This window comes from Pongo abelii, chromosome 3, assembly GCF_028885655.2.
Source record: "Pongo abelii isolate AG06213 chromosome 3, NHGRI_mPonAbe1-v2.0_pri, whole genome shotgun sequence".
NCBI classification, from domain to species: Eukaryota; Metazoa; Chordata; class Mammalia; order Primates; family Hominidae; genus Pongo; species Pongo abelii.
In genome coordinates, this window is record NC_071988.2 from 174,043,302 (window position 1) to 174,115,390 (window position 72,089).

A 72,089-nucleotide genomic window follows, 5' to 3' on the forward strand; every position below is an offset into this window, starting at 1 on the left:
GAGCCCCTTAGCTTGAGTTCTCAGAGCAGCATTTGCAAAGGAAGTCACAGTGGACACAAATTGCCTTCAATTGATCTGCCAGTATAATATTTCCAGAGAGTTATGTTTCTTGGTAAGAAACTGTTCCACTGTGGCTAAGGAACATTCCTGTCTGTGCTCATCTGGTCTGTTGGATACTTTTGTATGCAAAGCAATAAACCAGGCTCACTTTTATGGGGCCCCCAACTTGAAGCTAGCGTCAGGGAGTGAATCCCCAAGCCACCCTTCGCGATAGCTTCCTTCTCCGAAGGCCAGTTCAAATTGAGAGCAGAGTGTGTGGAGTGTGTGTGGTAGGTGGGAGAGTGGTATGGTGCACCAATCCTACTGCATCTCACAAATATCAGAGCTTCTCTTATTTATCTGTGGTCTAGGACTATGCTGTCCAATATGGCAACAACTATCCACATGTAGCCATTTAGATTTAGATTACTTAAAATCAGGTAAAATTTAAAATTCAGTTCTTCAGGTGCACTAATCACATTTGCAGTGCTTAGTAGTCACATGTGGTGAGTGGCTACTGTATTGGACAGCATGGATATAGAACATTCCCACTATTGCACAATGTTCTGTTGGATGTTGCTGGGTAGCCATTCAAGTAGCCATTCAGCTGTAGGGACTTGGTGGTGATTACAGGGGCCTGAGAGTTCAGTTCAGGCTGAAGTCCTTTCCCATCAACTCCCAAGTGTCCTCGTTTTTCAGATCTTCTTTCGCCAGCTTGCACTGAGGCCAAACATAACTTCTTTACAGTCTTTAGATGACAGAGAAACCCTCTTCCATCCTATCAGAACCAGCCCCAGAAAAAATTTGGAAGTGGTTTTGGAAATTTAAAAATATAAGCTATAGGACAAAGCAAGTATTTGGGACACTGGGGAAAAAAATTTTTTTATCAGGCTGAATAGATACCCTGGACCAAGAACAAACTTCCCCACTGTGATGGGTGGAATTGTGTATCCCTCACCCCAAATACACATGTTGAAGACCTATCCTCCAGTACCTCAAAATGGGACTGTATTTGGAGATAGGATCTGTAAAGAGGTAATTAAAGTAAATTGGGGCCATTATGGTGGCCCCCCTAATCTAACATGACTAGTACCTTTATAAGAAGAGAAGATTAGGATGCAGATATACACAGAGAAAAGACCATGTGAAGACACAGGGACATGATAGCTGATATGGTTTGGCTGTGTCCTCGCCCAGATCTCACCTTGAATTGTAATAATCCCCACATGGCAAGGGCAGGCCAGATGGAGATAACTGAATCATGGGGGCAGTTTCCTCCATACCGTCCTCATTGGGTGAATACATCTCATGAGATCTGATGGCTTTATAAATAGGAGCTCACCTGCACAAGCTCTTTTGCCTGCTGCCATGTAAGATGTGACTTTGCTTCTCATTTGCCTTCCGCCATGATTGTGAGGCCTCCCCAGCCATGTGGAACTGTAAGTCCATTAAACCTCTTTCCTTTATAAATTACCCAGTCTTGGGTATGTCTTTATTAGCAGCATGAGAATTGACTAATACAACAGCCTTCTATAAGCCAAGGAGAGGCCTTAGAAGAAACCAACCTTGCTGATACTCAGACCTTGGACAGCTATTTGCCAGAACCGTGAGGAAAAAAAAAAAAATCTGTGGTTCAAACCACCCAGCTTGTGGCACTTTATTATGGCAGCCCCAACAAACTGAGAGACCCAGCATGCAGATTCTCCACACAGCAAACCAGAGACCTCTGCAGCACAGCCTGTCAAGATTTTTCAAATCAAGCTGGGGATTTTTTGAGTTTACATTGCCATCATCACAATTTTTACCTCAAGCATAACAAAGCAGCTGTTTGCACAGAGGATTATTGTTCTGTGCCTTCGCCTGCAGGGAAATTCAGCCTTCGATGCCGCTTACAGAGCCAATGGGACAACTGGAACATCAGGACGTGACAGACAAATTACCCATGAGAAAGGGCAGAACGTTTTAAAAGAGTGTTTAAAAAATCATGTTGCCTCCACTGATGTTAGGCTGTGACATCCCTTACCAATTTTTATATGTCAACTCTAAATTAGATCGGTTTGTTTATTTATACACATTGAGTAGAGTCATACAGTATGTATGATATATGGATTTAGCAGCTGTTCACATAGTTGCTTCTCTTCAAGGTGTTTAACAAAAATTAATTAATGCTACATGCAACCTCCCATATGTTCACTGTAACATGCAACAACCCGCAGAGAATGTGATGCAAACTTTAAAACAAAGTGAAGTTCTAATTCGATTATTTTCTGTTTGATGGGATTCCTGGGGGAATTAACTACCAAATGGAGATTCAAATATCTAGTTAAGAGAAGGGATTAATATTATCCAGTTAGTTATCTTGATATCTTAGCTTTTATCTGTAATAGATATTCTAGCCTTTATCTTTTTTCCTATTTTTCCTGGAGGCATTGCAATATTGCATTTAAAAAAAAAAACACCTTTCTGCCATATTGAGCAAAAGCAACATGATTAAAGTAACAAATGGAAACAAAACATGAGGATGGCGTTTTAGGATTACAAAATGCTTTTCTGACAAATTTTCATTTCATGTTTACCACATTTTTTAAAGATTAGGTTATTATTGCTGTTTTAAAGATGGGGAAACTAAGTATCAGAAAGGTAAAGTGGGCTGGGCACAGTAGCTCACTCCGATAATCCTAGCACTTTGGGAGGCTGAGGCGGGTGGATCACTTGAGGTCAAGAGTTTGGGACCAGCCTGGCCGACATGGTAAAACGCTGTCTCTACTAAAAATACAAAAATTAGCCAGGCGTGGTGGTGTGTGTCTCTAATTCCAACTACTTGGGAGGCTGAGGCGGGAGGATCACTTGAACCTGGGAGGCGGAGGTTGCGGTGAACCGAGATAGTGCCACTGCATTCCAGCCAAAAACAGAAACAAAAAAGAGAAGAGAAGAAAAAAAGAAAAGAGTAAAGTGATTTTCCAAAACTTTCACAGCCAGTCAAGACAGAGCCAAGCAAAAATTTAAACCTGGGCTTCCAGCAGTCTTTCCCAATGTCTCCAGATGCCCTACTCCTTCCACCAGGATGTATCACAAGCTATAGCCAACTCCTCACAAAAGAATGTTAAAAAGGTGCTTCTCTCTAAAGTTGCCCTCCTGGCCTTCCCTTCACTGGTGCTGTTGATAGCGGTGCTTCTCCTGCCTGAGACAAGCCTGCAAAGGTGGATGGATGTTCCCACCAGGACACACACAGTGAGACTGCAATGGCAACCTGAAGAGTCCAGGGCTTGCCCACTATGCAAGTGGTCCCCAAGTGTGTTCCTGCCTCATCTGGTTACCAACCTTCTTATGAATGAGGTGGGGCCAGGGATCAGGGATTTAGAGTGAGGAGGGGGCCTCCAGAACCCAGAGGTAGGAACAAAAAGGCAAAGGTGGTAACAGCTGAGATGAACTTCCTTCTCTGCATCCCCTGCCATCCTTTCCACCTGCCTAGGCCATCTGGAGTTCGCAATTATGTGTCTTGCCCAAAGCTCACCTACCCTACACAGGAGTATTCCAGAGCAGAATCCATAATGTGGTGAGGACCTGCCACACCTTCAACCCCCTTTTGAGGAACACTTTCCTAAAGCACAGCATTCTCTGTCTCCAGCTGTGTATTAATACTTTTATTTAGTGGACCATTCATGCCACCTGGGCCACAACTGATGATACCCAGGACTAGTGCCCCAACCAATGCAGGCTGCTCACCAGGGTGACCAACCACCTCTGAGATGGCTTGGCACCAACTCATCCCAATAGAGGTGCTCTATATTGCAGAGTGACAAGCTGACCCCATCAGATGTCTCTCCTGGCACATGTGAACATGTGTATGGGCTCAGGCAAATGACTTGGGTTCTCCACTCACCAGTCCTGACTGTGCTGAGACCCAGAGTGTCTGTGGCTAATGAAGAAAGCTGTCCTAATGCTGCCCCTTTCCCATGTGTCCTAGAAGTAAGGCCCATCACCAAAGGAGGTCTGGGTCAGTCTTTCCTTAGTGATCTTAAATAACCCAACAGATCAAGTATGATTCTGGTCACTTAGAGGGAAGTCCCAGGAGCCCAAAGAGAAAAGTGAGACACACAAGAATAACATCACCAGCTCACATGAGGCACCCGGGTCCCAGAAACCCACGGTTAAACTATTCTTTCCACATTTTATTTTATTTTATTTTATTTATTTTGAGACAGAGTCTAGCTCTGTCACCCAGGCTGGAGGGCAGTGGTGTGCTCTCAGCTCACTGCAACCTCTGCCACCTGGGCTCAGGCAATTCTCCCTGCCTCAACATCCTGAGTAGCTGGGATTACGGGTGCCTGCCACCACACCCAGCTAAATTTTTTTGTATTTTTAGTAGAGACGGGGGTTTAGCCATGTTGGCCAGGCTGGTCTCGAACTCCTGACCTCAGGTGATCCACCTGCCTCAGTCTCCCAAAGTGCTGGGCTTACAGGTGTAATATAATTGTAATATAAATTACACTTGTAATTACATGCCCAGCCCTTTCCACATTTTATATTCTGCTTCCTGCATCACTGGGCTAAGAAAAAAGGTACTGAATATTCTCCCCAAAAGACTCTTGTAGGTCTGGGTCAGTCTTTCCTTAGCAATCTTAAATAACCCAATGGATCGAGTATGATTCCAGTCACTTAGAGGAAAGTCCCAGGAGCCCGAAGAGAAAAGTGAGACACACAAGAATAACATCACCAGCTCACATGAGGGACCCGGGTCCCAGAAACCCACTGTTAAACTATTCTTTCCACTTTTTTTTTTTTTTTTTTTGAGACAGAGTTTTTGCTCTTGTTGCCCAGGCTGGAGTGCAATGGTACGATCTCGGCTCACTGCAACTTCTGCCTCCTAGGTTCAAGCGATTCTCGTGCCTCAGCCTCCCGAGTAGCTGGAATTACAGGCATGTGCCACCACAGCCGGCTAATTTTGTATTTTTAGTAGAGATGGGGTTTCACTATGTTGATCAGGCTGGTCTCGAACTCCTGACCTCAGGTGAACTGCCCACCTTGGCCTCCCAAAGTACTGGGATTACAGGCGTGAGCCACCACACCCAGCCTCCACATTTTATATACTGCTTCCTGCATCATTGGGCTAAGAAAAAAGATACTGAATATTCTCCCCAAAAGACTCTTGTAGAAAGTAGCTGAAAACTGTCAGAACAGATAAAGCAGAGATTATTGCTTTCTTTAAGGTCTGTTGCCTGATTTCCCTTAGGGCCCCTACTGTGGACGGTGGGGATCTGCCTAGAAGTCAGGCATGTGTTAATTTGCATGATTGTGTTAACTAACCATCAGCCACTCCATCGCAGCTGCAGTATAACCTAAATTAATTCACCAGGAGCAGGTGGTTTAATTTGTACATTATTCACATTTGCTAATAAACAAGCAATTTGGATTTTAGTTAGAATTTTTTCTCAGGGACAGAGCCAAGGGTGTTTGCTCAGCATTTGGCCAATGAAAATGCAACCCAGACACAACCCACCCCACCCTTCAGGCTTTTCACACTAAGAGAATCTGGTTAGAATTCATCTCAAGCTCCTCCACACTCTTGCTCCCCAGGATCAATCCTGACCATAAAGGGTAAACGCACACTGCAGGGTTCAGGTTCACCTTTGCTACCAGCAGGGCCTGGCGGTGCCTTCCATGTAAGTCACTGGGCTTCTGCTGTGCTGAGACCCAGAGCCCTGGAGTCCCAGTTTTTAAATGGATTTCTGCCTGTGTCTAATATTTCTTAGATTCTTACTAGCCGCCTGCCCAGTTTATCATTTTTCACCACAAAATAGGGTCTTCTGCTCTGGCTCTGCACACCCCTCTTTCTGAGACTGACATCCCATCTGAACTTAGTCCAAGAGCTGAGATCTGGCTTCCAGATGACCAGTTTCCCTAAAAATGACTGTGTACCTGCCCAGTCACAGGGTCCCCACCACTACATTTTGCTCACCTATTGAGTACAACAATAATAATAGCCAGTGTTTATTTCTATGTGTCAGGAATTTTGCAAAATTACTGTTCATCTTCACACAATTGGAGAATTGAGAAAACAGGCTCAGAAAAGTGCCTTGTCCTAAGTCACATAGCAAGTAGTGTGGAGCTGGAATTTGAGCACAGGTCTATCAGGATTCAAGTCCCACATTCAAAATCATGTTCATGTTACTCTTGCCTCTTACATCTGTTTGATCATGAGCCAATGCCTGCCTTTCTTTTCTTTTCCGTTTCTTTTTTCTTTCTTTTCTTTTTTCTCTCTTTCTTTCCTTTCTCTTTCTTTTTTTAGCTGTAGAGACAGGGTCTTGCTCTCTGTCACCTAGGCTGGAGCACAGTGATGCAATTATGACTCACTGCAGGCTCAAACTTCTGGGCCTAAGCCATCCTCCCACCTTAGCCTCCTGAGTAGCTTGGAGTACAGGTTTGCACCACCACATCCAGCTAATTTGTTTTTCGGTAAAGATGGGGTCTTGCTATGTTGCCCAGGCTGGCCTCTAACCCCCGACCTCAAGCAATCATCTCGCCTTGCCTCTCAAAGCACTGGGATGACAGGCATGAGCCACTGTGCCCTGCCCAAGGCATCTCTTCACCTCACTTCAGGGCAGGGAAAATTGGCACAATTGGCTGGGCTAGTTTGAATGTTAAGGAACCGGGCTGGGCAGTAAGAGACTCTCAAATGTAGCAGCAACTATGTAGAACCCAAGGCTGAATGTTAAATCCAATCAGAGAGAAAGGCCTGAGTGCCAAAGCCAGAGAAGCATGCTGATCGATCAAAATATTTGAGAGTCATTCCTCGCTCTTGTGTGAAAAGGGTATAAAAATCCAGTGAGATCTGTGGCTGTAATCCTGGAGGTGGCACCCAAGGCGGGGTACCTAAAAAGCCCGTGACTGCCATTGAGGGGTTGTCTGAGCCAGTGATGGAAATGATAGCATCCTGCTTCCAGGTGGTTGTCACATCCATTCAAATGAATTATCATCAAAGGTGTAGGTTGAAGCACTTCAGGGGACAATTCTTCAAATGTCATTTAGTTCTCAGAAAAAAAGTTGTACAGTCTGTTTTATGCCCCGCTGGTGATAAATGCAGTGAGGCTGTGCATACTGTGAACCCCACCCCCTCAGATCCATTATCAACTACCAACAGGGACCTAAGATTGTGCATGACCAAATCGGCTGGAGCCACTTCTCCACACACCCCTTTGCACCATCTTACCCTGAGCTGTAGCATCTTCACTTTAGGTATGTTCATAAGAAAACAGGGAGCAGCTTCCCCCAGTCAAGCCACATGAACCACCCTTCTTTCCCAGTGCATCTTCTCTAAAAGGACTCGGGGCCTTCACTTTGCAATTCCCCCAGCTCTGCTCCTCTCCAGCTCCTGGGGCCCCAGCAATGGACTCTTGTCCCTGGGTAGGAGCCAGTAATAAGGAGGAGGAGGAAGGGAATGTGTTGACTGAATGTTTGTGTGCCCCACCCTGGGACACCCCTGAAGTCAGATATTGAAGCCCTAGCCCCCAGTGTGATGGTGTTTGGAAATGGGTTTGGGAGGTCCTTAGGTCATGAGGACAGGACCCTGGTCTGAGGGGATCAGTGCCGTTATGAGAAGAGACACCACAGAGCTAGCATACTCTCCCTCCACCATGTGAAGGACACAGTGAGAAGAAAGCTGTCTACAAGCCCAGAAGAGGGTCCTCACCAGGAATTGAATCTGCTGGCACCTTGAACTTGGACTTCCCAGCCCACAGAACTGTGAGGAAATGAATTTCTGTTGTTGAAGCCACTCAGTCTATGGTATTTTGGTATGGCAGCCCCAGCAGACTAAGACAGAAGCAGTAGAAGTAGAGGAAATCCAGTAGCCAGCACTCACCCACACGTCTAGCCTGCTCTGGAGAAGGCATAGTTCGGCTCATCCCCCATCTTCCTGAAATACACCTTCAGGCAAGACCTGCCACTGTTACAGGCAAAGGAAGCAGCTGCCTTTATTGGGTGACTTACAGAGCTCTGAGAGGCCCACCTGCTCCCTGTGCCTCTGCTGTTTTGCCCCTCCCCTGGCTCGGAATTCTCTCCATTGAACTTGCTGAAAGCTGTGGAGAAAGAAAGGCCCCAGGATGGGTGACCCTCTTCCTTACTGGTTATAGGACTTCTTATTGTGCTTCTCTTAGGCTACACTACAAGGACTTTTCTTTGGCATAATTCAAGTCAGGAAGGAGCTGGTTGGCTGGCACCTTGACAAGGTCACCAAGGTCTTCAGATCTGAGGGTTCAGGAGCTCGATTCTGTGAATTCATTGAAGTTCTGGATGATTGGTTCGGGCTAATCAAACTTATGAGACTCGCTGGCAGCTGCTGAGCAAATGTTTTTCTAAAATGAGAAGTATTTTTGAAAAACTGAATTACTAACTCAAGGCAAGGTCATAGAGCAGGGCGTGGGAAGATTTTTAATGGTTGGTGTCATCAAGCTATAACAATCCTCTGCTCTAATAAAGTGGCACCTACCAAATGAGCCAGCAGACCCCTGGAGCTGGGCAAGGTACCCAGCTCCACTGGACAGGGCCAGAAAGAAATGATAACTCTTCAATTCATTTGTTATTTTTATTTTTAATATCCCAAGCAGAGCAACTACAGTCTTCACTCAGTATCGACCGGGGATTGGTTCCAGGATCCCCTGCAGATACCAAAATCCATGGATTCTCAAGTCCTGATATAAAGTAGGGTAGTATTTGCATATAACCTACGCACATCTTCCCACATATGTTAAATCATCTCTAGGCTACTTATATATAATACCTAATACAATGTAAATGCTATGTAAATAGTTGTTATACTGTACTGTTTAGGGAATCATGACAAGAAAAAAAAGTCTGTATATGTTCGGTCCAGACAGAACCATCCATTTTTCTTTTCTGGATATTTTCAATTCTCAGTTGGTTGAATCCACAAACGTAGAGCCCATGGACTGCATTTATTTCTGTTATTAATATGATAGTGTTTCCATGATTACTATTTATCTTAAATTGCATTCAGATGGCGTCTTTGCGATGGGTCTGGAGAGGCCCTCTAAGCTTATCTGCTGTACACTTCAAGTCATCTCTCCAGAAGATGGATAATCTCATCCATGGGATGTTAGGTCTTTGTGGCTTCAGTTTCTGATTGTGCCATTTTCTGTCCCCTTTCCACCAGTTTGGGTTGCCATACTGAAGCAATGAAAAGATTAAGAAATGAATAAGAGAGAGATTAACAGGGAAGGAAAACCTGAATGGAGGGATTCTGGTTGGGCTTGAGAATAGGTCGACTCAACTCTTTCTCATTTCAGCTTGGGGTTGACCCAGAGTCTCTCAATGGTCAGCGTTGAGTCCTGCAAAGGTACAGTTAGGATGGCCACTTTCCACCTTGGCAGAAAGGAGAAACTGAAGCAGACACATGGTGAGGCAGAGGTTAGAACCCCACAAATTTCTTACAGACTAGCAGCAACGTCTGCAGGTGCAATGCAGGAACGGCCCCTGGTAAGAGAATGAGAGTGGAACTTCATTTGCAGGTATTTCTGTTCTGGTTCCAGGGTCCCATGAGGCCCACCTATGTTTCTGCTCACAGAGACTATAAAATCACCTCTGTCCTGCCATTTAATTTCTCTCTTTCCTCAAACTAGTTTTGGTGAGTTTCCTTCTCTGTCAGCAAAGTACTTCGGCTAGGACATCTTGGAATCATCTAGGCCTCCCCTGTTAGTGGATCAAGAAGGCAGCAAATTGATTAGCTGACACCTTAAATAAGCATAAGATACAGGTAGACTTACAAGAAAGTAAGGTAGCCTAAGGCCCAGGGAGAAATTGGAAGCCAGAGAGAAGGGATCTGGAGTGAGGGGGTCCGTGGGAGGAAGAGACCACATGAGGTTCAGAGACAGCACTCAAGTTAAACTTTCTGTAATTCATAACACACCTGGATACCAGTTGGGGCTACAACAGGAAATGACCATCATTAAGGGAACTGAAAGCACCTTCAGTTTACCCTCATAGCCTGACAATTCCAGAAAAGGTAGGCATTTTAGATCCTGAATTCTCTAGACTGGGCTTTCAGTGTTAATCACATTCCCTGGATAATTGCACAGCTCCCCGCTTCACTATACCTGTGTGGTTTGCTTAAAGAGATGTTAAAACCTCCATAATTTTCCCACTCCCATATTGAATGAGAGCCAGAGCAATTTCTTTTTCACTCTAGTTATCCTTTCCTGTAAATGCCTGGATATTCTCTGAAAGTTTAAGCAGATTGAGGGATTTTTGCCCTACCATAGGGCCGAGAAAAACTCAATATTTGTTATTCTCAGATATTGATGCCTGCTCATGGTGATTTTAATGGTGCTTTTTAAAACTGCTGTGGTATTTTAATAATAGGACGTTCTTTCTGGTACTGTTGAAACATTACATTATTCAATGTATCCAACTGCAATCCATTTTTCTCTGCCCTTGTGGTGCATTATTATCACGGACTCTTTGCAGAAGTATAATTTGGGGAGCAATTTTCTAGAAAACCATTGAAGCTGTTGCATTCCAAGTGTGAGGTGATGTGCCACTCTGTTCATGAAACCACATTACAAGGCCGAGAGCCTTTTTTCATAGTAAACACTGTTTTAGCCCAGTGATCCCAGTGGGACTCACGCCTCCCGCCTTCTCTCCCTCAGTCGGCCTCACTTCACCTCAGGGATCTGACTTACAAATCCAGCTTCTGGTGCCCAAGATGTGTTGCCACATACAGGGCCCTGGCTGACATGAGATCACATTCTTCCTGAAGCTATTTTGTCCTTAGAGTTGGATTTCTCCCTGGCTAGGTCAAGTTTGTCGCTTCCTTCAATTGGATATGGCTTTCTCTAACACAGAAATCATACACTGGTGGTCAATAGGTCATCTCTGACCCACAACTGTGGGGTTTTAAATGATTTAAAAAAATTTAAATCCTAACTATAACAGACTATTTTTAGAACAGTTTTAGGTTCACAGCAAGACCTAGTAAAGGTGCAGAGAGTCCCCGTATACCCCTTGCTCCCACACATGCAAAGCCTCCCCACTTATCAGCACCTCCCCCACCCCGCCCAGCCTCTACTACCCCTACTGGAGTGGTACGTTTGTTACAACGGATGAACCTGAATTGACACATCATTATCACCCAAAGTCCATAGTTTACACTCGGTTCACTCTTCGTACTATACATTCCATGGGTTTGGACACATGTCTAGTGACATATATCTAACTATCAGAGTATCATTCAGAGCAGTTTTAATGCCCCCCAAATCCTCTGTTCTCAATTTTTTTTTTGAAAATTTAAAATCATTTTTTAAATGGTTGTCCAAATTTAAAACTCAGGAGTTTTCACATGAAAATCAGGACTTCTAGATTGTCTTGGCAATTCCAAAGCTTGGCCACACTATGGCACTAAGTCGAGGTTGTCCCTGCTAGGGAAGTCAGGTCCTCCCCAGTTCACCACAGACCCCATTACTCCCTACTGACTGAACTCTGGAGCCTTTTTGTTTTTTAAGACAGAGTCTTGCCCTATTGCCCAGCCTGGAGCATGGTGGCACGATCTCAATTCACTACAACCTCCACTTTCCGGGCTCAAATGATTCTCTGCCTTAGCCTCCTGAGCAGCTAGGATTACAGGCACCTGCCAACACGCCCAGCTAATTTTTTGTATTTTTAGTTTCACCGTGTTGGCCAGGCTGGTCTCAAACTCCTGACCTCATGATCCGCCCAGCTTGGCCTCCCAAAGTCTTGGGACTACAGGCATGAGCCACTGTGCCTGGCCAACTCTGGGGTCTTTACTGAGTCATCATCATTGTCCAACCTTGTAGATATTGAGACTACGACTCCTGCTTTCATAGCTGTGGTGGGCAGAGACCATGAAATCACCTCTGTCCCTCCATTTAACTTATCTCTTTCCTCAAACTAGTCTTAGTGAATTTCCTTCTCTGTCAGCAAAGGACCTTGGCCAGGACATCTTGAAATAATCTAGGCCTCCCCTGTTACTGGATCAGGAAAGCAGCTCTGGCTGCCTTTGGGAAGCCCTGGCTCCCCAAATCCCCTCGACTTGGTATACACACCATGTAGAATCTCCTTCCCTTGAGTGTGGCTGTGACTCATGAATGCAATGGAATATCCCTCTCTGATATATGGCAAAGGATTCTGAAGATGTAATTAAGGTCTGTAATCAGTTGACTTTGAGGTTATTAAAAGGAAGATGATGCCAGGTGAGCCTGACCTAAGCAGGTAAGCCCTTAAAGAGACCAGAAGCAGCTGCAGATGCTCTCCTGCTGGTCTTGAAGAAGTGAGCTGCTATGCTATGAAAGGGCCACAGGCTAGGACCTGAGGCCAAACCCCAGGAGAGTGATCCCAGCTGAGATCCAGCAAGTAAATGGAGACCACAGTCTTCCTCTTTTTTTTCCCCCTTGCTCTGTCACCCAGGCTGGAGTGCAGTGGCACAATCTCGACTCACTGCAAGCTCCGCCTCCTGGGTTCACGCCGTTCTCCTGCCTCAGCCTCCCTAGTAGCTGGTACTACAGGCACCCGCCACCACGCTCAGCTAATTTCTTTTTGTATTTTTAGTAGAGATGGGGTTTCACCGTGCTAGCCAGGATGGTCTCGATCTCCTGACCTCGTGATCCACCCACCTCAGCCTCCCAAAGTGCTGGGATTACAGGCGTGAGCCACTGCACTCAGCCCACAGTCTTCTAATCACAGGAAGCTGAATCCTGCCAACTACCTGAATGAATTTATAGGAGGAGCCAAGCTTCTGATGATGCCTCAGTCCATTCCCGCTGCTGTAACAAATGCCTTTGTCAAAGAACAAAATTTCAGCAAATTGAGTTTTAAAGATCTAATTGGCTTTTATTAGTGATTCATGAATTGGGCAACATCCTGTCTACTAAATAAAAGGAGCTCCGCTGAGCTGAGCAGAGTGGGTGGGCTTTACACGCAGCAAAATGCCGAGGAAAGCAAAAAGAAAGAACAAAGAGCACATTGGTCATTTCAAAGTTACCTTTCTTGTGTGGGTTGAAGTAGACAGAACTTCCTTATCATGCTGGCTCAGCTTGACTCAGTTCCTTTTGATTGGTTGCTGTGAATCCCTTTTTTTTTTTTTTTAACTTGCCTGCTTGGGGATTTCCCCTATTTTTTAAAGTTTAAGTTTGACTATGTGGCACTTAACATGAGTGCCTCCATTCTGCTTTTGTCTAGTCCACTGGGTCCCAGTGCAGGAGTTCAGTCTGAAACAACAGCCTCCCATAAATTTTAACATCTTAGACTGGGTAATCTGTAAACAACAGAAATTTATTGCTCACAGCTGTGGAAGCTGTGAAGTCCAAGACCAAGTCACCAGCAGATTCAGTGTCTGGTGAGGGCTCACTCTCCACTCAAAGAAGGGGCCTTCTATGCATCCTTACAGGGTGGAAGTGGCCAAAAAGTTCCTTTGGGCCTTGTATAAAGGCACTAATCCCATTCATGAGGGCAGAGCCCTCCTGATCTAACTACCTCCCAAAGGCCCCACCTGTTAATATGACCACATTAAGTTTCAATGTATGAAACTAGGGGGCCACAGACATTCAGGACATAGCAAATGAGATCACAGCTCCAGCCAACATCTGGACTTCAGTCTGGTGAGACCCTGAGCAGAGGACCCAGCTAGTCTGTCCTGGACTCCTAACCCACAACAACTGGGAGACAATAAATTTGTGTTGTTGCAGGACACTATCTTTGTGGCAATTTATTATGCAGCAATTGAATACTGCATACAGTACAATAGCTATCTATTTGATCATTTGCTTTCATACCTGTACTCATATCCCCACACAACCAGAATCATGTGAATGGCTTTCACGTAAGACCAGAAAACACACTGTAGAGAATATTCTATGTTGTATCTGAATGTTTGTGTCCCTCCCAAATTCCTGTGTTGGAATCCTAATCCCCAAGGTGATGGTATTAGGAGGAAGGGTTTGGGAAGGTGATTAGGTCATGAGGGCAGCCCCCAGGAATGGGATTAGTGTCCTTATAAAGAGGCCCAAGGGAGCTTGTTGGCCACTTTTACCATGCGAGGACACAGCAAGAGGGAACCATCTCTGAACCAGAAATCAGGCTTTTGCCAAACACCAAATCTGATGGTGCCTTGATCTTGAACTTCCCAGTCTCTAGAACTGAGAAATAAACTTCTGTTGTTTATAAGCCACCTCCTTTATGGTATTTTGTTATAGCAGCCTGAATGGACTAAGACATTCTACTTCCAAAAAAATAAAAAGAAAAAAGGTGGAGAAGGGAAGTTGCAAACTCAAATGTCTCAAAAATACCTGGAAAACAAGCAGCTTGATCTAAGAGAGAATCCGGAATACCAGTGCTGCAAAATGTTGTTAGATATCACCTAATCCAGCCCCTACTGTTATTTTCAGATGAGAAAACTTAGGCCAGAAAAATTAAAAGACTCATACAAGGTCCCATACCTTGATGCATCATACTTTCCTACACTTGGCAGAAACTTTATGGATTATTGACTTAGAGAAAGAACTCCTGCATCTGGCAGTGGGTATATATGGGGAGGTTTAAGGAGTTGGTTAAAGAAAGTCACCCTTTGCTGGAGGAATCCATATGTAACCCCTTGACACAGCATTAGGTCCAGGTGGTTATTAATTTAACAAATACCTACCTCTCCAGCACCATTAGGAGCAGTTGGGGAAGCACAGAAGTAGGAGGTGTGGCCACTACCTTTAAGGAGCTTCTAATCTTCACAAGGAAGCAGCTTACTGCCCCGAGTTGAAACTACAGAGGGATTGTTGCCTATGCACAGAAAGCAACACGCATTTGATGTGTGTTTTCCTCTGATCACTTTGGCAAACACTGGGACCCCTCAGCTCTCCCCACCCACAAACTCCAACTCACTGAATGCCTAAGATTCGAACCCATGTTCCTGATCTTTCATTCTGCATGGAACCTTGTTTTCAAATACAGGATAAAAGGCAGTAACAGGTTGAGCAGCTCAGATCTAGAAATGGGGAAAGTGTGGATTGTGGTAAAGAGGAGGTGGCGATAGCCCACGGTGGGCACTGCAGATGTCACTGGCCAGTGGAGAGAGTAGAGACGGGAGAATTTTGTCTGAAATGTGGATGGTGAGAGAGATTCCAGCCATTGCCTCTCAGACAACAACTCCTGCTTCATTTTACCTTCAAAACATCCAGTCTTCTGTTTAAGACAAACTGTTCCATTTAGCTCCCTGGTTTCAGACAAAGCCACACCCTCAACAGCAGGGACAGCTGCCTCCTCTATTATTAAACATCTCGTAGGATAGAGACTCTGAGTCTTCCTTGGCGATCTCTTCCCTCTGCCCCACCCCAGCACACCAGCTGTCCCTCCTGATTTCCCCCTTTCCTTCATGATCTCACCATTTCCCAAGCCACCATGGTCCAACCTTGTAATTCACTTTAACTCTGTCCCTAGGTGCAAACAGTAACACGACTGTGTCTATTCTGTCCCTGAATAACTCTGCGGGTCGGCCCTTCTCTTCCGTGGCTGTCGTGGATGGTGGGCTGCTAGGATCACCCCAGAGGGTGGAGACCTCTCTACCCTCTCCAGCCTCATTCTTCCATGACTCCCTCCCCTAGGAAACCCAGGCCCTCTGGAGTGTCAGCTGGCCACGTGACTTCTCAGCTTGAGTCTGTATTTCTCAGTCTTCTCTGTGGCTTTGTGATTCACTCTGGGCCTGTGGTACATGAATGGAAGGATGCGTCAAATTCCAAGTTAGCCTCAACCTAAAGACAAGCCACTTGCCCTGGACTTCCTCCTCCTTCACCCCTTTATTAAGTAGCAGCAATGGAGTTAAGGACAGCAGAGCCGACAGTCACAAGACAGAACTGCTACCTACCCACCATCTTTGAACTAGTATGTGAGAAAGAAAGAAATGCCCGTGTGTGCGGTTTTTTTAATTGAGGCATAATGAACACTCAAAAACTGCACAGAGCTTGATGTCTCCTTCACTGCGCTTTGACAGGTATACACCTTACAGTTTTACAACCATCACACCAAACAAGATATAGAACACTGCATCTATGTTACCTAAGCCATTGTCTGTTGGGATTTCTTTGTTATAACTGCTTCATCTGTAGCTTAACTAGTACAACTCCCAAATGATCTTTCTGCCTCTAACTCCCGACAGTTCTTCAAATAGATCTTCCTTAACTGCCAAGTTAGGCATTTTGCATTTTTCTTAAAGGCCTGCAAGTCTTCCTGATGGCTCTTCTCATTAAAATGGACCCACCCAAGCTTTAATAGCATTGCCTCTTTCTTCTCTTAGCTGAGAATTATCCTTTCTTATGCTGGCATGATGGTGTCTAACATGATCCCATCCACAGTCAGATTTTGGTAGAGTTCCAGGAGGTCTTTAGTGAAATTACTCTGTGTGGTCCTGAAACTCCCTTGACACTGCATGGTTTAATTCTTTCTTGGGAGATGATGGAAGGTGATGGAAATAACCATCTGAAACTTTTAACGATTGTTTGGAAGTCACATCAAAATTTGTAGGCACCTATCGCTGAAGGCTAAATTTTATGTTATTACAATAAATGGCATATATAGTGCTTTTGAAGTTGATACGAGAAATTGCAGTTCTAAATCGTTTGCTGTTTAATGTTGGTACAAAACCACAGAAAGCGATCTGCCCAGAAAACTAACTGAGGTAATGGGTTTTAACTGAATGCCACATCTCACAGTTATTTTTGCCTTAAAGGTGAAATGGAGTTCAGATGCCTTGAAGCTGATGTCCCACTGTGACCAAAACCTGTGTGTTTACCTTCCCCCAAAAGAGAGAGTGGTTAAAATTTGCTGAGACTTCTGAAAAAAAAAAAGATTAACTCATAAGCAGAAGGCAGAAGTGAGAATCTCCAGATAATTTCACCATTTAGATATCTGCCCCTTTAGAGAATAAAGAGGCAGAAAGCCTGGTCCGTACAGACTTCCAGGTCCTGAAATTCCTTAATTATGGCTTATTAGAAAAAGAACCAACTACTAGACCTGACTCAGAGAAGGAAGTCACTCCTGGTTTTTGCAGGAGCCTAATCATTAGAGCTGCAGAGAACCCAGAGGGGTGAATGTGTTCGGTCTCTCTGGGCCTGCCTGGCTCCTAAGTCAATGCTTTATCCCACATCTGCCTCTGCTTTCCATAAAACAAACCCCTCAACTCCACTGTGGCCAGAGTTGGAAACACACCATCCTTGGACTCCCAGCAAGAGGAGACTGTGAGTCAGATCTATCGTGGCCTCACTACTCTGCTTCCATCTCTCCGCCAGGGGGCCACTCAGCAGCAGATGGAAAACTTGCTCTTGGCCTAAAAGAAGATGGCAGGTCATTGCACTATCTGCACAGCTGTCCACAGGGCACCAGCATGGGTCTACTCTGGGCTACTGCCAGGATGATGCTCCCAAGAAGTGCATTTCAGCTAAATATGGAAGACTTTCCTATCATTCTGAGACCCCCAATGGTGAATGAGTTCATGTGCCCCTTGTCACTGGGTCTCCAAGTAGATGCTACATGACCTTATGCCAGGAGATTTACAGAAGGGATTCTTGCACTGAGTGGGAAAATGGATTATAATTTCTAAAACCTCTTCTTGCTAAGAACAGCCTTCCTCTCTGTCCCAGAACCCTTTGTCCTTTCAATCATCCTGCAATCACTTGACTCTCGCTGAGGCTCCCACCCTGAGCTGAGTCCTGGCCCAGACTCTAGGACTAATGATGACCTCAGCCAAGTGGGATTTGGGGAGCTGGAACTCAACACTCTGGGATGAGAAGTCAAGCAGCAGAGCTGCTGAGCCAAGATAGACTTTAGGGCCCAGTTGTGACACCTGGGTGCTCTCTTGTTTCTGAAATCAAGTCACCTTTGTGAACCCTGGTCTTGGGCTTGGAATCCTAGTCTCACTTCTACCAGATCTTCTGCACGGGAAGCCTGTGCAGGAACAGGGGAGGGCAGATACTTTCCATTCACCCCAGGCTGTAGGCCAGAGACAGTCAAGAACTGAAACTGAGTCTCCATGTGCACTTGTACACACACACAGTCACAGACACACTCTCTCTCTTTCACACACACACCCCCACACACACATCAAATGCACCTCGCAAGTGGTTCAGTTCAGGCCCTGGTTCACCAGAATCTTGAGGAGGGTCCACAAGCCCACCCATACTGTACTGGTACTGAATTCAAGTTGAACTATTGAGCCCAGTGGCCAGAAAGCCAGACCTGAGGGACACAGCCAAAGCAAGTTGAGTCCAGTGAGCCCAGGCAGTAGAAGTCGTGTCATCCTGGGATCAGCAGCAGGCAGCCAGCCAGTGGCTGCCTAGAAATAGTTCTGAGGCTCACAGTGATCAGCCGCTTCTGGCTTATAGTCAGCCCTCAGATAGCCCCAGAACGGAGATGCAAGTCTCCCGTCTTTAAAGGCATATAGCAAGGAGTGGACAGTTCCCTTCCTCTCCCCCATCTCTGGTCCCTGTTGTAATGACCTGTCTAGAATCCCAGGTCCCCAGGCCATAAAACTAAATATAGGACAAGGGCTGAGACTAGGCTATCCCCGACAATCAAAGGATAAAGATGTAAAATTTTATATTCAATAATGTACATGTGCACAAGCAAAAAACTAGACGCAAAACTACATCAGTGCGGTTATTTTGGGTGGTGGGATTATGGGTGATTTTTATTTTTTGCCTGCTTTTCTGCATATCTTAAATTCTCTGCAATGAATATGTATTACTGTTATAATCGGTAAAAGGTTAGTTTTAAAATTCATATGATACTATGGTTTTATGGAAGTCATTTTGCAATCAAATCTATTTTGCTTACATGTGGAATTCTTGTTTTTACTGTTCTTCCTTTATGCTTTTCCCCATCTCTATTTTTACTGCCCTGCTTTTAATGCTCTGATGGCCAGCTGTCCCCTCCAGCCAGGCATTCTGTGTGCAGGGTTTGAGTGACATGCACACACAGGAAACAATCCAAACCGCACAAAAGGTGCACAACGAGAGAAGCAGGTGCCTCTCCCTGCCCCCGTGCTCACTGGGCCCCTGGCCCCTTCCTGCTGTTCCCTCAGGCAGGACTGGCTTCCCCACTCACCCCTGGCAAAGGCAAGCCTGCATTTCCTCCTATCCTCTGTCTAAAATTCTATTGCTGTTAGAAAGCTGACACATGTCAGTTGTTCACTTATTCATTTATTCATTCACAAAATAGTTCCAGAGCATTGTCTCCACACCAAGTGCTGTGCTTGTCGGGGCTGGAGACACAACCCTAAACTAGGCCCAGCCACTGCCCTTCCCCAGTTGAGAACAGATCTCCCAGCCAGTGTGCTGTGGAGGGTGACAGGCAAGGCTGGGGAGTGACCCGCCAGCCCTGGGGACTGGCTGCAGCAGCTCGCTCAGTTTATCCCCAGTGTGTTGTCAAATCTCAACATTTGCTGTGGGGCCATGACCTGGGGAAGGTTGGGGAGCTAGCAGTTCTTAGCATTGGGAGGATACTAACCAGTAATTATCACAGTGATAGCTAGCATTATTATACCACATACTTTATTGTGTGTGTGTGTTTGTGTGTGTGTGTGTGTATATATACATGTCGCATTTATATGTCTATGGGTTTAACGTTCTGATTAAAATAATTTTTTCTGATTATTTTAACAAGCAAGCTTTATCCTAATGGCAGCTAACATTACTGAGGACAAAGTATGTGCCATGCTGTAGTCTAAGTACTTCTAATATAAAATCTCATGCATTCCTCACAATAGTCCTGTGCTGTAGGTTCCATCATTATCCCCATTTAATGGATGAGACAATGGTGACAAGGATGGTAAGTAATTTACCGGAAGGTCACAAAACCAGTCAGTGGTGGGTCTTGGTTTTAGATCCAGAAGGTCTGACTCAGAGCTTCACTAACTGTGTTGATTCCCAATTACAGACACTGGGAATGCTCTCTGAGTACCAGCTAAGAAAAGTTCTGGAGCAATGAGGCCAATATGGGGAATACCAGCCTAGTCTCGGAGAGTTAGAGAACTTCCCAGAAGGGAGGAAGCCGAAGGTGACACTGAGGAACTGGAGGTAAGCAAACAAGGAGGTGAGAACGTTTCAGGTGGAGAGATCAATGGTGAGGTTGAGAGAAGCAAGGCCGCTTGCAGAGGAAACAGTCAAGCTGCCTGGCACTCAGGGGTGGACTTTGCATTAATACCAGGCTAAGGGGTTGGGCTTTTTCTTAAGGCCAATGGGAAGCCATTGAATTTTAAGGATTTTAAGAAGTAAATGCTATGTGAGATACGCTTTTAGAGAGATCCTCTACTGTTTTAATATGGAGAATGGGTTAGGAGGGACAAGACCGCAGCTTGGAGACAGGTTGTCAAGTGTCGCTGTGATGCAGAGACGGAGGACAGGAGCTCGACCTGTGCAATAGCAGTGAGGGTGGGGAGAGTAATCACCTTCCCTTATTTGCATTTCCTCTGCATTTTGGTTTGAGGGCTCTGCCATGCTGGCTTGTACTTGCTTAAATAATGCCTTCGAGCTTGTTCTTTAGCTGTTTCTGTTTATTCATCCTGTCGCAATTGGACTGTAAGCTCCCGCAGGATAGGAACCACTTTTATTTATTTGTTTATTTTTTTAAGACGGAGTCTTGCTCTGTCGCCCAGGCTGGAGTGCAGTGGCGCAATCTCAGCTCACTGCAACCTCTGCCTCCCAGGTTCAAGTGATTCTCCTGCCTCAAGCCTCCTGAGTAGCTGGGATTATAGGCATGCGTCACCACACCTGGCTAATTTTTGTATTTTTAGCAGAGACAGGGTTTCACTATGTTGGCCAGGCTGATCACGAACTCCTGACCTCAAGTGATCCACCCGGCTCGGACTTTGCAATTACAGGTGTGAGCCACCATGCCCGGCCAGGAACCACTTTTAACATATACCCATTAGTCCTTGGCACAGTACTGGACACGGAAATAAGCTATTGCTGTGCTTTGAATAAATAAATTATCATGTTTGTTATCTCAACGACCTTACCATCAAGGAATTTTATAATCTAAATGCATCTTGCTGAAATCAAAGGCTCTTTTTCTAGCTTTTTCATTTGGGCTTACATGTAATCACATGCAAAGCAAAACTAGGTAACTAATATACATAAAGTGCCCCGGTAAAACAGTGCAGAGGATGAGCAGGAAGAATTAGTTATATGCAGATAGATGTGTGTGTTTACCACCATGTGTTTGTGTGTTTTGAGTACACAGGGCCCTATAGGATTTGTTCATCTTTCATCAAACTGGATTTAGCTTCTTAAAGTCCATTTTTCTCTTCTTTAGACCTTCTGAAGGATTCATGCACCAAATAACTAAATTGTGTCTTGGTAGCTAAACAAATTATGCAAAATTATATGCCATGAATATTTTATAATTCTAAGCCCTGAAGCCAGACTCCAGACAGTTTTATGTCTGCAGCAACCCATATCGTACCCAGATGAATTTGGCTAAAGACAAATGACTTCTTTCTAAAAAACTTAACTTTTTCTCATGTTGCATTTTTCTCTAAGAATGTCTCAAAGGTTTTATTGCAAACAGATAACGATAGTAAATGCACTTCACCTTCCTCTTAGCAGGCAAAAGCAAGCGATTGTGCTTCATATAACTCAACTCTCTAAATACTGACAAGACTGCTTAAGGTAAGCAGTGGCCCAACTCACGTATGCATTGAACAGATACGAATAAACAGGGCACAATCGTCCACGGTTCAACTAGTTTCACGTACTTCCTTTGTCTTAGAACTTGTCCTAGCTGTTGAAATTGCCTACAAAATACATTTTTCTAAATAATGAGGTTTGAGTCACCCAGGGGTAGGAAGGAGAGAGGATTGCAGCTGCGTGTGATCTCAATACTAAGAAAGATCAGAACTGCTTGTACGTTACAGTTGGTTTCTTTCTCCTTCTTCTTTCTCAATTACCTTTGCTAGTTTTGATCCTCCCCTTCTGGTGTTAAAAGAAAGACCTACCCTACCAAGGTTCATGGCTGTGCTCTCAAAAAGACCAGCAGAAGAAAATGATGAAAGTATAAGTTAATAAGGCTCTGCTGGTGGCCCCTCTCCTTGGCTCCCGGGATGCAGTCTTGGAGGTAAATGCTTCCAATTGAGCAACTTCAAAATGGCTGTGAATCGGAGGAGGGCAGAAAAAGATCCGCGTCTCTCCCAGCTTCCTCGGACTGTTCCGTAGGCACCGAGACGAACCGAATGGAACCGGAGCGATTGCATAGGCGTCCAGCAAGAGGCTGATGAGGACACCAAATAATGGAAACAGCAGATTTTGTTGGGATGGTGGAATTTCTGGGAGATAGCTCGTTCTTCTTTAATTCTTTGTTTTTTGTTTGTTTTTTAAAATTTCTGTTAGCCTTACATTTTCATCTGTGCAATAAATGAATAAAATTTCTTTTTAAAATGCTACTGACTCATGGTAGCACAAAAGAAGTCAGAAGCAATTTTTCTGTCTAATCAGCAGACTGAATTTCCAGACATAGTATTACCATCTTCTTCCCTAGAAAAGGGCAAGGAAAAATTTAAAAAGAAAACAAAAAAGACATTACTCAAGAGGCCACTGGGCAAATCCCTGAGATGGTCTGATTCTGGGTATAAGCCCAGAATGTGATCAGGAACAGGCTAGCCTGGCATCTGGAAACCACCCATGTGGTAGAGTCTTCCGGTCAAGCCCCACCAAAGCTGGGAGTAACAGAGCGAGGTGGATTAGCATAGCAGCCATGGGTTAATGGAAAGAGAAGGAACACAGGAGCGAGAGATGTGGGGGGGGAGCCTTGGAGCTGCCACTTACTAACCACATGTCTGTTAACCAGTTACCAGGCCTGGTTGAACCTCAGTGTTTTAATCTTTAAAATGGCTGCAAATTATACTCACTTCCCGGGGTTGTTATAAGATTTTAATGAAATAATTGCTTGAAATCACCGAATATAGTGTCCAGAGCTAGCAGATGCTCCGTGGCTACCGGGGCTTTCAGGATGAGTTCCATCTCAACTGACTCTCTTCTTTCTGTAGTGACCCTATCTCTCCCTTCCCACGAAGCAGCCACCCACTGCCCATGCACTCTTCTCCCTCGCCACCATTTCTCTCTCTTCCACCACTTTCAGAGAGGGACTCAGAAAGGAATTTCATAGAGGCCAACAGGGTGCAGGACATGTTACCCCAATATATAGCACCTTAGAAGTCACTCTCTGACCTTCTCCTGCCTTTCTGTGGGGCAGCTTTCCATAGAAGAATTCTCTGTCCTACCCCTCCTGAACGTAGGTCATAAGACCCTCACACAATAGGTGTTCTGTCCTGTTCCCAGGAAAAGGGATGTCTTACAGAGACACAGAAAAGAATCACAACAAACAGGCCCTACTGAGCTCTACCCGCTGCTCATTACTGTCAGATCACACCCTTTTTGTCCAATCAACTATTTCCCCACAACTATCTACTTCTTTCCACAGACTTAGCATAAAAAACACACAGTTTTCCCTGGGTCTTTGAGTCTTCATTTTCAAAGGCTTCCTGTCATGTAAAACTTTAGTTAAATAAACTTGTTATGCTTTTCTCTTGTTACTCTGCCTATTATTATAGGGGTGTCAGCCATGAGACTTGCAATTGTTGAGGAAAAGATATGATTTCTTCTCCCCTACAAAACATTTATATTCAAGAATATCTAATAAGTTTTTCCTTTTCTAGGACTATTTGCATGTGAACTGGGGATTAAAACAAAATTATTCTAGCAGAGCAATTTTAGTCCTCAGCAATCTAATAAGGGAGGCATGTTGCTTTTGTTTTGTTTGTTTGTTTGCAGGATGGGATAAGAAGGAATCCTTCAGTGGGCCTTTAAAATCATGCAAATAAGCATCTCTTAAATGCCTGGGTGAGCCTCTAAATTTAACTATCAGTTTAGAGAAAACACAGAGGACAGAGGAACTTGATAAATGACACTAAGGGAATGCAACAAGCATTTTTTCCCCATTTTTTTTCTGAGTTTTCCCCATGCAAAACCTAGACTGTGAGTGCTTCTGTAGGACAAATAATATTTTTAAAAATCAATTTCAAGGAAGAGAAATGTTGGGAGAACCTGCAGATTAAGAGATATAGAACACAAATTTAATCACAAGCTATGGACCTTATTTGGAACCCTAAATAACATTAAACAAATTATTAAATGAAAGTTATGACATTTATGAGACAAATTGGAGTTCAGCATTAGTTTAATTTGACATCTGGTGATATTAAGTATAATTGTTAATTTTGTAAGTGTGATAATATTATAGTTGTTTTTTAAAAAGAGTCCTATTTAGATACACATACTGAAATATTTACTAAAAACATGGTCTGTGATGGTTAATTTTATGTGTCAACTTGGCAAGGCCATGGTGCCCAGTTGTTTAGTCAAACACCAGTCTACATGTTTCTGTGAAGGTATTTTTTTAGATGTGATTATGATGTGGTTTGGCTCTGTGGCCCCACTTAAATTTCATTTTGAATTGTATTCCCATAATTCCCATGTGTTGTTGGAGGGACCTTGTGGAAGATAATTTAAATCATGGGGGCAGTTTCCCCCATACTGTCTTTGTGGTAGTAAATAAGTTTCATGAGATCTCATGGGCTTATCAGGGGCTTCCGCTTTTGCTTCTTATTTTCTCTTGCCACCGCCCTGTTAGAAATGCCTTTCCCCTCCTGCCATAACTCTGAGGCCTCCCCAGCCATGTAGAACCGTAAGTCCAATTAAACCTCTTGATATTCCCAGTCTCAGGTACAGCTTTATCAGCAGCATGAAAACAGACTAATACAGATGAACATTTAACTAAGTAGACTTTGACTAAAGTATATACCCTTCATAGTGTAGACAGGCCTCATCCAATCAGTTGAAGGCCTTAAGACCAAAGACTGTTGTCTCTAGAAGAAGAAATTCTGCCTTAAGGCTGCAACATAGAAACTCCACCCGAGTTTCCAACCTGCGGAATTCAGACTCAAGACAGCAATGAAAACTCTTACCCAAATTACTAGCCTCTACAACTGGCATAATCCAATTCCTCAAAATAAATCCAGATAGATGATAGATAGATAGATAGATAGATAGATAGATAGATAGATAGATAGAGAGAGAGAGTTCTGTTTCTCCAGAGAACCCTTGACTAAAATATGGTCTTTTGTCTGACACTTGCTTCAAAATAAGAGAAATCGGGGGAGTGAATTGGCAAATAGATGGGGCGCAAGTGACCATGGGTTAATGGCTGTTGGAGCTGGATGAAGGATATTTTTTAAAATAGGAGTAATAGTATCTAATTTTATGTATGTTCAAAATTTTCCATAATGAAAGTTTTAAAATAAGAAGCTCTCTTGTTCCATGTAATTATTTCCCAGGCTCATTTTGCAAGGCTCCAAGGGTCACATAAGCAAATTTTTAACCCAGCTCGGTAATTATAAGCCCCCTCCCCCATGCTGCCCCATGAGCAGTAGGGTCTGCTGCTTGGCTAACTCACCATCACCACGGTGCTCCCAACAGCAGGGGCCAACCCCCCAGCAAGGCTGCCTTCCTAGGATGACTTCCAGAAACAAAGGCAGCTGGACTCCAGGAGAGAGCCCGGAAGCCCTGCCATTACAGACCAGGGACCTGAGACCCAGGAAAGGGAACAGCTCACTGATGATCACTTGGATCCTAAGAGATGCAGAACTGGTTCTGGAGTCTTGTTTTTTGAACTCTCCGTCAGTGCTGTCCCATAAACATTCTTGCTTCCCTGAAAGGGCCAACTGATCCCATGGAAAAAACAGCAGCCTAGCTCTCCTCTAGCCCCCTTTCACTTTTTAATGAACTATTTCAGGTATACTAAAAGGATCTCTGACAATAGCATGAGTAACTTGCCACCCAGCTTTAAAAAATTAAACATTACAGTTAGCCCAACACAGTCAGGCCTCCTCAGATTCACTCCCTTGCTTCCCTCCTAAGAGGTAACCATTCCCCTGAACTTAGGGTATGGCCTGAGCATGCATTTTCTTTCTTTCCTTTAAAAAGAAAAAGAAGACGATACGTTGAGTTTTTTTAATTGCCATGAATTTTTAAATGCTTACGCTATATATATGTCATCCATAAACACTATACAGTATATTCATCATCATGTTTTAAATTTTTACGAATGTTTTCATATTACAGGTATCCTGTGAAACTTGCTTCCTTAAGCTCAGCAATATGTTTTTAAGATTTATCCTCATCGATATAAGTAACTCGTTCACTTTCTCACTGCTAAATTGTATTCCACTGTAGGAATGTACCACAATTTATTGATCCATTTCTCCTGTGAGAGCATTTCGGTTGTTTTTAGTTCTTTTCTACAAACGGGCAGAATGAACAGTCTTGCAGTTTCCTTGTGCACAGTCGAGGGCCTTTCTCTAGGCCTCTTTTTCAGTCCATTGTTTCCCCTCCATCCTCTTTCCTGCCAAGTTCGTGGGGGAAACCCTTACAGCGCTGGCCCGTATCCTCCCATGGGTTAAGTGTTTGCTTTCTGTCTCCCTGGGCAAAGTAAGAGAAGGCGTGGAGTAGTTACTTAATTAATTCAGGAAGGCATCACTCCATAACTGAAGATTTCCTCGTAGGGTCTTTAAGAATAAGATTTGGGGGCTTAGTTATCCGAATAATTGCCCCGTCTAGACTCCACTGTCTCCTCCCTGAAGTTCTTGGCAGTATCCAAAAGAGGTTAGCGTTTACGGAGCACAGTTAAATATAGACATCTAGGAATAAAAGGCCTAATTAAGAACCAGGAAGTTGCTCTTGGGAAACGAAAAAGTTTGCCAAGGCGTCCATAGCTGTGCCAAAGCCCAATTTGGCAGGGAAATGCTGAGTCCCAAGTTGGGGAGGGGGAGGTTTCTCCCCCACATCACCAGGGCACGCTGGCTGGCTGTGTCTCCTGTTTCCCCAAGTCACACTTTCTCCAATTCGGAGGAAGGAAACCACCTCAAGGCAATTGGATTCGATTTCCTCCTGTGTCAGAGTCGCTCTCTCTGATTTCTCTAAACTACAAATTTACCAGGATGAGTTTTAGATTCTGAGAAACGTTTCTAATTCAAAATGTATTTCTGATCCTTCAGACCTGGGAAGGACTGGCATTTACCTTTATGCCAAATTCCCCCGCCCATGCGAAGTAACGCAGCAGAAACCCCTTTTTCATCCTGCTGGGAGGGAGCAGGGTCAAAACCAGTATTCTAGCTTGTCAGTTTTCAGTGAACTCTTGCTCTGTTTAAATTAATATGGTTTCTCAAATTCAATATGCTAATCTGGGTGTGTGGCCATGTTTCTAGCAGATTCTCAGGGATTAAAAATAAGCTTCAGTCAGGAATGTTTATTCTTCATACAAATATAAATGAGATTCTTAAAACTCTGTAACATCCCCTTGATATAAAATATAAAGTTCATTTTTCTCTAGCCCTCAGCAGGTCAATGGGGGCTGCAGGGAACAGCACAGACCTGGTTCTGAGCTGTCCCAGGCAGGGTGCATCCTGACCTCACCTGTAAATGGAGTTGCCTGTCTCCTAGGGTGCCTGGGTGGATCAATGGAGATAATGTACTGGAAAGCACTTTGAAAAATACAAAGTGCAATTCAAATGGGTTATTGACAGCCCTTTGTTAAGTGTTCGTTTGATTGCTGAATGTCCTTGAATGCAGTGAAGCATCATTTCTTATAAACCGTTTTATAACTCAGACTTTTTACTAATTCTGAACGACCTTCCCTCCAATCAGTTCAGCTCTTATGGTTTTATTCTAAAGCCCAGGAAGCTGCCACATGGAATCTTATAAAGTAGAGGAAAAGACTTTACCTCAAGGTCACCTTGTATCTCACCCCTGTCCCCACCCCTCCAGCAGGAATCCCTTCTGCATCACCACAGATATTCCCCAGGCCCCCTGGCTTTGAAATCTCTGGTGAGAGCAGCTTCCCAGGGCACCCGGCAGCCCTTCCTACTTGTGGGCCTCTCTCTCCAGCTGATGCTTCTAACAACCAAAAGCCACTTCCCCTCACTGGCTCCAGGCCTGCTATCTAGAGCAGGGGTCTGCAAACGTCGGCCCATGGGCCAGATCCACTCTGAAGGCTGTTTTTATACAGTCTATAAACTAAGAATGGTTTTTATATTCTAGAATAGTTTTACATTTTTATAATGTGAAAACATTTTACATTTTAAAAAGAATATTTCATGTCATGAAAACTATATAAAATTCAAATTTCAGCCAGGCTCAGTGGCTCATGCCTGTAATTCCAGCATTTTGGGAGGCCGAGGTGGGTGGATCATTTGAGGCTGAGTTCGAGACCAGCCTGGCCAACATGGCACAACCTCATCTCTACTAAAAATACAAAAATTAGCTAGGCATGGTGGCACAGGCCTGTGATCCCAGCAACTCAGGAGGCTGAGGCAGGAGAATTGCCTGAACCCAAGAGGCAGAGGCTGCAGTGAGCTGAGATGGCACCACTGCACTCCAGGCTGGACAACAGAGCAAGACCCTGTCTTAAAAAAAATTCAAATTGTAGTATCTATAAAGTTTTATTGAAACACGGCTACACCTATTTCTTCTCATATTGTCTGTCTATTTTTGCATTACAGCAGCAGGGTTGAGTAGTTGTAACAGAGACCATATGGCCTGCATAGCCTAAAATATTTAATATCTGTCCATTTACAGAACAACCCCTAATTTTAGAGTTCTATAGGCAATCCTAATCCCTCTTCAAATGTGTTAATAATGTTATGTCATTTACCCATCCTAACAACCTTTTTAAGGGCCTAGTAAGGTCCAAGTGTCATGCAGGGGCCTGGGGATGTAAAAAAAAAAAGAGTAGTATTAATAATGTTTAGTGGTTTCTAACTTCAAGGGTCTACGATCTGGTAGAAAACAAAGGATGCACACAGTGCTAAAGATCCCACACTCTGGAGTCAGACAACCTGGACTTGAATCCCAGCTCCACCCTTACTGGCAGTGCCATGTTCACTAGGCAAGTTATCTGAACTGCCTATGCCTCAGTTTCCCTTATCTGTGAAATGGGGATAGTCATAGTATGGACCTTAAAGGGCTGTTGGAAGGATTAAATGAGGCGATATGTGTAAAGGGCCTGGAACCATGCCTGGCCGCGGTAAATGCTCAATGGGCATCGTTACTGTTACAGGCAAACAAATAAATACAATGATGTGATGTGGAGGCAGCAACAGAACCTGGTAAGGAGAGAATAGGGATAAAAACTGGGACATGACCACTTCTGTCTGGTAAGGAGTGGGGCTGAGAAAGGCTTCATACCTGTTGGAGTGTTAGAGGACAGACAGGTGTTTTCCCAGCAGACAAGTGGGATGGTGATATTTTAAGGAGACTGCATTTAAAGGAAGCTGCATGAGCAAAGATGTCCCAGACTGACCTCATCTTCCCCCCAACCTCCCACCCCATCACTCCTTCCCCTCTGCTCCGCATCTCCTTGAACTGGACTGCTTCTCTCTCCTCAGCCCGCATCACCATCACCATCAGCTGCTCAAGACAGAACACACAGGGAGGGGGACATCCTTATCTCCTCCCCCAGCTCATCTCCTTCACCAGGTCATGTTGATGCTGCCTCCTGCATATCTCTCAAATCCATCCTTTCTGTATCCATAGATCTCTCTCTATCTCTGTGTATTCCTCTAATGGCTTCCCCTTGCTCTGAGGATCAAATCCCACTTCCTGATCCTATGGGGTCCATTCCTTCCCTCCCCTTCTAACCCCAGCCAGCCTCACTTTCCTTCCAGTCCTCAGATGCTGGCTTTTTCCTCTGCCTGAAAAGGTTCCTTCCTGCTTTCCACCCCACTCTCCCCGAAGTACTCACCTTTCAGGCAGCCATCTCAATGCCACTTCCTCAGGAACACTTCCCTGACTCTTGCACTAGGATGCTACCCTCTCCAGGTACTCTGTCCTTACCACAATCAGAATTGATTAATTATTTGTGTGCTTGTTGTATATAATCTGCAGACTCCATGAGAGCAGGGATTTTGTGGATTTTGCATGGATGCCCTGATAGAAGCCCAGCTTCGAAAGCAGCGGCCGGCAGATAGTTGGCACCAAAAAATATGTGTTGAATGATTGTCTTTTCCTCACCAAACAGTAAGCTTCAGTAGACATGGGCTGTGTCAATATTATGTCCCCACAGCCTAGCCTGGTGTTTGGCTTGTGCTAGATATGCCACGAACGTTTGTTGGATAAACAAATAAATGAATGACTTCAAAAATATGTCTCCAGCCAGGTACAGTGGCGCATGCCTGCAGTCCCTCTAGGCTGAGGCAGGAGGATTGCTTGAGCCCAGAAGTTCAAGTCCAGCCTGTGCAACATAGCAAGACCCTGTCTCTAAAATAAATAAATAAATAAATATATATTCCATTTGTGGCCTGATTTGTGGTCTGAATGGCAGGGAGCAACTCTGCCTTCACTTCTGAAGAGATGTACACTGTGCTTTTGACAGCATAGCCTAAAAGGGAGAAACACCTTAGCAGCCAATCCCACTAATACAACCGTCGTGTCTCAGGAATGAAAAGGACCTTGTGGATGATTTAATTCAGTCCCCATTTGATATGTGACTCCTTCCTGCACTGCTCTCATCATGCCTTCATTCGGCCTACACTGGAATACTCAAGAAGCAATAACTCACTGCTTCCTGAGGAAAACAATCCAATCTTTTGCCCTTTCTGCTGGATAGAAGTTCTTTGTGATCCTGAAGCAATAGCCGGCACCTCCTAGCTTCCATCCGTGGGTCCTAGCTCTAGGCCTTAGGGCAGTGATTTTTAAACTATGAGTTGCAACCTATTAATAAGTCAGAAAATGAATCGAATGAGTCTTGACGGGCTTTTTGTTTTTTCAATGAAAAAGAATAGAATAGGATAGAAAGAATAGAATAGAGGGCCAGGTGCAGTGGCTCATGCCTGTAATCCCAGCACTTTGGGAGGCCAAGGCGGGCGGATCACAAAGTCAAGAGATTGAAACCATCCTGGCTAACACGGAGAAACCCTGTCTCTACTAAAAATACAAAAAAATTAGCTGGGCGTGGTGGCAGGTGCCTGTAGTCCCAGCTACTAGGGAGGCTGAGGCGGGAGAATGGCATGAACCCAGGAGGTGGAGCTTGCAGTGAGTCGAGATCAGGCCACGGCACTCCAGCCTGGGGGACAGAGTGAGACTCCGTCTCAAAAAAAAGAGAAAGAGAATAGAATAGAATAGAATAGAATAGAATAGAATAGAATAGAATAGAATAGAATAGAACAGAACAGAACAGAAAATATCAAAGTAAACTGAACACAGAGGGTCAGTAATATTTTCTGGAATGCTTATTTCAGTTACATATGGGTGTTTACACATATTCTGCATTGAGATATGACATATAATTCTTACTGTAGGTAACAGCCAAGCAGCTTTGAAAGCCAGTGTTCTGGAGAATTAGCAGACTTGTACTTTTGATGGCCCTTTCAGTGTGAGAAGACCAGTTGAGATGGCCTCTAAAGCCTTCTCCTCCCAGCCCAAAACCCCTGGCTCCTTCCCTGGTTTGCATATGATGTGGTTGTTGGTTGCTTTCCCCTGGAACTCTCTCTACAGCCCTATCGAAGAGTAGTTCTGGGAAATAGCAGCTAACAGCATTCTCTAACACCACATTTCTCTCTCGCCAGCAGTTGGTGTACGTTTTGTAGTCCTAGTGTTTTTCTGAAAATAAAGACAGACAAAAAATTGGGGTGAGGAATTCTGCCTTCTCTCTTTAATCCATCAACATTACACTAATGGCCCCAAATAGCAGACATAGACCTTTTTCTGTTTTCTTTGTCCAAATCTCATTGTAGCTGTGCCATGCTCTCAAGGTGGACTAAAATCTAATTAGTTGGAGTTTTGTTTTGTTTTGTTTTTTGGCTGCCACGGAACACTATTGTCTCAGATTCAGATTCCTGTCAACTAAGTCTTGTTCACATAATAAACCATGTCTATTCCATCCTGTACTTACACGGGAACACTGTGGGGCAGGAAGTTAAATTTTCCCAGTTAAATTGCTTCTTGTTTGGATTCAGTGTATGCCCCTGATGATATCATTTTAGGTCCTGATGATCTATATCCCTTGTTCACCACTCCTCCCGCCACTTCAGCTTTTGAGCCTTTGGTATAAAGGAAAGAGCAATGACTTTGGGTTCTAGGGCTCAAATCCCCAGTCTCTGCCTTCATCTCAGTGTACCTTTAGGAAAGTTATTTAAACTTTCTATAACATAATATCTATCCCACAGTTTTATACAAATTCAATTAAATGATATTATATACATATATATCACATCTCATCTGACACGTAGTGGGCATGTAATAAGTAGTAATCATGAACAGCAACAACAACAAAATATGTGAACTGGACCAGGTGGAAAAAAAGCTTTTTTCACCACTAGGAACACCCCTGTGGGCTGAGAGTTTCCATGATCACAACCATTAAGTACAGCCACTCAAGCAGTTCCCAAGTTTTTTAATTACTTGGGAACCAGCCTATTTTTATTTTTCTTACCTTCAACAACATCCTGAGAGAACTATCAAATGCTTTGTTGAAATCCAAACACAAGGCTGGGCACGATGGCTCATGCCTGTAACCCCTGGGAGGCTGAGGCAGGAGGATCACTTGAGCCTAGGAGTTCAAGACCAGCCTGGGCAACATAAGGAGACCCTGTCTCTACAAGTAGAAAAAAATTAGCAAAAAATTAGCCAAGCATGGTGGCACATACCTGTAATATCAGCTTCTTGGGAGGCTGAGTTTGGAGGATTGCTTGGGCCCAGAAGTTTAAGGCACAGTGAGCTGTAATCATGCCACTGAACTCCAGCCTGGGCAACAGAGCAAGACCCTGTGAAGAAAGAAAGAAAAGAAAGAAATAAAAAAGAAAAGAAAAGAAAGAAAAACAAAGGAGAAGAAAGGAAGGAATGAAGGAAGGATGGAAGGAAGGAAGGAAGGAAGGAAGGAAGGAAAGGAAGAATCCAAACACACAATTCAGTTGACCTCTCAAGACTCTGGTCCCAAGAGCACCAATGAAAAAGAAAGAAGAAAAAGAGAAGAATTGAGAGCAGCCTGGTGCGACCTGTTCCTTGTCAACCTGTGCCATGTGCTCATGGTCCCCACATTCTCCACAAAGGGCTCAACAATTAACCCTTCCAAGATCAATTCCTGTGCAAGCTGGACAACATGCTTAACTATGTGTAGTCTGTAAAATGAACTTGTTTTCCATCTCGAAAAATGGTGAGATGTGCTCATGGGCATTTTTTTTTTCCAGCACATCTTAATTTCCCTAAGATTCTTTAAATTTCAAGAAGCAATGACTGAGAATCTGATTTGCAAATTGCCTCAGTACCTTGCAACATCATTAATTTATTCCAGAGATCTGAACTCATTAAGAGCAGCCACATGCTTCTTAAAAGCTCACTGGCGGGCTGGGCACGGTGGCTCATGCCTGTAATCCCAGCATTTTGGGAGGCTGAGCTGGGCGGATCACAAGATCAGGAGTTTGAGACCAGCATGGCCAACATGGCAAAACCCTATCGTCTACTAAAAATACAAAAACTAGCCAGGCATGGTGGCATGTGCATGTAATCACAGCCACTCGGCGGGCTGGAGCAGGAGAATTGCTTGAATCCAGGAGAGAGAGGTTGCAGTGAGCCAAGATCGCACCACTGTACTCCAGCCTGGGTGAGACTCTGTCTCAAAAAGAAAAAAGCTCACTGGCTTCCATGTCACTGGCCAGTGCTCATTCTTTCTTTGCATTCTGTTCTACCATTCTCCCTGTTGGAGAAAACAGACAAAAGGAAGTCTTGCAGAGTTCTGCCCTCTCCAGACTGCCCAGCTACAGTTTCACCATCAAGTCCAAGCTCTAGATCTGCCGCTGTCTTCCCTGAGCTTCTTGCCTGGAATGTCATTAAGTCCTTTTTGTTGTCTTTAGAAGTTTTTTGCATGCCTCAGCTCATTTTAGACTTTCACCTTCCCGATATACCTCTTGTAATCATTCTTGGTTGTGTGTTTTTTCTCTGCAAAAGTCTTTTGAAACCTGAGCTCATTAAGTCCATCACAGCTACTTTGGCTTCTTTAAATACTTCCAAATTTCCTCCCTTCTCGGAGACTGTCGTGGTTGCAGAGACTGAGTTCATTTTTGAGAGCTTTTCACTATCAGGAAAGGTTCTTTCTTGTAGGGTCACATACCACAGAAGTGCACAGTGGGCCTGTTTTCTCTCTGGCCCTATTGATATTTGCCTCCCTAATGGCTTAAGTAGGTGTCCAACCATATTCAGATTTTCTCTTCTTGCGTATAGAAAACCCCAGGATGACACTTTCTTCTTTTGGACAGAATACTGGGTATAAAGTAGTGAGTTGCATGCTGCCTCCTGCCCTTTTGGGAGACCAGCATACAACCCAATGAGCTTATCAGAGAACTGCTGACTGCAGCTAGGCAAGCTATAAATTAAAAGTCTGGGATCTTTCTTTTTTCTTTTCTAAAAGAACCCTTTGTGAGTAATAATAATCCTTGTTAGATCTTACTGAGTGCTGATGTTTTTGCCAGGCAATTTTCTAAGAACTTGAAAGGTATCATTTCATTTAATCCTTCCAACAATGCTTTTGGGTAGGACCTATTATTGCTTCCATTTTATAGATGAGGACACTGAAGCACAGAGAAGTGAAGAAAATTCTCCACAGTCACAGAAGAAGTAATGGCGGGGCCATGATTGGATCTGACCCACTAGTCTATGTCCTTGCCAACCACATCATATGGAGGTATCTCCAATCTTGTTATTATCCCATGGGTATTTTTACACCTATGCTGGATCCTGTATTTATCTCCATTAAGTATTATCCATTGGTCTTTTTATACCTTGGCTGGATCATATATTTATCTCCGTTAAATATTTCCCTGCCAGTTTCACCTAGGCCCTAGGGCCTATAAATGTCTTCTTGAATTTTGATTGCCTGTAAATTCATTGAATACTTCCACTTTTATGCCAGAAATCCTGGCTTTCTAAATCTCCCTCTATTATCCTTCTTATGACTACCCTGACCTTCAATAATTTGTTTATATGTCTGTGAGTTCCCTGATATAAAGGGCTATTACTTATTCATTTTTGGTGTCTGTTGAATAAATGAATGAACGAACAAATGAATCCCATGTATTCATTCACATTCTTGACTTTTAAGAAGTGTTGAGTAGGCTGACTCTCAGGCAAAACAATAGCATCTGGGTTTTTCAAGAATGATGCTATCTTTTTCCTGGTGGGGTTGACCTTTCCAAGTAGGCTGCCTGGTGGAGTGTCATAAAACTCCCTCCTCTCACAAATTATCCCACATGCCTGCAATTCCACAATGAAAGATTTATTCCTTTGACCTATGTCTTACCAGCCATTTCTACCTTAGTCCCCACTTCCCCAAAGAAAAAAGATTTCCTAGATCCTAGAGGAGGAAGCTTAAAGACCATGAAAACAGAGCAGAGGAACCCAGGGGACCTCAGAGAGGAGCCCAGGGCCCGCACGGTGTACTGATGGTGACTGCGAGCCGTACGATAAAGCCCTTGAATAAAAAAAGAAAACAAATGGAAGTGTCCTGTTAGATGACTCTCAAAGCACTTTCCAAGGAGATGTAGGCTCATCATTTTAAAGCAGGGAAGAAACTTAAACCAAACCATCTTCTTTGAAAACGAAAGTCTTTATCAAGGCTATTTTCTTAAAGAAAATAGCCTCAAAGGCCTTGGTGAAACACCTGAGGAATTAGAGCAGACGAGGTCAGTTTAATATGTGTCGCGTGTGTGTCTATAAAGATGTGAACCAAATTGAACTGTACTTATCAGCAAAGTACTGAATCGGCAGAAGAGCCCAGCTGCACCCCGAAGTGGCCACTTCTGAGAGCCTGTCGACAGCTTTATCTTGGCCCAGTGCCTACCCCTCTTTTCAGCACGTTTTTGACTTCCCAGCTATCCACACCCCGTGTTGGTTTAGAAATAAAAGGTTGCTGTTATCTTAAGTGAGCGATTTAGCCCTTATTTAAGCATTTCTTTTAAAAAAAAATGTTCCATCAGCATGCTGAGGAGCAGCATCCCGGTCTTCCTTTTGCTGCTGATTCTCCAGGAGTCTCGGGTCAGCAATTTCAGCTCCGTCTGCCTCAGTTTCTGCATCCGGGCTTAGGGATTAGGGGCAGGGGAGGAGGAAGTGATGGCTACATTAGCAAAGTGCTTTCTACCATTTCATTACTCCACTAGCGTCTTCCTTCCTTTCCCCCTCACTAGGGTATTTTGAGAACTAATGTGATAATGGTCTGCAAGTGGTTGGAAACCCCTCAGAGAGCATTAGTACCCAGGACACTGGTCTCACTTCCTCCTAAACTAATTCCAGTTATCAACAATGCGCACACACATTCAGATCCGAGGAGTGACCTCACTTGGAGACTTGGCGGCCAAAGCCACACACATTGCCTCACAGCCATTGATCACAAGCGACATCCACATTATCTACCAGTTTTATTCTAATCTTCAAAGCAAATATACAGCAATTCTGCATGATCCCAAGAACTGCATATTTTAAAGTGACAAATAATAAATAAGTAAATAAATAAATAATAGAAAATCACTCAATTCTGATCTGGAAACAAGAGGCTGCAAAATGTACTTGCAGTAAGCGTGCTTTTAAAAATCCAAATTCACATTGAAAAAAATCTATTTGTGTGCAGATCAATATATTCATAAGGAATGCTCCACTTCCTGTGATGTGTGCCTCTGATAAGGATACCAGAGTAAAGGGAGTTTACTTGGAACTGTATAACATGAAAGGAAAAAGACCTGGTTCTTTAACAATCTTGTAGAGATCAACTTAATTAACTGATCAATTTGGAGTGGGGCAGGTTAGAAAATCCATTCAAGTATCGCTGATGAAATTGACAGGTAAGTTTGGTCCAGATAGGCGGGGAGAAGGGAGAAAGAGAAAGACAGAGAGAAATGAATCTCATGCAAATAATTCCTTCCAGGTCTCTGGTTGGTAGATTTGGAGGACAGCCCCCTCTCCAGTTTCACAGCTTTGCAAAATTTAACTGTTTCTCTGTGTTCCGCTGAAAAACTTCATTTCAGAATCCGGCAAATGATTTTGTCTTCTGTTCATTTGTGCTAGGAATTTAGAGACTGACATCCGAGCAGTGCAGGCTGTGGGAATTAGGGAAATAATGTTAGAGCTATTTAGATTTCTGCTTTTCATTCAACAAATATAAGGGGAAGACTTTAAATATTAGATGGAGGAAATAAAATATGGATAAAGAGGTATTCAGACTAGGTCTTTATGGAATAGCAATTGCAAACCCTTTCCAAGTCTTTCTCCTAATTGCTCCTTGAATATTGAGGCTGCCTCTTTTAGTTTCTGTGGCTAAGTTCACCTCTGTAGGATTATGTCAGGCAAAGAACTATGAACACAAACAGCTCCCATTAGGGCTCTCAGTCCCAGAGGTCCTGACAGCTGGGAAGTGTTGCAAGTAAACTATTACAAATAATGGAGAATTGAAATTTATCAATTATTTATTACACAGACTATAAGCAATATTTCAGGGTTATTACCATGAGAATACCTCTCATTCACTCACATTCCAATTTGATTTTACTTCCTTTTTCCTGTCTTTTGGACCACAGATCCACAGAACTGAATTAATTCTACTCTTTAGTGCATGGTACACTCATGGATTCATAAAATGCCCTTCAAAAGTGCTGCTGTTTTCCCTCCAACTCGCTCATCCCACTCTGATTCCCCCTCCTCCAGATCCCCTTACTCCTATCTTTATGTAGATATATGGACATCCTTGAATAATATATAATATTACTTTGTGTGTGCATGTTTAATATCTAATTTACAAAAGGCAATGGGCTATAAATCTCATTCTCTCTGTTACTTTTTTCATCCAGCTCTGTTTTTTGGAATATCTCCTTGCTGTTATATTGAAATCTAATCATTATTGCTGACCGCCTTGCATCCAGCAGAGTTGCTTCCTCCATTGCCCTAGGGATGAACACCTCAGTTGACTCTACCCCACACACACACACACACACACACACACACACACACACACACGCATAAATGGTGCTGCAAGGACCACCCACGGAGATGGCCCCTCACAGATCTGTGCAGGTCTGTCTCTGGGGGCTGCACTAGGAGTGGGATTGCCAAAGCATAGGATATTACACTCCCACCAGCAGTATCAGAGGGCTCTCTTTTCCCCACATCCCTTTCAGCACTGGATATTAATAAGGTTTCCAATTTCTGTCAATCTAATTATTTTAAAGTGGATCATGTTATAATTTAAATTTGCATTTCTCTGATTACCAGTGAAGTGGGTATCTCTTCACATGCTTAATAGCAATTTAGGTTTCTCCTTCTACAAACTGCCCATATCCTTTGCCCGTCTAGCTCTTATGTGAATTTCCAATCCTTTTTTTGCCAATCTGCAGGAGTTCCTTGGGGCATCAATTCCTTATTGATTTTAGACACTGTGAACAACTTTCTCCATGCCATTGGACAGGCAGGTTAACTGTTTTGAACTGAAATCTTTAATGTTTTAGATAGTCAGACCCATCAATTTTCCCCTTATGGTTTATGTTGTTTGGGTATTGGTTAAAAAATGTGCAGAAAACTACAAAGCCACAAAGATAGATGCCTATAGACTCTTCTGTAAGAATTGTGTCTTTTCCCTTCATACTTGGGTCCTTAGTCCATTTGAAATTTATTTTTATCTATATCGAGAGGTAGGCATCCAGCTTTGGTTTTTTCCATAGTGAGTCATTTATCCCAACACTATTCACTAAGTGATCCAGCTTCCTCCCACGGATTTGGGAAACGGCTCTATTGTATACCAGTTTCCCATGGATACATGATTGGGTGTCCAGGTGCATATTTCATTTTTTGGTCAGTTTGTCTATTCCTGCACCACTACCCCACAGTTTTATCATGGTAGTTTTGAAATATGTCTTAGCTAATGCGTTTTCTTAAGTGAGAGAGAAGGGTAGGGTTGTATTAGTGGACTAGGAATGGTACAGAATCCCACAGCCTCTCTCATCCTTGTCATAGCCCATAATTCCCATATTAGGTCATTCATGGGAAGGGATCCTACATGAAAATTTCATCTGCAATCTATGTCAAAATGGAGCAGGGGAAGCTGAAACATCTAAGAGGTCACCTGTTTGCCGTGCACAATATCCTGGAATTAAATTCCGCAGCTTTCAAAATAAGAAAGCGTGTCAATATTTTTTTACTCTTTAATACCTTAAGAACCTAGAACACAATTCTTCTGTGGAAATCACAGAGCTTCAGGAGTTATTTCATTGGATTGCCAAGAGTTCCTAAGCGAGTAATGTGTATGCAGCAATTGAGGGGCAAAGTGGTTAATAATAAGCCTCACCCCAATAGCTACTAACTAGTTTTACTAATCTGTAGTGGAACTGAAACTAGAACCCAGATCTCCTGAGAGTTCCTCTTCAACTTTACAAACACATGTCTAATGCTCCCTGTGTGCTAGGCATCGTTACATGGAGTAGAAGAATTAGTTAATAGACAAAGTCTCTGTCTACATATTATTCAATCAGTGACTTGCCTGGGCCCTGGCTTTTTACTCTGAATCATGGAAGAATGGACCTGTTATGAAGTTATGAAGATATTTAGTCTATCCTATCAGCCAGAGGTCAATTCAAATACATTTTATATAGACGGGCTGACAATCAGCTAAAAATTCCAAAGAGACTCTGCTGTGGTGGATTAACTGGCCAAATATAGACCTAGTCTATCACTCAGATGAGACAAAATGGTATGCCAAAAATGTCCTTCCAGAACAGGAATTAGATTAAAGCTACATTAAGGTTTCTGGATAGTCAACAGTTGAGCTGTTTCCAGCTAAGGGAAAAAACAGAATATTCAGGCTCAGGAAAGAAAGAAAGAGAGAGGGAGGAAGGAGGGAAGGAGGGAGGGAGGGAAGGAAAAGGAAATGAAAAAACTGATGCTCAGTTGGGAATACCTAGGAAAAAGGCAGGATGTAACAGGGGCAGAGACATCCTGAAAGTCTTCTCCTTTCCTCCTCTCTGGCTTTACCAGAATCTCATTTTGAGCCTGAATTACTTATGAGTAAATATCAGCAATTAACCAGCACAAATATGGTGTAGCTGACACATAGAAAATATTCAATAATTATTAGCATTTTTAAAAGTAGACAAATATCTCTTAGAAATAATGAATTGAACAAAGGAGTACATGAAGCTTTCATTTGCAAGTGTGAAATAAACTGAACATTGTTTACATTGTCTATTTATTTTTGCTTTCCCTATAGCCAAATTCCTGAAGGAATTATTTTAAAAAAATTAGGTGTTGTTTATCATAGCAAAAAATAAAATAAGAGTAAATACAAGAAAAAGAAAACTGCCCTAAAGTTTGGTTGAAGAAATTTCAACATATTCATATTTCGATATTTGGAAATCTTGTGGTGGATTAAGAGTAACAAAGAAAGATATTTAGACTTTGTGAAATTGAAAAAGCAGGTTAGATGATAATATAATTTATTATTGAAGAATTCAGAGCCTAGAGGCAGACAACTTGGGTTCAGCTCCCACTTCTTCCACTTCAATAGCTACGAGGCTTCCTGCAATATTTGTAATCTCTCCCTGCTTCAGTTTCCTCACCTGCAAAATGGCAATAGAAATTAAACCTACTTCGGCTGGGTGCAGTGGCTCACACCTGTAATCCCAGCACTTTTGGAGGCTGAGACAGGTGGATCACCTGAGGTCAGGAGTTTGAGACCAGCCTGGCAAACATGGCAAAACCCCATCTCTACTAAAAATAACAAAAATTTAGCTGAGCATGGTGGCGGGTGCCTGTAATCCTCAGAAGGCTGAGGCAGGAGAATCGCTTGAGCCCAGGAGGTGGAGGTTGCAGTGAGCCAAAATCGTGCCATTGCACTCCAGCCTGGGCAACAAGAGCAAAACTCTGTCGGAAAGGAAGAAAGAAAGAAAGAAAAGAAAGAAAGAAAGAAAGAAAGAAAGAAAGAAAGAAAGAAAGAAAGAAAGAAAGAAAGAAAGAAAGAAAGAAAGAAAGAAAGAAAGAAAGAAAGAAGGAAGGAAGGAAGGAAGGAAGGAAGGAAGGAAGGAAGGAAGGAAGGAAAGAAAGAAAGAAAGAAAGAAAGAAAGAAAGAAAGAAAGAAAGAAAGAAAGGAAGGAAGGAAAGAAGGAAAGAAAGAAAGAAAGAAAGAAAAAGAAAGGAAAGAAAGGAAGAAAGAAAGAAAGAAAGGAAAGAAAGAGAGAGAGAGAGAGAAAGAAAGAAAGGAAGGAAGGAAGAAAGAAGGAAAGAAAGAAAGAAAGAAAGAGAAAGAAAGAAGGAAGGAAGGAAGGAAGGAAAGAAAGAAAGAAACAAAGAAACAAAGAAAGAAAGGGAAGGAAGGAAGGAGGGAAGGAAGGAGGGAAGGAAAGAGAGAGAGAGAAAGAAAGAAAGGAAGAAAGAAGAAAGAAGGGAGAGAGGGAGGGAGGGAGGAAGAGAGGGAAGGAAGGAAGGAAGAAAGGAATTAAACCTACTTCATAGGGTTCTTGAGACAATTTAGTGAATCAATTAATACACGCCAAAGCAATCTGAACAGTGCCAGTAGATGTTAGTTATGGTGATTATTATAACAGTCTCATCTCATATCTTCCTATAGAGAAATGTCTGTAAAGATATACTATAAAATTTTAACATTGTTTATCTCTTGAAGGTGAGAGTATGGATTTATTTTTCTTCTTTCTGCTTATCTGCATTTTTCTAATTTTCCCAGACATGAAAATATATTGATTTTCTAATAAGGAGCAACAAGTTATTTTTAATTTGTGAGAAAAGATCTATGAGATTGGTAGAGGCAGGGAAGAATGGCACATCCACACCGTCAAGAGCTTCCTGCTGACAAACAGCATGGCAGTGAGGATGGTGCTGGGTTACATCCCCAAATAAGTAGGGGGTGAAGGGCTGAGGAAGGGAATAAAGGAACGTTGGAGAGAGTGACATTCTCCTCCTCATTTTTTATCTCACACTCAAGGTTAAGGTTCAATACAGCAGCAAAGTGAATAAAGAAATGAAGTGCTGTGAGAGGGCACAGGGACAAACATTGAGTGGCTCTGGAGTTTTGAAAGGCATTGGATAATTTCACCGCCATTAATAACATCTGCAGTCCTGCCAAGCAGGCTAATGGCAGGGGTAATTAGAGCCTGTACTCTAAGAGAGATGACTGCTTGTCAGAGCAGGAGAGCAGGTCCACCCCAGGGGCCACTGCCCAGGGGTAGTCAAGGCCAGGAGGGGGCAGGGCCTTGTCAGGAAGGACCCTACCAGATCACAGGAAAGAGATGACCCAGACTGGCCTCTGTGGGAAGATTCTTAGCTCACAAAGGAAATAGGGGGTGTCGGGGCAGTTCAGGGCTTGGTCTAAATATAAAGCTGGTCCATACTAATATCCTGTCATGAAATACTTTCATACTTCACATATCCAGGATTTAGGCTTACAGAAAGATGTTCAGTTCAAAGAAGTTGTGAAATCAATAAGTTTTGTCATTAACCAGTGATTACCCAGCCATCATTATGCACTGGTAGAGTGATTTTCTAGTCACTCAGGCTAAGAAGTGGCCATTTGAAGACTTAATCTTTCTTCATGGACAAGGAAAGGAATGGGTTTAACATGAGGATTTTGGTCTTTCCTTGTCTCTAAATCAAATTAAGTTGTTCAGTTTTTTAATAAAGATGACCAATGTATTTTTTCTAAAGGTTTTGTTATGAAATACAAAGATTTATTTTTGAAGTGAAGATTTCCATCTGGATAAGTCTCAGAAAGAATCCTTGTATCCATGAGATGGTTCCCTACTGAGGATGCCAAAGGGAAACACTTGCAATGCCACTTAGGGATTTGTCCCAATAATTTCACTTAGGCAAAAGTATTTCAAATGATTATTTCACTAGACTTCTATACAAATTTACTTGTTTGGAGATATAGACCCCCCAATGCAATGCTGCACAATTTTAAAAGACACCTAACCAACTTCCACTTATACATTTCAGATTGAACGAGAGTGTTTGTATTAGTCTGTTCTCATGCTGCTAATAAAGATATACCTGAGACTGGGTAATTTATAAACAAAAAGAGGTTTACTGGACTCACAGTTTCACATGGCTGGGGAGGCCTCACAATCATGGCAGAAGGAAAATGAGGAGCAAAGACACGTCTTACATGGCAGCAGCCAAGACAGCATGAGCAGGAGAACTGCCCTTTATGAAACCATCAGATCTCATGAAACTTATTCACTATCACAAGAACAGCACAGGAAAAACCACCCCCATGATTCAATTACTTCCCACCAGGTCCCTCCCACAACACATGGGGATTATGGGAGCTACAGTTCAAGATGAGATTTGGGTGGAAACACAGCCAAACCATATAGTGTTTATCACATATTTCCCCCGGAACCCCTCTGAAATGATAGAAAAGGAATTGAAGATGTTTACAATCACACATGTTAAAAAAAAGAAAAAGAAAAGGAGATGAGAGCAGGCTACTGATGCCAATTAAACATTACAAGCTGGATGAGACCTGGAACATTCTTTTCCAGGAGTATGACAGACTAGACTTTGTGGCAAGCTCTATTGCCCAAATATACTGAGTTCCTTGTTAAAATACATTTAGCAAATAAAAAGAGACAAGGTGGGAAATATGAGGGAGAGGTTAAGAAAACTGGAAGCCAAAGTGAGAAGGTGTGATAGAGCCTTACAAAGAGATAATGAAGAAAATGGAAGAGGTGTAAATGTTCCTGAACAAATGAAAAGTATCCATCTACTGATCCAGGAAATAATCCATTTTAGATGAAATTCACTAATATTAGTAACATGCTACTTTTCTTTATTTGAAGGTGCATTCATTAGTGTTCATTTTATTATTAGGCTTTTAACATGTAGATACAGCAGGTGTACTCTTTTTAATGTCTTAAAAATTACATACTATAACAAATTAAAGTATTGGCGTAAGTGCTGAGTTAGGCTTCAGTTTTATGAACTTTGCTAAGCTCCTATAAAAAGATCCAACAACAAGTTAGTCTATGAGAGTGTAGTCTTAGAGGTTAATGATTTTGCCCCTCCTTGTTTTCTGTTTTCTCCTTTCAGAACCAATATTTGTATATTGGATTTCTTGATTGATATCACATTTTCTTATCTTTTCTTTGCAATTTTTTATCTTTTTAATTCTGTTTCCTGAAAGAGTTCTTCAATGTTTATCTCCAATCCCTTCTATTCAGGTTTTAAATGTCTGCTATAATGTCTGAATTTCTTTAAATGTCTGAATTTCATCTAAGATGGGTTGTTTCCCAGATCAGTAGATTGATAGTTTTCACTAGTCCAATAACATTTATATTTCCTCCATTTTCTCTATTATCTCTTTATAAGACCCTGGAAAGTCTTAGAGGTTGGAAGCACCACATACACCAGAAGACTGGGATGAGGGGTGGGGCTGAAAACTAGAAGATTGGTTAAAAGTCTGTATAAGGAGTAATTGAGCCTGGATTCTTTCCCTCTATATACTAAGCAAGATGGCTGGTCCTCCTCTATTCCAAAGACTGTAAGTTTTGTCTCAGGAGAAATTGAGTTGAAAGAGCTCTAACCTTGACACCAAACATAACTGAAAGCACACTGGATTCGGTGACAACCTCTCTCCCATTCCCACACATGTTTATTATTATTATTACCACTCCAACCTTAATTCCCAGAAAGCAGATTAGAAATGTGGTCTCTGGAGAAAAAGACTGATGACTGACCCCATTCCCCCAAATCTAAGAACCCTTATTTCTGGGGGTTCCCTAATGCAGCCAGCAAGTCCCCAATATTTGTCCTATTGTGAAGAAAGTCTCCTCTCTATAAGCCTTATCCCTCTCCTACCCAGTTTCTGGTCATCTCTTTTGTGTCCCAGTCTGAAATGTAAAGAGATGGCCATGCGTTAACAGACATTTGATGAAAGCTCCCAATATGAAGGCCATACATCAAAACGAACAATTTGTTGGGGGAGACGGGGAAGAAAGTAGGAGGGAATAGAATCAAGGCAAGTACTGAGGAAAACTACGATGGTAACAAACTATAATTAATATTGAAAGATAAGGGATAACATTGCATCTATGAAGCAAGAATTAAATGTTATAAAATGGAACATCCAGAGAAAGAGAAACAGTTTTTTAAAATTAGAAACATCATAGCAGACATCTAAAAATTCAATAGAAGGAACTGGATGATAAAAGTAGAAGAACTCTTTCAGGAAATAGAATTTAAAAGATAGAAAAATACAGAGAAAAGAAAAGAAAATATGACATCTATCAAGAGGTCCAACATGCAAGTAATAGGGACTCCAAAAGGAGAAAACAGAAAACCAAGCAAAATTATTAAACACAAATTCCCCATATTTAAGGGTACATGTTTTCCATTGGAAAAGGACCCTTGAGTATCAAGTAAAATGAATAATAAAAAGATCCACAACAAGTCACATTGAGTGAAATTCCAATATAAGCAGAGATAAAGAGAAGAACTTAAAACAGATGGTGTAGGGAGTAGGGGGAATAGGTCATATATAAAAAATTAGAAATGAGAATGTTATTAAACTTTCAACAGCCACAGTAAAACCTCACAAACAGTGGAGTGATGCTTTCAAAAAACTAAACAAAAAATTATTTGTCACCTATAGTTATACACCTAGTCAAATTCTCAATCAAATATGAGAATAGAATGAAGGTTTATTCAAACATGCGAGTTTATTTTGCATGCATTCTTCCTAAAAAAATTTATGTCCCAGTAAAACAGTAAGTCAATAAAGTAAACCAAGATGGGAACTAAGAAAAAGTAGAGTCTAAAGTTGTAGAGAAATAAAAAGAATTCCTAGGATGTTGGGAAATCAAGCAGTAGAAATAGAGGCATGTTATTTAAAAATTTAAGAATTACTGTAAGAAGGCCAGGTGCAGTGGCTCACACCTGTAATCCCAGCACTTTGGAAGACCGAGGCGGGCAGATCACGAGGTCAGCAGATTGAGACCATCCTGGCTAACATGGTGAAATCCTGTCTCTACTAAAAATACAAAAAATTAGCCAGGCGTGGTGGCGGGTGCCTGTAGTCCCACCTACTGGGGTGGCTGAGGCAGGAGAATGGCGTCAACCCAGGAGGCGGAGCTTGCAGTGAGTCTAGATCCCGCCACTGCACTCCAGTCTGGGCAACAGAGCGAGAGCCTGTCTCAAAAAAAAAAAAAAAAAAAGAAAGAATTACTATAAGAAGAAAAAAAACCAGCCAAAAGACTTGAAAGTGGTTGCTTCGGGGGAATGTAACTTGGAGTTGGGAAGGGGTAGGGTCTACTATTTGATTTTTTAAATCTATATGTATATATTACTTTAAAATATTTAAGTTAAGAAAAATGTATCTCAAGACTAATCTAGAACACTCTGGAGCCTAGTTTTTTTTTTTAAGCATCAGCTACAGTTTATTTTTATCCATTTCAGTTCTTAATTTAAGCAATGAAGCACAGAGAAAAATTGGAAACAGTAAAGAAATGGGGAAAAAAGAAACCACATTATCCATAATCCTCCAACTCTATGTGACCATCCGAATCATTTTCCTTTCAATATTTTCATAGAGTTGTAGTCATGGCTTCCATATAATTATATCCTGCTTTTTTTCTCCCACATTATACTGTGATCAATTTCCAGCTTGCTATATAGCATTGTAATCATCTTTCTTAATGGCTTGACAAGTCTTTTTGATCGGACTGTCACACTCTACAAAATAGGTCACCTCTGTATTAGGGTTCTCCAGAGAAACAGAACCAATAGGAGGTATTTGTATATAAATACACACACACACAGACACACACACACATTAATTATGAGGAATTGGCTCACGTGATTATTGAAGCTGAGCAGATCAAGTCCCATGATCTGCTGTCTGCAAACTGGAGAGGAAACCGACAGTATAATTCCAGTCCAAGTCTGAAGGCCTGAGAACCAGAGGCTGAGGGTGTAAATCCCAGTCCAAGGGCAGGAGAAGACTGATGTCCCAGCTCAAGTACACAGCAGGAAGCAAAGGGGCAAATTTCTCCTCCCTCTGCCTTTTGTTCTGTTCAGGCCCTCAAGGAACTGGCTGATGCTCACCCACACCGAGCTAGATCTACTTTACGGAATTCACAGATTCAAATGCTAATTTCATCTTGAAACAACCTCAGAAATATGCCTAGAAATAGTGTTTAATCTGGGCACTCTGTGGCCCAGTCAAGTCCACTCATAAAATTCACCATCCCACCACCCTCTCCCTCCTTCACATGGTCCTTTTTTCCTGCTTTTCAGACCCTCCTAGCATGTGCTCTTCCACCAGCCTTGGCCCTGGGATGCTCTTCCTCGCTGTCACCACTCAATAAGTGGCTTAAATGCAACTCCCACAAGACCTTTCGTGACCCCTGGGCTCCAGTAAGCCCCTTTCTTTCACACCTGTTTTCATCACGGCGGTTTTCACTTCCTGACATTTTCTTTTTATTTCTTAATTTGTTTATCTAGGGCCCGTCTCCCTCAGTTGATTGTAAACTCCATGGATGCAGAAATTATATCTTTACTATATCTCACTCGAAGACCAGCACAGAGAACAGAGCTTGGCACAGAGAAAGCACTCAGTAAATATATGAGAGGTGGGGGGTGAATGAATAAGTGACTGAATAATGAATTGATGAAATGCTAACTGCTCAGGGCACAGAGAGAAACCTGAGGCTGAACAGGAATAACGCAGTTTGCTAAGCAGAGAGTCAAGAGATCTGCTTCTAGTCTTGGCTCCGCCACTTATCAGGTGCATAACTTAGAATAAGACACACTGAAGCTCTCTGTGCCTGACTTTCTCACCTGTGAAATGAGCAGGTTGGAGTAGGTGGCCTCCATCATCTGTTTTGACAATAAATACTGAGGTCTGCCTCTTTGCAAGTCCTAATTTTGCTAAAGATTTGTGTTGTGACTTTTGGAGAATAACTTTAGTTGGTTTCCCAGAAAGATGGATGAGTAGAAAATTTAGTCAAACAAATATATCTCTGCTTTTTTTTTTTTTTTTTTGCCCTGCATGACAACCAGCAATTAGTTTTAACATTCCTTGACTCTGTCTTTTCTTTTGTAAGAGAGTAACTGATTCATTGAGTAAGTAAATAAAGCAGCCTGAAGCTGGAGGGTGCCCTCACAAGAAACTTCCTTGATAGGCAATGATCCTGTAGGGAAACAGTAGAGAATGGTGGCTGAAAGCACATAGTCTGATGTCAGACAAACCTGGTTATAAGTAATCTCCATGCAGGAACCTGGACAGGTTACTTAGGCAGAGAGGGTTGTATAGTAGTGCCAAATGCTAGAGCCAGACTGTAGGGGGTTGGGTCCTAGCTCTGCCACTTGTTGGCTGTGAAACCTCTCATGTCTCAGGTTGCCATCTGAAAATGGAGTTAAGAAAGTACCCACTTTATAAACTTACTGTGAGGAGTAATGAATTCCAAATGCATAAAACCCCTTAGTCAGCGGGCGCTGAGAGCACACAGAGTCACCACTCTTTGGGTTTGCTGCTATTGTTGTGGTGTCATTACTTAATTTATCTAGGTCTGTTTCTTCATTCATTCATCAATGAATATTTACCAAGTGCTTTCGAAGAGGCATCCTATCACTTCATTAACTTAAGATGAGACTTCTGGGTCTCAATTATAAAATCATTAGCCTATAAGTCTGCGAGGAAGTATGTTAATATCTCTTGCAATCATTCTCAAACATGCTCCCCTGGCAGTACATCTCAGGGAAAACTGCCTTCTGGCTGTGTCAGTCATCCAAGGGAGCATGGCTCACCTGCCACGTGCAGGATTCCCCTCCCCTCTGTCATCCCACCAGAAGTTGGACCTCACTGTGCTCAGAGTCAATTCTTCTGACTCCCAGTCTGGGCCAGAACAAGCAAGGCAGGTAAATGACAAAGTGAAGGGGAAGAGAAACTCAGAGGTATAAATGGAGGCACCCAAAAAAAGAAAGAAAGAAGTAACAAGGCACTAGAATTTGTTTCCTCCTAACATATAGAGCAACTGGCAGAGATGAATTTTGGATCTGATGTTCATCTCTGCCCTCATTTTCTCTCTCATTTCCCTCACTTTCATTTCTGAGAATACTTCTGAAGCAGAGATTTGGGTCCATGATAGTGGATGAAATAGGAAAATGTTTAGAAGTAAATAATGGCAACTTTAAAGAAAGGACTATCAAAGTTGCTAACAGCATATTGATGCATTTGCATATGGAAGAATTAAATAAGTTCATAAATAAATGAAGGTAGATCTTGAGATTATAGCTATTGGATTATCCTTGGATCAATAACTAGAGCCTATCTTTGTAGAGTATTTATATTTCTCCTAGTCCATAGTCACAATTAACATTTATGATCATGGTCTGTCCAACTGCCTTAATAGGGCTTCAGAAGGAACTTACCTTCTCCTGCAAGCTTGGTCTTCTTCCATGGTCTCTAACTTCATCCAAATAAGGCATATAACTTGTAGTTTTATTCTTCACACTCCTACTTTCTCAACATATCGAAACATCAGCAAATCTTACTAATCTTAGCACACAAATACCTCTCAAATTGGTGAATATTAATTAATTTGAAATAGTTATGGTTAGCATGTTCAAAAGCATAAATTAAAAAATAAAATATAGAAAAATGAATAAGACATAATTAAGCAAAACAGGTGACTCTATAACAAGAAAAGGTGGATAGGAAAAAGAACTAGTTAGAAACATCAGAAACAAAAAGTATCATAAAATATACAAAATCAGTAGATGCAATAAAACCTAGCTTGGATGCAGTCATGATGATAATTGGTAAGTTGAAAGATAGTACTGAAGAATTCATGAGGAATACAACACAGCAACAAAGAAATACTGAGTAAGAGGAGACTTCAGAGGCATGGTGTGGTAACTTTCCTGCAAAGATGGCCACCATTAATTCCATCTCTCCCCATACACACAGGTTACTCTCCTGTCAAGAGGCGGTGTCTCCCCTCCTCTGGAATCTGGGCTGGACTTATGATGTTTTTGACCAAGAGAATGTGGTAGGGGTGATATTTAGGGCTTCTGTGGCTAGATCTTAAAAATTCTTGCCATATTCTGCCCGCGGTGCTTAAAACACTCCCTCTCAGAAGCCAGTAATCATACTGCAAGAAGCCTGAGCCACATGGGGAGCTGACTAAGACCCATGGAGAGCCAACATGTAGGTGTGCCAATGGACGGTCCCAGGTGAGCTCCCACCCATGGGATCATCAACTGTCAGACATTTTGGGCCCATGAGCTATGGGGCCAGTGAGTCATCTTGGATGTCTAACCCAGTCAAGTTTCTGGATGACTGTGCTCCAGCTGGCATCTGGCCTCAACTGCACAAGAGGTCCCAAGTGAGAACAACTCAGCCAAGTCCAATCACCCCATGGAACCATGAGAAATAACAATAAATTATTGTTTTAAGTCATATTTTGGTGTGGTTTGTGGTACAGCACTAGATAATCAGAATCTACCAAGAATAGACTGAGAAGTTCTGATTAACAATTAATAAGAAGTCCAGAAGAAAATAGAAAAAAAATGGCAGAAAAATTATATTCAAGAATATTCAAGAATTTTCCAGAATTGAGAAAGACATGAGTTCTCAGCATGAAAATGCACACCTCAAATGTCAAGCAAAATAATTAAAAATAAATCCACACCTAGTCACATTGTTGTGAAACTGCAAAGCTTAAAAGCTAACAGACAAAAAAAGCAGGTCACCTACAGAGTAATGACAACTGAAATGGCAGCAGACTTCTCATCAACATCAAGAAATGCATGATGGCAGGAAAGCAATATTTTCAGTGTTGAAGGAAACAAACTGTCAATCTATAATTCTGTACTCATCTATTTCATCATTTGAGTGAAAGCATAATAGAGACATTTTAAGAGATGCAAAGACTCAGAGAGCTACCTTTATGTTCCCTCAATAAAAGATTTAATTCTGGCTGGGCACAGAGGCTCATGCCTATAATCCCAGCACTTTGTGAGGCCGAGGCGGGTGGATCACAAGGTTAAGAGATTGAGACCATCCTGTCCAACATGGCGAAACCCCATCTCTACCAAACATACAAAAATTAGCTGGGCATGGTGGTGTGCGCCTGTAGTCCCAGCTACTCAGGAGGCTGAGGCAGGAGAATCACTTGAACCTGGGAGGCGGAGGTTGCAGTGAGCCAAGATTGCGCCACTGCACTCCAGCCTGGCGACAGAGTGAGACTCCATCTCAAAAAAATAAAATTAAATTAAAAAAATAAAAGATTTAATTCTACAAGAAGAAATAGGAATTTAAAAAGAAAACTGTATCCATGCAACAGAAGGCAAACCTAAAGTACAAAGTAACCCACTGCAGAATGATGCATATAGTATAATACTGTTTAAGTAATATTTAAACCCCTACCAAAAGACTATGTATTGTTTATTAAAATATCCACATATAGTAAAGTTGGAAACATGGACAGAAATGATACCTACCAGCTTCAGGACAATGGCAGACACAGGAGAGGGAGCAAAGAGAATGAAATTGAGAGGAACACACAAAAGGCCCCAACGACATATGTAACACCTATAATTCTTACTATTTGAACTCTTGTCTCTACTCAGAACTGAATAGAGTCCAGTGATTTTTTTTGAAAGAGAATTGTTTGGAGGAAATGATATCTCCTCACTCTCTGAAATCTTACGACCTGAAACTCAAGACCTATGTAGATTCAGATAAAATGGTGCGCGCTGCTCTCAGAGCCTCCTGTCTGAACCGTCACTATCCAAGCTCACTAACTGCATAGAATCAGAGCGCACAGGCTACCAAGTTTCTGTTGCTTTAAAAACATAAGGTCTTAAGCAAAATAGTAAAATGCTAACAATTTGTTAAATCTGAATGGTAGGTACTTTTGTGTTTAAATATTTCAAATATTAACAAAACAGTTTTTTACTAATAATTTGTAGAAAGCAATGCCATGGCTTTCTTTTAGAGTCACAATACAAACACAAACTGGTGGGTGTCCGTGTAGGTGACAGTACTTTGTGTTGGCCCTGCTGGGGGAGCAGTAAGGTATCGCCACTTCCTGAGCTGCTTCATCTGCATTTGGGTCCCCAGTGCCACCAGACAGAGCTGAGCTGTGCCCCCCACTTCATTCACAAATTTACAGAGTTAAGAGGAGACATTCAAAGATACATGACTATATCTAATGAAGTGAGTTCCCGGACAAGGCCAATTTTTATTTAAAAGAAAATAAAGTCCCAAGAGGAAATTTACTTAAGAAAGGTGACCCATACTTGGAAGTTGAAGGGGTATGCTGGACCAGGGGCAAGGAGAGCTAATACCAAGGTGAATGTGTAGAGAACCACAGGAACAGTGATGTGAATGTGAACATGAATCAGGGGCCACCAGGACGTCTCCTGACTAGCAACTGGACCACAGAGCCCACAGCCCACTGTGCCAGGGTGAGGGCTGGACATCCAGCCTCCAGAGGCTTGAACTGGTTCTCTGGATGGTAGCAAAAAAGGGGACTGATTAATGGACAAGTCTAATTCATTCCATGATTCTCAGGAATCTTTTGGGAGAAAAACCCAAGAGAAGTCTAAACTTCCTGCTGATTTGACAGGTGGGGCTTGGACTTTTGTGATTTGGGTATTTGAGAGGAATTATTATCTTATATTGGAGATACAGACTGCTGATGGCAAGGCTTTGGGCTATTGACTTTATCCTCATCATTTGTACACTTGGCAAAGAAGAAGCAGAGGTGGAAAGATTTCAAAACAGCAGCCTATCCCCAAGCAATATTGCAGTCAGTGAGGCCTTTCGTGACCACTCTATTTAATATTGTATTCCTCCCACCACGTACTCTGGACCTGTCTCCCAGCTTTATTTTCCTTAGTAGAAGGATTACCTTAATGTTTAAAGAATTATTTAGTATTTTTTCTGTCTCTCCAACTAGGATGTAAACTCCATGAAGTCAGAAATTATCTGTTTTGTTCACTGCTGGTCTGTAAGTTTCAGAGCAGTGCCTGGCACAAAATAGAAGCTTAGTAAACATTTATTGAATGAATGACCCAACCTGTGTTTGGCTTTGGAGTGTGCTCAGACATAACACATACGTCACAAACACTCTCAGTGAGATAAAATTTATGGAAGACCATTGATTTGGACTGAGCTCCTGCACTAAACCCTGACAAACCAATCTAAAGTGAAGTCACTCATGCTAAGGCTCCATGTCACCAAACTGAAACCTAAGCTGTTTACTTTTAAGATCTGGCCTTCTGAGAAATCAGGAGAGACAGTAGCCTAACACCCAAATAGGGCCGTTTACCAAGAAACAGATTCACAGCAACCAATCAAAAGGGGCCCAGTCAACTGAGCTTGTGATAAGGGAGCCCTCTCTGCTTTAACCCACACAAGGAGAGTAACCTGAAGTGATCTGATGTTAACCAATCTGCTTTTTGCAGTAGGCTATCTCCCTGTTCCTGCTCAAGTTGCTTTACAGAAACCCACTGTTCTGCCTCACCCAGTGGAGCTCCAGTCTGTTTTGTAGACTGGATGCTGCCCAGTTCATGAATCACTAATAAAAGTCACTCAGCCCTTCTCAGCAGACTCAGGGCCTCGTGCTTGCTAAATATAATGGAATCTGGAAACAGTGTACATGGAACACCCTGTTTTTGTTTTAGGCTGAAAGAAACCCTAAGGCAGGTTAGGAGAAAGCAGCCTGCCCAGACCACAGCCGTTGCCTATGGATCAGAAAGAAGCCTGGGCTGGAGTGAGGAGCAGACCCTTCCCATGGAACCCAGGGTCACACCAACTCTGAGGAGCCCAGTGACACACAAGGGCCTGGGAAGGAAGTGGCCAGGATAGACCCGCTGGGGACAGTGCCTGGCTCTCCACTTCTGCCCCATGGTGCCTCTGGGAGAGTGATCTCACCTCCTGTCCAAACCCCAGACTTCCAGTAGCTTCTCCAGCTTTTTTTTTAACTATTAAAAAAAGAGAGAGAGAGCTGGGGAGAATTAGAGAAGGCAAAAGGTGGAAGGGCAGACAGGCTGGGCTGAACCAGCGAGCGTCCTCCCAGGGGCAGCTGTGCGGGAAAGGGCCTGAGGCTGGATGTTAGCTAGAGCTCTGCTGCGATGGAACAAAAATAAAGTCCCTTTTCTGCAGGGTGGGGGATTCCTGAAACAATGTCCATTGTGGACTTCTAAAGCCTGGCTGGGGCCCCAGCTTCTAAAAGGGGTTTTGAGTTGTAACAGCAACAACAACTCGGCGGCTTTTCATGGTGATCCCTAGGCCACCCTATCCTGATGGCCTGACCTTCAAGAGGACAAGGTGAACTGTTCCCCTTATCTCGCCTTGCTTGACAGGATAGGGTTATCAGGAGGGGAATCAAGTTCAAGTTTTGTTGTTTTTTTTTTCCTCCCTTCTGGTATTTCCTACTGTACATGCTGCCAGAGGCGATGACAATGGTGGAAACTAATAAACTGTATGTATAAACTTTTTTTTTCTGGTACAACAAACACAGGTTATGAGTTTCTCTCCCTCTTTTAATCCTTGCTTAAAGTCTTTTCTTTTCCTTGCCTGTGGAGTTCAGCACTTGCCTTACTAAAGGCCTCTGCCTTTTGTTCTGGCCTGAAGCACAAACTTCAGTGGCACTTCCTTATTTAGGGCATGCTTTCTCATCTTCTTTCTGTTTCTCCTTCCCTGTGTCTGTCCCTCCCTCCCCTTCCCTTCTCCGCACCCCACTCCCCTCCCCCAAAACCAGTTTATTTGTTTGAAATTGCCAATACAGCATTTCCTACACTGACAGTGGCAACCTGAGTTATGGATTCTGAGTCTCCAGTTCACTGCACAAAGGACTCAGGGCATTTATTTCACGGGCCTCTTCCAGGTGGAGCAGGTAGGGAGACATGCTAAATAACTGACTTGCCAGAGTGTGTTCATAATACGAGTTCTCTGCGTAAACTAATGAGACTTACATAATTAAGTGCGTGTAAATCTTCCCTGATTGACGGTGTTGGTCCCTGGTTTGGGAATGTCAGGGAAGGCTGGCAGGTGGCATAGAAGGGAGGTGGGCTTGCCAGGTATCTGCATCCCTCTTCACGGCCTCCCTCTTCCAGGGATCTTCGCTACTGCCTCCACAGCTCCACCAGCCAGAGGACCAGGCCTCTGAGCATCTCATGCCCCTGGGAGGAGAAAGGTAGGAAACAGAAATGGCCTTGCCTTATTCTGCATATCTAAAAGAAAATTACCTTAGCTCCAAACTAAAAAAAAAAACAAAAAACAAAAAACAACTTCTATAGATAGACAGCACCCATCAATCGCTGGTAAATTATCACCTTCTCCCTTCACAAACACATATCCAGCCTTAATTCAGATGATCTTTGACTTAGAAGGAAGAACCCGCAGAAGGACTTTCAGATGCAGATTCCAGTAATTTTGCCACAGATTACTATAGGATGGTAGGTGATCTTCAACACAAATAATTCCTCAGTTTAGACTGAAACCACCAGAGAATATCTGAATAAACACAATATTTGTCTCCAACAGCTCAGCTCTCTTTGGCTGCACCATCTCACCTGTAGCTGTGCTGTCACTAAGGCCTGGCTGGGAGGAGAGAGCTGGGTGGATCCATCTCTGCCTTGCTGTGTGGGATTGCGCAAGCCACTTTCCCTCTGGGCCTGTGTTTCCTCAGCTGTAAATTAAAAATTAAACTGAATTATTTCTAAGATCCCTTCCATGTTTAAAATTCTATGAGCCTGAGATGAAATTTGACGACTAGTATCCAAGTCCATTAATGATTGTTAATCCCTAGACATCCCCACAAGAATATGAGCTACCGGTGACTTCAATACTTTTATTAAATATATATATATATAATTGAAATATAATATATATGCAGAAAAACACATAAATGTACTGCTTGATGGGTTTTCCCAAACTGAACATACCCTTTGTAACCAACACCCTAATCCAGAGGCAGAACATTCCCGGCTCCCACAGAAATCCCTCACTGGCCACCTTTCCAGGCTCAGGTTCCATATTAATGCTTCATAAGTAAATTTTGACTCTACAACTAATCTGCCTTCAATTCTGTTACTTAGGCAAATTCACAAACAGTCCACACCTGCATTGTAATAAACAATAGGGGACAAAATAAGCAGTTCTAGGGAACTAGAAATGGTCCTTTATTACCCAGAGAAAGAGCTTGTCAAACACAGGAGATACACAAGAGCATGAATAAAACGAGAAATGGCTTAAAACATGACAATTGTGGCAGTGGTCAACAGCATTGATTCCTTGAGTGCTGCCTAGATGTGGAAATCAGTTCATTACTAAAGGAAAATAACAGCAATTACACTCATTTCCAACACCAAACACACATACACACACACACACACACACACACACACACACATACACACACACACACTGGCATGGTTCATTTCGGTCACTGAATATAACTCCTTCTTTTAGAGAAAAACAAATGTTTAGGGTTTCATGAGTCATACAAACTTATGCAAAGCACATTATAAACACAATATAACCTCTATGAAGATTGACTTGTAATTCTCACATCGGCGTATTGAGGGGTCATTGATGGATTTGCTTTATATTCACCGGCCATGAAATCAAATCGTGGAGCCTGATTCTACCCTCTGGGATGGCCCAGAATTGGGAGGTGACTGGAGCTGAACTTTCCTTAGGCTGCTGGTATTTTTTCCTAGGTCAGGAGGAAGGGTAGGGATTTTAGATTTGGAAGGGTCTATAGAGGACCTGCAGTGCAAACCCTCTATTTTATAGATAAGCAGTTTGGACCCAGAACAGGGAAGGGAGTTGACCGGTCACCAGCCAGATGGTGGCCTTTCCTGTGCTCTTTCCGCCACCCCACGGGCCATCCGTGATCCCGTGCCCTGATGTGGCAGCTCCTGGATGTGGAGTTACCTGCTATTCCCTTTCGCAGCACCAAAAGCAGGGGAGACGGGAGGAGCTGCCACTGGCGCCCACAGCCCTTCTCTTCTTGCCTTGTGTGGTCAACCAAGACTGTCTTTTGTGCTTTTTCCTTTTTGAATGTAGATTTAGGAAGTTGAAGTAACCTCATCCCCTAATTCCTGCCACTTCACCATCACCTCTCCATGCCAGTTCCCTCTCTCGTTTGGGGGAGGTCCTTGTTTTTCTCCTCCTCCATTCTAGCCCCTGTGTGCACCTGCTCCTCCCTGCAGGTGCCCTCTCTAATGAGTTTGATGCATACGGTGTCCTTGGTTGTCTGTGTCCTTGTAAAGTTTAGCTTGATGGGTGTAGAGGTTTCTAAATTACATCAATGATAGTGTGCTACAGACTTTCTTCTGGTTCTTTCTTGTTTTGCTCACCACCATGTGTTTGAGTTCTATCCATGTAGGATATGCACATTGAGTTGATTTTGTCTAACTGCTATGATATATTCAATAGTGTCGAGGGCCATATTTTATATCTAAGCTCTCCTAATAAAGGGTGAATTTTGGCAGTCTCCCCAGCTCCCCTCCTGATGGCCTTCCCTTTCTCCCTGGCTGCCCAATGCTTGGACCCTGTCTTTCCTGCCTCCAGGCTGTGCTTCCTCCCCACTGTGTGCTATTACTCTCTCTCTGCAGATTCCCAACTTTTTCTTTGCCAATTTCACACCTTCCCCTCAGTTTCACCAGCCAAACTTTTTGCTCCACTGGATATCAGATTCCACCTCCTCCACCAGGCCTTTCCCGCTTCCAGCAGTCCTCAGCTTCTATACAGCCAGAACACACTTTGTCCATGTTATTCCTTTTTGATTCTTGATGATATCTTGCTTCAATTTGCTAGGTAACCTGAATAAATCCCAGAGCCCTACATGGTCCATTCTCAGCCCAGTGGCATGTTCGGAGAAACACAATCCAACAATTTAAATTAATTACTAATGCTTCACTTCTTTACTCCGTTTCTCTAGCAAATATTTAAAAAAAGAGAGAACGATCAATGCACAGCAAACACCATTGAAAACAAAACAAAGCAGCCGGGCGCAGTGGCTCACGCCTGTAATCCCAGCACTTTGGAAGGCCGAGGTGGGTGGATCACCTGAAGTCAGGAGTTCAAGACCAGCCTGGCCAACATGGTGAAATCCCATCTCTACTAAAAAATACAAAAATTAGCCGGGCATGATAGTGGGTGCCTGTAATCCCAGCTACTTGGGAGGCTGAGGTGGGAGAATCACTTGAACCCAGGAGGTGGAAGTTGCAATGAGCCGAGACTGTGCCACTGCACTCCAGCTTGGGAGACAGAGCAAGACTCTGTCTTAAAAAAGAAAAAAAAAAAGAAAAGAAAAAAAAAAACCTTCTCTCCCTATCTCCCTATCACAGCCTTTCTCAATATCTCTTGTATATTGAAGGCAAAAGTTCTCTGCTTGGCTGTTTCAGCACCATCTTCCCTTTTGCTTTTTCCCCATACCAGAAATGGCCACCAACACTTTTCCTCTGCTCAGCCGCCAAGCTGGGTCACACCAGGGTAGGTGGACGAGCGGTAGCTTTTTTTCTCCCAGAGCTCCTTTCTTGTGAATGGGCAAGCACAAAGACCCCTGGAAAAGCTAATTCTATCCAACTATTTTTCCGTGGAACTCTGATGAATGTCGTTCTCTGCTTTATACCAATTATTCAACTTTGCAGCAGTCTTGTGGTTTTGGGAAAATTAACCAAAGTCCCAGCCCCAAGGGTGGGCCTTAATTGGCATACCCATGCAATATAATCTCATCCTCTTTCTTTGCTGTGGTCAAGAGACGGGACTGAGCCACTTATCACATGGCTCTCCCTGTCCATAATAATTGATTAGTTTAATCCAAATGAACTGCAGGACTTGGCTTGTTGTGCTGAATCAAGAGAAGAAGCTCTTTCTTGCCTCGATGGGGGTAGGCTGAGGCTGCGGCGGCCTTTTTGCTCTGAGGGAAGCCAGCCTGTGGATGAAGCCAGTGCATGGAGGAAGGCAGTCTGGAGACTCACAGGGACACAGGAACCACAGCCCTGGAAAAACTGTCCCTGCCACCTGCAGCACTGTGGGAGTTACCTTAGCCAAAAAGTTTCTCCCGTTGTTTGAAACGGTTTGAGTTTGGTCTGCTATTTTAGTCTGCAACCAAAGGTACTCTTCCTCCTTCCAACCTTGCTGACTCTGGCTTGTGTTTGTTTCTTCTAGCTAGCTGCAGGCACCTCCAGGGACAAGCCACAAAATACGAATTGAGTAAATCCAGTGATTCTGCATACAAATCAAATGCTCATATTTGTATTTAAAAGAGGTATTACACAATGTAAAGATGAAAAGTAAAATTTATGCTAATAATTTGAATTTCAATTTAATAATTAATGTCACCATCTCAGTTGCCTCTTTTTTAAAATGGGATTTTTAAAAATTGCCTCATCTGACAGGATTACATGAACTATCATATGTAAAGCGCCTGGCTCTTTATTTAACGCTTAGTCAATAAGCATTTAGTAAATGGTTTTCTTTTCCTTTTCCCTTCTTCCTTAAAGCAGGAACTGGGCCACACAGCAGGAGGTGAGCCACAGGCAAGCCAGCATTACCGCCTGAGCTCCGCCTCTTGTCGGATCAGCAGTGGCATCAGATTCCCATAGGAGCACCAACCCTATTGTCAACTGTGCACGCGAGGGATCTAGGTTGCGTGCTCCTTTTGAGAATCTAATGCCTCATGATCTGAGGTGGAACAGTTTCATCTCAAAACCAACCTCTCCACCTCTGGTTCGTGGAAAAATTGTCTTCCACAAAACCAGGCACTGGTGCAAAAAAGGTTAGGGACCCCTGCCTTAAAGGACTAGCCATTTATAGAGAGTGAAGAGAGATACATTTGCATCCTGATACAAAGGAAAAAAAAGAAGAAAAAGAAAGGGGAAAGAGTCTTGCTGTAAGTCAAACTCAACAAAAAGAATGTTGGCCTCTAAGCCAGATGACTGGGGAATGGAATCCAGTGTGGGCTCTTTGAGATTCTTCAAGTCCCATCACAAGGACCCTACCCTGTCTCCTTCCCCCTGCAGCAAACCTGGCTCCTGTACTGCCTCCTGATCTCCCGGAGCAGGCTGCTGTGTCAGTGGGTGATTTTCTCCAGTCAGTGTTGATGTGGCTGGAACTAGAAACCCAGAAGGGCTATGGCTCCACATAGAACTAGCATGGGGCCTGTTCTGGGAAAGAAAGTATGAGACTTTTCTGCCTGTGGAAATGGGTAGAGGATTCCTAAGTAAAGATGGCTTTTTTCTTTTAAAATAAACTTTTTGTTACGGAAAATTTCAATCATATACAAAATAGACACTGGTATATGAGCTCCTCTGTACCCATTACCAGCTTCAACAGTTATCAACACCTGGACAGTCTTGTTTCACCCGAGTCCCTACCCACTTGGCCATATTCTATGTTATTTTTGAGACAAATCAAAAACATTATATCACTTTATCAGAAACTATTTCTTTTTTTTTTTTTTTTTTCTGAGATGGAGTCTTGCTCTGTCACCCAGGCTGGAGTGCAATGGTGCCATCTTGGCTCACTGCAAACTTCGCCTCCCAGGTTCAAGCAATTCTCCTGCCTCAGCCTCCCAAGTAGCTGGGATTACAGGCGCACACCACCACACCCAGCTATTATGTTTTGTATTTTTGGTTGGGATGGGGTTTCACCATGCTGGCCAGGCTGGTCTTGAACTCCTGACCTCAAGTGATCTGCCCACCTTGGCCTCCTAATGTGCTGGGATTACAGGCATGAGCCACTGCACCCAGCCATGATATTACATTTTCAAGGCTTTCCTAAGAGGTAGAGATGGCAGCAAGTACGTGCCATCACCTGCTTTCCTCCTTGCCTCCATCTTGGTTACCCCAGGAGCACTCTTGCACTGTGAATGTGTCTAATTCAGCCTAGCATGGCTGATTGCAGAGCTGTGGTTGGTGCTAATGAATATTGCTTTCATTTCTCCCAGCCCAGAGCACTTGTATCTAAAGAGACCCTCATATCCTGGTGGTATTCCCATTCTCCCAGATAGGTACTTATTTTAGGGGTTAAAAAAAAATCTTTGTTTTCTTGTACCTTTTTAAAATGTAGAGTTGAAAAGCTACTCATCTTTATTTCCTATTCCCAGGAAGCCTGCTTTATAAACTTGAGGAGAGGGGGTTTCATGTACTTTTCTATTAAAAAAGGTATTACTTTGCCTTGAAATAATTTTCTGAAGAATCATTTGGGATTTTTTTATAGCTATGATGTACTTCTCATTTCTTAATTTCCTTCTCGAGCATGTATCTGTTTTGATCTTTGATTTCCTTTAAACTTACAGTGAGGTAAATGTATTCTCTTACCACCACCTTTGATGTATCCCAAATTATACCCCTTGGAATTGCTTCAGTATTATTCATTTCAAAATGGTTTCTCAACATTTCTTGAATTTCATTTATACAGGTAAAGTCTTTAAGCAAAAGGTTATTTTGGGGCCAGTGCTCACAGAATCCTGAGCTTACTCAGCCTCCTGAGATGATTTCCTTTGGAAGCAACCCAGGAAAGAATTCAGGCTGAGAGCTACAAAGCACAGCAAAATGGGCAGAGAATTAAATATATATATATCGGAATGCATTTGCATTTAAAAACTAGAATGGAATTCCTGATTTTTTTCCAAAGACCTATTAGATTGATATGTTTGTTTATTTCATAATTTAATCTTTCAATTGCAGATTTAATATCCAATTAAACCCCCCTTTTAAAATAACACTGGCTTCAGAGGAAAATTAGCATGTTAAGAAAAGAAGCGTGCTCATCATTTGAAGTCTGTATAGAGCTCAAGCAACGACAGTCGACCTCACTAAAAAGATGATTTCCAGTAGCCAAGTAGATGATTGGTGAAGTAATTATGTTATTTAGGGCCCTTCTCCAGCACTGAAAGATGAATCACATTTGCATAGGTAAAAACAAAGACTCAAATGGGAGAAAATAAACCAAAGTTGTTTTGCAGAAACAAAGAAAAATAATGCTCAGTGGTGTCTCTTTCCGAAACATTTTCCTTCTGCTGCCAATCTATGCAGGCTGGAACCCAAATCCTCAGTGGAGCATTGAGTATGAAATCTGGGCATGTCTCTGAGGCTCCAGGTCCCCACAGAGTAGCTGCAGCATCATTGTAACACTCAGTGACAGAAGCTAAGTTTTAAAAGACAATAAACTGCACATCTATGATCATAGCAGCATTATTCACACTAGCCAAAACACGGAAGCAACCCAAGTACGCATCAATGAATAAATGGATAAACAGAATGTAATGTACATATACAATGCACTGTTATTCATCCCTAAAAAGGAAATAAACTGTGGCACAGGTTACAACATGAATGAACCTTGGGGACAGTATGTGAAGTGAAATAAACTGATTGCAAAAGACAAATACTGGGCAATTTCACTTAAATGAGGTACCTAGAGTAGTCAAATTCATTGAGACAGAAAGTGCAGTGATCATCGGGGCTGGAGAGAGGAGGAAATGATGAGTTACTATTTAACGGGTACAAAGTTTCAGTTTTGCAAGATGAAAGGGTTCTGGGGAGGGACAGTGGTGACGGTTGCTCTGTAACGTGGATGTACTTAATGCTGCTGAACTGTTCAAAATGGTCACCATGATAAAGTCTATGTTACTTTTATTTTATAATTTTTAAAAATTGGTTAAAAAGAAAATTAAAATTGTAGGATTTTGGCCAGGCTTGGTGGCTCACATCTGTAATCCCAGCACTTTGGGAGGCCAAGGCCGGAGGATCACTTGAGGTCAGGAGTTCAAGACCAGCCTGGTCAACATGGTGAAACTCCATCTCTACTAAAAAATACAAAAGTTAGCCGCTGTGGTGGTGTGTGCTTGTAATCCCAACTACTTGGGAGGCTGAGGCAGTAGAATTGCTTGAACCCAGGAGGCAGAGGTTGCAGTGAGTCGAGATCACGCCATTGCACTCTAGTCCAGCCTGGGCGACAGAGTGAGATTACGTCTCAAAAAAAAAAAAAAAAAAAAGTAAGATTTAAACAAATGGACAGCCCCTCTAAGGTGTCACTGAGAAGCACCACACATATACAGGCTCCCCAAAATACCTATACACCCCACGTATTTCCTTTCCAGTTGTGTTGACAGACATTCCCAGCATCACTCTATTGCTTGAGGTCAGGACCAGCTTTAAGGGGGCACAAGCAGTGCAGTTGCACATGGCCCCACATTTGGGATTAGGGTTCTGTGGTTGTGGTCACCATCTTGAAATTCTTAATCACTTTATTTGTGAATTTGTGTTTTGTAAGTGAAATCCAATGGGACAATGGAGCGTACATTGGGGTCTTTGGCTGACACATGGTCCAGCCTCCTGCTGACACCCCACATCCCCTGGGATAGTTCTCAGTACCCATCTCCTTCCACAGCCCAAAGACCCAGGGCTGCCCTTGGCCCCAGCAGGCTGGCAGCTCTACACTTTGCCAGGGGTGCCTCAGTGGGGGCAAGTCTCTGGCCTACCCCTGATCCAGGCACATAGCTGTCCTGGTACAGAGGTTGCAATGCTCTTGGAGGTCATTTGTGCTTGTGAGGCTGACTCTGCGGGACTTTCCTGCCCTTGACCTGGAAATGGCTGGTTGGTGCAGCAGCTGGTGGGAAGAAGGAATGGGACAGACATTAAGCCCCATGTGCCCTGAATTGCGGGGGAGAGCCCGGGCCTTCCTCGAGGGTGTGCACTCTCCCTGCAAGTAACCCTGTGCCTGAGCGAGTGTTGGTGCAGGCCCACTGCACCACTCGGGGAACCTCTCTTCCTCCTTCCAACCTTGCAGACTCCAGCTTGTTTGTTTGTTCTGGCTAGCTGGAGGCACCTCCAGGGACAAGCCAAGAACTATGAATTGAGTAAATCCAGTGATTCTGCATACAAGTCAAATGCTCATATTTGCATTTAAAAGAGGTATTATACAATGTAAAGATGAAAGGTAAAATTCATGCTAATAATTTTAATTTTAATTTTTCTTTACTTAGAATGACATTAAAAAGCAAATAAAAAACAACATGACAAATGAAGAGAGAAGCCACAGAAGGTAGGAAAAAGCTTTATATTTTAGTACCTTTAACAGCACTTCTTTCCTGATTTTTGAATTGTGCGCCATGCCCAACAAATTATGTCACTGGTCCCGTTTTGGAGTTAGCATTATCTCTAGAAGACCCATTAGGATACCAGTGTGTTTTCTTAAGGCAGGAGTCTCAGTAAACTTTTTCTGTGAAGGGCCAGAGAAAGTATTTCAACATTGTAGGTTTTTCTAGTCATACAGTCTTTATCATGACTACTTAACTCCCCCATTAGAGCGCAAAAACAGCCATGGACATTATGTAAATGCCAAGGCATAGCTATGTTTCAATAAAACTTTATTTACAAATAGATGGGGCCATGGGCCATCATTTGCCAACTTCTGTCTTGAGGGGAAGAAAGACCATTCATGTCTCCTCTCAACCCCAGTTACCAACTCAGTGAGGGTCCATCTCAGAAGGCAGGCGTTAAGACCTCCCCCCAGTAGGAGATGAAGATCAGTCCTCACTCAAAAGTTTTGTTTTAGCAAGAATAACCTGGAAAACTCTGAAAAAGAAGAGCATAGTTTGAAGCATCCATAATTCAAACACTGTGGTATTGGCACATGACTGGACAGAAGGAACAATGGACAGAAATAGGCCCAGTTGCATGTGGAACTTTATGTATATATGATAAGGTGCTATCGCATATCAAGAAGGAGGAGTTGGACTTGTTAGTAAGTGATGTTGGGTTAACTGAAAGGCCATATAGAAAATATAAAGTTGAATATTTTCTTCACCCAGTCACAGTAAGATAAATTTCAAATGGGTCAGAAATTTAAAGGTAAATAAAAATGAAACCATATACATATTAAAATAAAATATGGATGAATTCTCCTATAACATGGGAATGGGAAAACCCATCCTAAATATGACTCAAAATTCAGATGAAATAAGGAACAGATGGATAAATCATTACTTATCAATTTAAAATAATGAAACAATTTTGTATGGTGAGAAGCCACGTAAACAAAGTAAAAAAGAAAGAAAATGAGTGACAAACTAAAAAAAAAATTTGCAATGAATTTAAAATATAAGATTGATTAACTAAATACTCTGTAGTCCTGAATTTGAATTAGAAGTATCAGCAAGAACTCAAAATATATTTTATCTTTAAAATATAAGCTACAGACTGGGGAAAATATGTGCAAAAAACATATTTGATAAAGGACTATTATTTAAGATATACAAAGAACTCTTAAAACTCAATGATAACAAACAACCCCATTAAACAACAGACCAAAGACCTTAACAGACACCTCACCAAAGAAGATATACAGATGGCAAATAAGCATATAGAAAGATGCTCCCTATCATACGTCATCAGGGAATTGAAAACTAAAGCAACAATGAGATACTACTACACATCCATTAGAATGGCCAAAATCCTAACACTGACAATACCAAAGGCTGGTAAAAACATGGTGCAACAGAAATTCTCAACAGGATCTTTGCATTCCTTGCTGGTGGGAATGCAAAATGGCACAGCCACTTTGGAAGACAGTTTGGCAGTTTCTAACAAAGCTAAACATACTCTTACCAATCTCTGTCCCTTCTGCTCAATTTTTCTGAGAACATAAAACTGCTCTTTTAAAAAAAAAAACAACCTCTTTTTAAAAATTAAAAAATAGATTGTAAAAATGCATATTTACTCTGAAAAAGCCCAGAAATAAAAACCAACCCTGTACCACTGAATATTCCTAGCGTCCAGATTGTGGTCTTTAAATGCCATTTCCACTAAAAGGAACCAGGGGGAAAAACTGATTTCTCCAAGAGAAAAAGCTAATTCCAGGTCTAGGGTAGGAAGTGTACAAGATGAGCCTGGGGCATCTTGTTATATCAGACAGCACGCAAGACATCAAAGACCACTGGAGCCAGGTCAAAAGAACTCAGGAGCCAACTTGCAGAGGCTCCCCAGAGCCAAAAGTGGAATAATATGGTCATCAATATGGAAAAAAAAACTGCAGTGGATTGAAACACACCAAATATGTTTAAATCCATGAGTCCAGAATAATACTTAAGAAAGAAACTCATTGATCACATTTAATGGATCAACAAACAACTAGGGAACCAGCAAACAACTTTGAACCAAGCATTTATCTTGCCTTTCCTACATGAATTACATCTCAACATGTCAGGATAACTAGACCATTGATAAAATGTTCGAATTTAGAAAATATGTGTTAATAAATGAAGAGGGAATAATAGAATTAGAAATGATCAACAGTGGCCCATTGCAAAAAGGGAGACAAAAAGTCATTATGTGCCTCTTGTGGGAGGTGCACAATGTCATTTTTAAAGTGTTGCCAAAATGTTGAACCTGAATCTGATTGAGACTTCATTCTAGATCGAAAAACCAATTAAAAAAAAATACAATGGATAAAATTACATTTTAAGTACATCACAAAGACATAGTCAGCAAAATCTTGACTGTAGAATACTTTGAAGATGAAATAAAGTTCAGATTTCAAAGACTAAACTGCAAGGAAAAGAGGGAGAGAATGAAAGAGGAGGAGGAAGAAAAGCAGGAGACATTCTTTTTTTTTTTTTGAGACAGAGTCTCGCTCTGTCGCCCAGGCTGGAGTGCAGTGACGCGATCTCGGCTCACTGCAAGCTCCGCCTCCCGGGTTCATGCCATTCTCCTGCCTCAGCCTCCTGAGTAGCTGGGACTACAGGCGCCCCCCACTACGCCCGGCTAATTTTTTGTATTTTTAGTAGAGACGGGGTTTCACCATGTTAGCCAGGATGGTCTGGATCTCCTGACGTCGTGATCCACCTGCCTCAGCCTCCCAAAGTGCTGGGATTACAGGCGCGAGCCACCGCACCCGGCCGAGACATTCCTAAAAATTAAAACAGTTAAGCAACATATCAGCCTTTGTAAGGTGTTGAGCTTATTTGAAATAGGCTTCCAAAAAATGAACTATAAAAATCACTGGGCCGGGTGCAGTGGCTCATACCCTTAATCCCAATTCTTCAGGCGGCCGAGGTGTGGGGATCTCTTGAGCTCCAGAGTTTGAGGCTAGCGGGGGCAACATAGTGAGACCCTGTTTCTACAAAAAATAAAAAAATTAGCCAGGCATGGTGGTGTGTGCTTGTGGTCCCAGCTACTTGTGAGACTGAGGTAGGAGGATCACTTGTGTCCAGAAGGTTAAGGCTGCAGCAAGCTATGATCACAGCACTGCCCTTCAGCCTGGGCAACAGAACAAGACCTTGTCTCAAAAAAAGAAAAATACTGATAAGACAATTGGGGAAATTTGGAACACTGAATAGTTAGTAATATTAAGTAATTGTTATTAATTTCATTTCATTGTAAAGATAGTATTTTGGTTATATTTTAAAATAATTCTTTTATTTTAGAAATACACACAACAATATTTCTGTAATATTGTGATATCTTAGATTAGCTTCCAAATCCACATGAAAGAAGAGGAGGCAGGAGAAATAATGTGAAACAAGAGTGGTCCTGAGTTGATCATTCTTGGATCTGTTATGGATATATGTGAATTCATTGTATCACTTTCTCTACTTTTGTATATGTTTGAAATTTTCCATGATAAGACACTTTTTTTTTAAGTTTTGTTTCCTATTGTGAAGAAATGGCTTTAAGGAGTTTTGGTTGTTTGCCTACAGCAGAAGCATGCAACAAGCACTTAATGAGCACCTACCACATACATAGCTTAGGGAGACCACCTGGATACTTCAATAGGTCAAAGGACACAAAGTAGCAGAGACACAGGATGAACAAGCCCAGAGATTTGATGTTCAACATGAGCACTAAAGGTAATAATATTGTATTGTATTTGTGATTTTTGCCAAATGAGTAGATTTTAGCGGCTCTTGCCACACACACACACACACACACACACACACAAACACACACATACACAATGAGTAACTATGTGAGATGATAAATACGGTAACTTGCTTCACTATAGTAACCATTTTACTCTCTATATGTATCCCATGATATCATGTTGAATACCTTAAATATGCATAATAAAATTTATTTTTTAAAAATAGTTCAGGTGGAAGAGAACGTAGTATTGTGGTGGCAAGGGAAAAATGGAAAAGAGGGGATGTTTATTAGGAAAAAATACGAGCCACTGTGAAATCGAGGCAGGCTCCAACAAAGAAACATTCAGATGTGTTTTCTTTAATGTCCTTGGATGGACCTATGAAAAAGCCAATTGTCTAAAAGGACAATAGATTTCTGTATTTGAATGGAAGTTTAAGTTCTTTGAATTCTATTAGAATTAAATACCTTGAGAATTTACATTTTTAAAATTCATTTATGATCAGAAACCAAACATTCTATTACAGTTTACAAGGTCTGCACTGTTATCTAGAAAGTAATGGATAAACAAATTCCTTGCAGAATAATTAACAATGCTCCATATTGCTGCTGCCGCAGAACAGTCTCGACCTTTATCTTACCTATCTATTTATTCTACTCCTGCTGTATTCCAGCAGCCCATGCTGGGCTTGAGGCTTGAGGTGGTCTCTTATGAGGACACAGGAAGAGCCCATACTCAAGTCAAGTTGCCTCAAGTCACAGGGGGTCTGTCAAAGTATGGAAAGACTGTGTGTGGAGTTGGAAAACCATCTGAACCAGAACTGCACCCAGAATTAACAAGATCCTTGGTTTCTCTCTAACTGACTTTCTCCACATGGAGGCTCTCTTCCTCACTCCCCTGACTTTCCTCTTCTTTCCCTGGGCTTCTGTCCAGTCTTAACTTGCACAAGGACCATGAGACCCCTTCAGATCCAGTTCTATCTCATCCCTTTGCAGTTCCACCATGGTGGTGTTTAGTTTCAGTTACTGAGTAAAGAAATACAATTGGTCCAGCCTGTCTTCCACGTCATTGCAAAGCCTAAGGACTGCCCCTGGTCAAAGGCCTATGCATGTCTTATCAGCTGTGGCCTAGGGAGGAAGTGAGCTGGGTCACATAGCACAAAACATGGCTGCCTGTAACTGCCCCTTGAGCAGGGCCTGTGGATGGGGCAGAGTCTCTTAGAAGGGGCCCCAAGAAGTCTAGTACTGTGTAGATTTCTAATACATCCTGCCAGCTTTGAGCTGACTGCTACTAATTTTAATAGGAGTCTCAAAACCAGTTTGGGCCTCCATTTACCAAACCCCAAATTCTAACTCATCTCAAGTGAAGGAGATTTAGGATTTGGCAGCCTACTCAGTGCAACTTACCAGGAAATAACCTTGGGCCCCAGGAATAAAAATATTTTCAACTTCTGCCACCCTCTCAGCTCCTTAGAAGACACAAACAGAACCGATTACCATCTTAGCCACTAGGGAAAATGCTTAGGGTGAAGGGGTAAGTTTTGTTACTGCTGATATTTATCAGTGTTGAAGCTACCAATAATTATATGACTAGCAATTGTTTGCCAAACATTTGTGATATGATAGGCAGTGTTCCTTGAGCTCTTACATAGGCCACCACATTTAATCCTCCCAACAATAGGTCTCTCTCTACTTGACAGATGAGTAAACTGAGGCTCAGAGAGGCTGAGTAGTTTGTCTGAGGTCACACAGCTATGAAGTAGCACATCTAGAATCTGAATCTTGAACTGATTCCTTAATCAATATGTTACATTGTCCTCTGTGCTGGATTCTATCACTGCTGCCTTGCGACCTCTGGTCATGTCACTTAACTCCACTGGCCCTCACCATATCTTCAGTAAAAAGGGCCCATCTTTTAATCATTGAAATATTTTTCCCAACCTGTTTGGACATGGTTAGGTGCCCAAGCTGTGGTCTCAGAGTGACCCGACTCATTCTGGGAACAAATGTTTCTGATTTAGCAAACTCATTCAATGGCTACAACATTTTCTGATAAGGGGGTCTTGGCCTGCACAGCACGCAAATGCATTTCAAAATGAACTCATTTATGATTGCTTTAAGAAAAACTCCAACATAATGAGTCTCTGTGGCTTTGTTTACAAAAAGGGAACTTTTAGACTCTGCAATTACCCAAAGCAGTAAAGCAGCAAAGAAAGCCAGCATGTTAAATAATAATTGCAAATGTTATATAAATGAGAGTGGTTTGATTGAATTTATTAGATATGTGTTGCTGGCATTTTAAGATATAAAGCATTTATCACAAAATGATGATTTCTTCACTTAAGCTCATTAGGAAATCACACATCAATTCACGCATAATTACAGGGGAATTTCTGCTGCTCCCCACAAATCATTGCCATGTTAGCCGAAGTCGAATTGGTTTTTCCATGATTTGGAAAGATGAGTTCTCAACGGGAACCCATAGAGAGAGGAGCTACACCTCCCTGGGGTCCCCACATCCTTGAATCAGTCAGAGGAAAGAGTGGCCTAAGGACTTTACTACAAAAGGCTAGGACTAGTCCCAAGCAAGAGCTGAGGCTTTCTCTCCATCAGAATCTTGGCATGTAGATCACCCTGCTTCAATAGATGATGAGTTAAGAGTCTAGAGATATTACTTGCACCGGACAAGTGATGACCATGATTTGAGAGAAAATTGGAAGTAGGAGTGAGAGAAAAGAAAAAAAAAATGAAGGGGGCATAAATATGTTTATAAAATGTGTTCAATGTGAGTGTTATTTATAGTCGATGAGCAAGATACAAGGCTGCCAAGTGGCCATGAACCAACCAAGAGGAAGAACAGTCTTTTGATACTCCTATAGTTGGCAGATAATGGCTTCAGATTTTCTTAATATGCATCTTGTAAAATGTACACTTACTGGCCATTCAAAAGTGTCCTTCCTTGCAAGACTGACTCTCATATTTCTTTCCTTTCACTATAAATGAGACAAATTAATTATACAAGGAAGTCATAGGAGAGACAGTGTGGGAGACAATAAGGAAAAGGACATATGAGAGCAGTGACTGGTTATTAGAAGTAAAGAAAAATGGAGCTTTAGCTAGCATGAATCATTGGTCTATTTCCTTAATATATAAAGAGCTCTTATGAATCAATAAGAAAAAAGGCCAACAATTCATAGAAAAATGGGCAAAGATCATGAAAAGGTAACTGACAAAGAAAGAAATGCAAATGACTTTCCAACACAGATAAGATACTCAATCTCATTTAAAATTAAATAACTACAAGTTAAAACAATAATGAGCTACAACTTTTAACCTATCAAGATAAAAATCAAAAAAGTTAGATAATATACCATATTAGTAAGGAAACACTCTTATATAACTGGTGAAGTTTCATGTGCAACAACTTCTCTGGGGAGTAAAATTTGTCAGTGTATATCAAATTTTTAAATAAACATACGCTTTGACCCAACAAGTCCACTTCTATAAATTTATTCCATGGCTATATTTACACATGTTGGACAATTTACACGGGGATATTTATTGTAGTATTACAATAGCAAAAGAATGGAAAAACCTAAATTGTCAAACAATTAGAAAATAAAGAATGCCATGTAACAATTAATAAAAGAATAAGATAGGCTTATTTGTATGTATTGAGAAATAACAATCTCCCAGAAATAAAACAAAGTTTTAGAAAAGCAAGGAAAGTGTATAATATACTAACATTTATATAAAAGCAAAAGGATATAGATGTATATGTATACATATGAATATAGAACATATTCATATATACAATATATGAAAATAGAAAGAACCCTTTTCCTATGGAGAACTGGTAATAGAATTTGTTATCATTGCCCATGCCAGACCAGCATTAGAAATTATAGAATTTATTTAATATAATTCTGAAGGTTTTTTACATTTCTCTATTAGAAAAATAATCTTTGAAATTTAAACTCGTGTGTGTGTGTATGTGTGTGTACATACACATGCATTTGCATGCTTATAAACAGTATATTTCTGGAAGGACACTAAAGAAAGTGT

The 72,089-nt window shown here is 42.3% G+C and overlaps 1 long non-coding RNA gene across 1 annotated transcript; it reads right to left on the reverse strand.

Moving 5' to 3' along the window:
* Positions 1 to 36,544: 36,544 nt before the first annotated feature.
* LOC134761358 (uncharacterized) lies at positions 36,545 to 55,807 on the reverse strand. Its single transcript, XR_010139884.1, has 3 exons — positions 55,719 to 55,807; positions 55,119 to 55,325; positions 36,545 to 37,234 (listed from the first exon to the last, which is right to left on the reverse strand). It is a non-coding gene; the product is annotated as an uncharacterized LOC134761358 (long non-coding RNA).
* Positions 55,808 to 72,089: the final 16,282 nt, after the last annotated feature.